The 70995-nt window shown below is 41.0% G+C and overlaps 3 protein-coding genes across 5 annotated transcripts in view; 2 read left to right on the top strand and 1 right to left on the bottom strand.

The window, feature by feature from the left end:
* Positions 1-13123, top strand: part of CRK (CRK proto-oncogene, adaptor protein) — a 15155-nt gene extending 2032 nt beyond the window's left edge. Inside the window, exons 1-5 of one of the 3 annotated variants that reach the window (XM_075720337.1) lie at positions 2493-2586; positions 5451-5986; positions 8926-9086; positions 9878-9932; positions 11885-11897. In XM_075720337.1, coding sequence (XP_075576452.1) covers positions 2580-2586; positions 5451-5986; positions 8926-9086; positions 9878-9914 — 741 coding nt within the window. In that variant the 5' untranslated portion in view covers positions 2493-2579 and the 3' untranslated portion in view covers positions 9915-9932; positions 11885-11897. Of the gene's footprint in view, positions 1-2492; positions 2587-5450; positions 5987-8925; positions 9087-9877; positions 9933-11884 lie in introns of those variants that run through there. The other 2 variants (XM_075720336.1, XM_075720335.1) reach the window with 2 other exon arrangements.
* Positions 13124-18900: 5777 nt separating this feature from the next.
* Positions 18901-44808, top strand: YWHAE (tyrosine 3-monooxygenase/tryptophan 5-monooxygenase activation protein epsilon). Its single transcript, XM_075719515.1, has 6 exons — positions 18901-19063; positions 31887-32086; positions 37677-37783; positions 38633-38839; positions 39644-39780; positions 43892-44808. Exons 1-6 carry the CDS (start codon positions 19000-19002, stop codon positions 43942-43944), a joined length of 768 nt encoding a protein of 255 aa, XP_075575630.1. The 5' UTR covers positions 18901-18999; the 3' UTR covers positions 43945-44808.
* A 2235-nt stretch (positions 44809-47043) lies between these two features.
* Positions 47044-70105, bottom strand: MYO1C (myosin IC). Its single transcript, XM_009480262.2, has 31 exons — positions 69965-70105; positions 68472-68587; positions 64860-65058; positions 63871-63951; positions 62901-63080; positions 62601-62699; positions 62263-62376; positions 61644-61715; positions 61214-61333; positions 60900-60982; positions 60089-60194; positions 59231-59311; positions 58755-58846; positions 57554-57648; positions 57281-57327; positions 56918-56998; positions 56626-56731; positions 55988-56105; positions 55658-55771; positions 55400-55476; positions 55156-55224; positions 54641-54725; positions 54250-54409; positions 53386-53469; positions 51503-51596; positions 51337-51392; positions 50715-50850; positions 49106-49176; positions 48579-48676; positions 48207-48306; positions 47044-47095 (listed from the first exon to the last, which is right to left on the bottom strand). The coding sequence occupies exons 1-31, from the start codon at positions 70088-70090 to the stop codon at positions 47069-47071; spliced, it is 3087 nt and encodes a 1028-aa protein (XP_009478537.2). The 5' UTR covers positions 70091-70105; the 3' UTR covers positions 47044-47068.
* Between the last annotated feature and the right edge of the window lie 890 nt (positions 70106-70995).

Here is a 70995-nt window from a genome sequence, read left to right as displayed (position 1 = left end):
AATGCACACTTCTCGCTCGGAAATCTAAATATGCCTGATCAGGTTCTTAGGTTGATTTTTGTTTGTGTCAGAAAGCGTGCATGCAGTTCATGACTGCTTTAACACTGCTGTGTGCAGATGATACTAGGAGCCAAGCTTCAATACAGAATGAATGAGATGAGGAGCTTTGGCTTACCTAATATAAAAAGCCATAGTGTCACAAAAACATGATGCTGTCTTCCATTTCTAAAGTATAAAACTTGCTAACTTTTTGCTATGTTCACCTTTTGCTTGATATGCTGTAGTTTCTAACTTCTTGCAGGTGATTTTTAGCATAAAGAAAAAAGAATTTAACAGAACTTTTCAAAATAGCCAGGTCTTCCTGAAATGTTTTAAGGCCATTAAAAGAAAATAGGATAAATCACCAAATTATGGGAAAGAAAAACACTGTGTTTCCAGCAGAGATGGAGATTAAGAACTGAATCAGAATTAGGGTATCATTTGTGGTCAAATATCACAGTCACAGGCTAAAGAAATCCCAAACAAGACAAAGTACTCCATGCAGGCATTAGCATGGTAATGGACAATAGAGGAAATATTTAAATACATGATATGTTTGCAATTTGACATATGAGTCCGGGGTGGAATTGTATGATATGCACTAAAACAAAATGCCTAAAATATCTAAAGAAAGATATGCTTTCTGTTGAAAGTACAATGTAATAAAGCCAGAAACCTTAAAGTTGTAAAATTTGTGTCTCTGAAGTAGGAAAGTATGACAGATAGGGTGTAGAAAGTGGTGTTTTCACTAAGTATGCATTTTTAAGAACCTGCTGCTTAACTTATGCTTCTAAATCACTTCCACTGTGATTTTAAAAAATTCAGACTGTACTTCCTGGAATCGTATAATCTTTACGTAATGATATCCATATTCAACTCTCTATGAAATGGCTTTAGATATGTGTGAGCAGTATGATTTAACTCTGAGACTTGGGGTTTTTTTGTGGTGGGGTTTTTTTTTTATATTAAGGTCTTAAAATGCAAACTATCGGAAGATTGGAAAGTGTATGCATTAGACATCTACTTTTCTCTCATCCTCTGATTATCTGCAGGAATGACAATAGGTAACTTCTGTAAGAATATTCTCCAGGTGTGCTTAAAGCTCTTCTCAGGAGCCAGTGAATGGGGTTTTACTGTTTTTATAGAGCGTTCATGGGTGCTTACTTGTTTTGCTCAGGCATGAGTAGGGAGGTACTTAAGCACAAGGAAAAAAGGTGTTCCTATGGGGTGGGGGAAGCACACAGGCTGGAATGTGATGCCTTCGTAGCAGAGTTCCCATATGCTCCAGGAGGAAACTGGCTTACATCACTGTGGTGTCTTTCTTTGAAATGAGAGCCTTGTGTCTCAGTACCCTGCATGATAAGAACAGCTTTTCTTGCCGAAAAGATGCTTTATAAGTTTGGGGGGCTGGGGGGGAACAAAAATGAAAACCTGTATTTCCATGAGGTCTTCCCTGCACTGAAAAGGAATGCTTATCAAAGCTTAGGAATAAAGAGAAAACTGCCTTAGTGGCACTAACACAATTGAAGAGAGAAACGTAAAACCCCTGAGACGTCTGAGAAAGCGAGAAGTTACTTTGTGGTTACGCCACCTTCCCATGCCCTCAAGCAGTAGGATATTAGGTGTTTTATACCTCTACTTCCCCAGATTCTGTACAATATTTAAAATGTATATAAGCAATCTTTTCCAGGCTGGCATGAAGCCAACACAGTGTAAAAGTGTTTTGTCAGGAGGGAAAGTGCATTGTAAACAGAGAAGTGACAGGGTCCAGATTTGAAACTTTCTTTAATTCTGGGACACGTTGGATTTTAACTCTTTCCTCACCTTCCTGAGAGCAGAGGTTTCGCTAGCTGTTCTTACATGCTGAAATGGATGGAATTGGGTTAAGTCCTAGCACAGATGGAGCTAGGATGGAATAAGTAAGAAAGGTGATACTCAGCCCTTTGTGCTTCTCATTCAAAGGAGTCATCTTACAGAGCTGAGTAAGTGCTGCTGGTAGAGGTGGGAGCTGAGCAGCTATTCTTCCTTTGGCTGTGCAGAGCTGGGGAGAAGGGAAGAGAATTTCTAGTACTCTTGTTGTCCAACTTTAATAGGAAGTGACTAAAGTTCCTCCAGTAGCTTGACTTACCTTTACACGCCTTCTCCTCTTCCTGAGAGCCCTCAGAAGATGCGGACAATGTGCTGCTCAAACTTGTGCCTTCAAGAAAACTGTCCCAGAATCATGAAGGAAAACAGCTCTACTTCTCCAAAAAACACCTGCCTTGTTGCTGTAACTTTTTCTTGTGGTAGATCTTGCCTTAATTTTTCCATTGGCCTACAGGTATGTGAAATGTTGCAGTTCAAAGAAGAAGCTGAAGAATTCCTCTGAGTCTGAAATCTGTTAATCTTTGAATTTCATTATACCAGAGAACGACAAAATGTCGAAGCCCATAGTGTATAGAATTACTTCCCTGCTACATACGTGAGCATCATTCAGCTCATTACCTTGTAGCTGAACAGGAGTATACACAAAAGACTTAAACTGATGGAGAGTTTACTGCATGCTTGGTAAGGCGTAGTTGTATTTTATTTCCGACCTGTGACTTTCAACTATTTTGTCCTTTTTATGCCTATTTTAGCTGAATTTAGAAGTCTTCTATGTAAATTCTCGAGACAGTGACCAGGTTGCTGCCTTTATATTCTTTGGTAATTAATTTGGATTAAGCTTGTAGAGTTCTCATTGCAAAGAGGTTTTCCAAGCCTTCCATTTTTATAGCTGCCTTCTGGGCTTTTTTTAAAACAAAAGGATCAGAAGTGCATGTAGTTTTCTGGGAGTGTTCTCTTTGTGAAGGTAATGTGTCTCCTTTCTGCTGCTTATCTGTCCCTTCAAGGGTTGCATTGATTGTTCTGAGCCTAGAATGTATTTGGAGGGTCTGTGTTCTCTCACTCTTCTTCAGTTGTGAAAAATGTCTTTTAGAATATGATTTTCCAGGATACAGTACAGTAATTTCAGTCACTTCTTCCCTATACATAAGGTTCCAGTGGACTTTCCTCTTAGAGTCCAACTTTGGTTTTATTCAGGTACATTTGGCAGCTGTTTGAGGCTGTTATGCATTAATTCAAGAGGGTGAACCTGTTCAAAATAAAAAAAAAAAACCCTTGTTCATCCTATTATTTTGGTGCTGACAAGGCTGATGAATGTTACTGTTGAACTGTAACTGTTTTCTATGAGTTTATGATTTTTCTGTGTACACTTACTTTGCTGGAGACAGAGATCTCAGCCTCCTGAGTCACTTTGTAACAATTTTTACAAAGTTTAATTAGCGTTTCAGGCTCTAGGTTTCTGTCATGTGAAATAAGTTCCATGTCGGTGAACTTACCTGAGATTGTCATCTCCATATGACTTCAAAGATCTTTGCTGCCCTGGTCCTCTTACAGTTTGTGTTGTGTTTTTGGTTTTTTGTTTTTTTTTTTTTTAATTTAAAAAGAAGCATCTACATAAGCCTTGATCCTTAAAGGTTGACGTACAAAATAGTAGCAGATATACACTCATGTTTCTATCACCAGGTTTGTCTGAAACTTGATGTCTATACTACTTGTTACAAAGCATGGTTTCCCACTTCCAATGCTAGCGGAAGTGCAGCATTCCCAGATCATATTCTATGGTTATGTAGTGGACTTAAGCTGTTTTGAAGTGCTGTAGGGATGCTGCCTGTCCAGCCAGAATTCATCTTCTGTGAGACCACAGAACTAAGTACTGCTACTGACATGAAATTCCAGAGTTCTTGTTAAGTCTACAGCTGTAAGTTGAGAGGGTTTTGCATCTTTTCAGCATTATGCTTTGGGAGAATAAGGTGGAATGTTCTCTTTCCATGCTGGGTTCATATTTCTTACTGATATTTACATCAGCTTCCTTATCTCTTGGTGATGCCAGTTTGTGTTTTGGGTTTTTTTGTAATTTTTTGAGGGTATTGCTTTTGGCTTTTGGCTCATTGCATTTGTGCTGATTTCTTTTGAAAGTCTTTCAGGGCTGTTAATGCATGCAAATGTGCATTTTCCGATGACTTAGTTCTGCTTTTTTGAATTTCCTGTAACCAGCTTCACTGATGTTTATGTTCCTTCACGATACTTCAAAACTTATTTATCAGGTGTTTGTCTATGTTGATCTTATGGAACCTGCCCTTTTCTCTGTTAGAACCCCTTTTTGCTCTCTTGAAAGAACTTCTTGTGATGTTAGCTTTCCATGCTGACAGTGCTACTTTGAAGGGGGTTTTGGATCAGTGACAGCTTGAAGAATTCTGCTAGCTTTGTACTTGAGAGCTAAGTCTCGGAACTGTTAGATATTCCCTGCAGAGACACAGACTTGCAAAGTAAGCATCTCTTTCTTGCTAAGAGAGTTACTCATTAAAGCATAAATCTTTTCCTCTCTACTACCCTCCCCCAGCCTTCCACAGTTCTTCCCATAACTGATTACACAGGGTATGGTGCATCGTGGAAATAGAACATCATGTGTATGTTTTTCCCCAGCTGAGCCTGAAGAACATAAAATGGAAAAAAAGCGCAGCACACAGATTGAAAACTGAAATGGATATCTGCACTTTTGATACTTCTAATGACTTGAATATGAACATCATCTGTATTTTAATGTATTTGAGGTTCAGATTTATGGCTTAGGCTCCATCTGACAAATATGGCAAACTACAAGACTTGAGATTAAAAGACTGAATTATACCCATTATGAAAACATATGTGGTTGCTTTGCATTGCATAAAATAGACATAATTTTCTCTAAGGGTACCTTTTATCAAAATGAAAAATAACTTCATTTGCTCATTCACATAAATTGTTTGCTGCTGTGCTAAGCAGTTTTCTGTAGTGTCCATGCCTTTAACCCAAGATACATTACAACAGGTAAATAACCCTTATTGCAGTGTTGTCCTTTTGAAATAACTTTGAACTGCAAAAGAGAGGTTAAAAAAAAACCAAACCAACTTGCTTGAAATTGTACCAAAATTTCATTTGCTTTCTAGATTAGAGTATAAAACAGGAAAAGGGGAATTGTCTGTTACTGAAAATTGTATAGGCTCCTGAGAAACTCAGATGTACTGAACGTTTTTTTCTGTTGGGTCCATATAACATTCAAGGAAACAAGATATTTTTATCCTAATTTGGGAAGTTTGGCCATGCCAAACAATTTCTTTTTTCTTCTTTGACAAGATTTTCAAAAATAAAACTCTATCCACATGATCACAGTAGTGCTGTCTTTGATTAGAAATACAGAGGAGAGCTGAATATGATGAATGTTGATCTAAAGATGACCAAATTCAGTATCAAATTACTTATCTGTAAATATTACTTATCCGTCTTCTCATGTTTAATGTACGGTTGTAACTGTTGTATGCTCTCTTTGACATATTGCCTTCTTCTTTCAGGGTTGAGTCCCACCAGATTTCGAATAGGTGACCAAGAGTTTGATTCTTTGCCGTCTTTACTGGAATTCTACAAAATACATTATTTGGACACTACAACCTTGATAGAACCAGTTTCCCGATCCAGACAGAATAGTGGCGTTATCCTCAGGCAGGAGGAAGCTGAATATGTGCGAGCTCTCTTTGACTTTAATGGAAATGATGAAGAAGATCTTCCATTTAAGAAAGGAGACATACTGAGAATCTGGGATAAACCTGAAGAGCAATGGTGGAATGCAGAAGACAGCGGAGGAAAGAGGGGAATGATACCTGTTCCTTACGTCGAGAAGTATAGACCTTCCTCTGCTTCAGTATCTACTCTCATTGGAGGTAACCAGGATAGTTCCCACCCACAACCACTGGGTGGGCCGGAGCCAGGGCCCTATGCCCAGCCCAGCATCAACACTCCGCTCCCTAACCTTCAGAATGGCCCTATTTATGCCCGGGTTATCCAGAAGCGAGTCCCTAATGCCTACGACAAGACAGCCTTGGCTTTGGAGGTACATAATGGGCAAAACTTAGAAAGAAGAGATCTGTTCAAGGGATTTCCCTTTCAATCACAGCGTAGTTTTGTAGGAGTAAGAAAGGGAAAAGCATTGTAATACTGGTTTTACGTAATGATTAATAAGTTATGGATAAAGGCTTTTTTTTTCTTTAAATGAATAAGTGACTAGAGTCACTTGTAGACTAGAGTTTGATTGTTATAGCATGTTTAGGTTACTGAACCAATACAATGTCTTTTGTCAAACATCACTAACATAAGTGTTTCCCCATCCATGTTTTCACTTCTGAAGTCTTTATTTTAGGGGGGGAGGGAGAGGGAGCAGTTCGTAAGTTGTGTGTCTGAACCTGTGTTCACTGTTGCTTGCCTCACCCCAGTCTTTAAAAGGTGTGCTGGATTGTTTCGGGTTTTGGGGTTTTTTTTCAGTCTGTCAGCAGTTTAAAAGCAATCAGTGGAAACATTGTCATAGTCACTTAAAAATAAAAGATAGTCACTTTAAAATTACACTGACTGAGTTGATGATCACACACAGGGTTTTATTGTGACATCTTGACCTCAAGCAGATTACTTTGGCTTTTAGTTTGTGAAGCAGGAACATACATTACAGTTCATTAGGGAGGTCTTGTGTAAAGTGGTGATTGATGGAGTATGATGTGTAGGAAAGCAGTGAGTTTCCCTAAGGTTGATTTGCTTCCTGATACGATCAAGTACTTGTATATGCCCTTTTTGATTTTTTTTTTTTCCCCCCTCTTCAAAAGGAGACTAGAGTGCTCTATCTCTACACATCAGATAGTTATCCCCCAAGTTACATTTGAGGAAATTGAGACTAAGGTATTCTCAGTGGCAGACCTTTGCCTTAGGATGATATGTAAATTGTATCCTTTAATCTAGGCTTTCTTTGAGCTAAAGGCTCTGGAATTTCCTGATACCTAATTGACTTCCTGTTTATATAACATTTTAAGTACTTGGGAAAAAACAGTTTCTGTGCTGAGTCAGAGCATCTCCTCTTCACTCTCAAATATTTCATTTAATCGTGTGTAGCACAAAAGGCACTTCAGTACATCACTGATGTGGCAACTGTAGGTATGTGGCTTTAGTAAGGAATTGGCAAATGCAACACATTCTACAGATCTGATAATTGATGTACAACCTGGGAGACGTGAAATTTTTCCACGTTGTGGGTAAAAATTTGTCTAGGGAAGCAATGTAAATATACTCTGAGTCACTATACATTCTGTTATATTTCTCAATCAAAAGAGAGCCAGGATACAAAATGTAAATTTTTAGGTTTAGAAGCATGTATAGAAATTTATGCCGACTCACCAGATTTTGGGGAAACGTAAAGATTTTAACCTTCAGACTTTCACACAGCCTAAAATGCTGTCTATTTCCCTCTTTTTCTCACTCTCTCCACCCAGCCACCTCCCGGAGCTTGGAAATATTCCTGAATGTCATTGTGAACTGTTGCGATTTCCAGATGTTAGATTTTCTTTGAGCCACTGGATATTATGTCATGGTATATTATCAAAACATTTTGGTTTTCCTTCTGCATTTTGTTTTTAAGCTTTTATTTATTAGTGTGCTACTAGTGTTCCCTTAAGCTTAACTTTACATTTTATTTCACTTAAAGCAGGACCTCACAACACTGCCCAACTCACAGTTTGGTAGCATGGAGTGAAATAGAGAGAGTGAGAAAGTATTGACAACCCAGGCCATCATAAGCAACTTTTGAGTGAAAGCAAAATCCTTTACACACTGAAGAACAGCTTGTGAGTGCCATGGCTGATGTGTTAGTTTAATCCTCTTCACTAAAACTCACGTGATCTGTCAACTATGCTGTGCTTTAGAGAGCGTAGTTTCATGGAGAACATCTCTCTCTTCCGAGCTAGCTTGCGCCACTGGTGTCTTTTACTAACTCCTGATAATAGGCTAGGTAGCTGAAGTGTTTGGGAAGGGGGAATTGGGAAGCGTGTAAGCTCTGCCCATCTGTGGAAGGATCTAAGTAAGATTCATAGTGTCTTTCTACCTTTGTATTAGAACAATGGCCTTTGTAGGCCTTGTAAACTTATTTTAGTATTTACTAATTGACATGTTGAACCTCTGGTTAGGATGATCTATTCCTGTCTTGCTACAGCCCTACATTTAAGAAATGCAGTAATAGTGGTGGTTCTTTACTCTGTATATAATATTGGGAAATTTTAGTTTTAAAACGTGAGCCATTTATCACTGCTTCTAGTAGGCCTTCCTTGCTGCTTTGCAGTTTTTATCATTTCAAATCACAGTGTTACTGAGTTGCTTTCAATGTCTGTACAGGAGAATATAGCAATATGCACTTCACTTTCTCCAAGTTTTTCTTCATCCTGTCTATCAAAGTACTGTTTCTTGTTGTCTCCTTTTTTCACATTCCCTTTCACTTCATGGTGTTCCTTCTCTGTTTATTTAGAGATCTCTTTCTTAGATAACTTAGTAGAAAGCGTTATGTAAATCTTATCAGTCCATTTTTGCCCAGACCTCTTAATAACTATAAATACAGAAAGTGGGATTCTTTCCAAATGAAAACTCTTATCCTTAAATCTGGCAATATTAATGGGTGGGGGTGGATCCTACTGTTTCTCTTAGGAAATAGATTCTTAACATCACACATTTTTGGCCCAAACTGCAAACAGAGTATCTGTACTGTGCTGTTATTTTAAAACTGACATGGTTTTGAAGAGCTCAAGGAAGGAGGATCAGAGCAAGTGATGTTCTAATAACGGCTGTGCTGTATTATGGAAAAAAGCTTCAGCAGAAGATAACTTTTATTTTGCTTGTAACTGGATCTGTTCAAGGAGTTGTCAGTCTATATTAATTAACAGAAAAGAGAGGAGAAAAAGGGAAGATCTGTGTGGTGAATGACTTTGAGATCGATCAATTTATTTTTTTTCTTTGTAACAGTAGCAGAACTCTGCAATTTTGACCTTACCAAAGAGGAGTACTTGGAATAAAACCACAGCATACAGAAGTCTTCACTTGAACCGTCAGTTTTGCTTTGAAGCATATGGGATATATTTAGCTTTAAAACTTCTGATGAAGACAAACAAATCTGGCTTTATAGCAGGGTACAGTGTTGTTCTTGAGGTGCTGTGCTTGGTGGGATGATACACAATAAGACTAACGATACCATAAGTCAACATTGAAAGTGAGGAGAATTCAGAGAGTCCACTTCTAGTATAAATGTTTTAAAATTCCAGCACTTGTAATAATGAGTAATTTTTTTTTAAGGTTCTCAGTATTGTCTTCAGGAGAGTATTTGAACTATAGATTAATATGCAGAGTTTCGAAGCAGATCTAGAAAGGTCTCTAAATTATTAAGGAACTAATGGAGCCTTTTTATTAAGCTAGCATTTGTGAACTGACCATTGCTTACTTAGTCAGTCCTGCTTTGATAGGTGTAAAGAGATATATATATATATATGAAAAAAATGAAATTAGAAGATGGGTATAAATGAAATGTGAATGAAAGATTGTATCAGAAAGAGCGAGTGGCCACTAAATGAAATTACTATAATGATAAAAAAGGAATATTTAAGCTCAAAGGTCTTTCTTCTTCTAATAGTTATTGAAATGCAAATTTCAGGTGTAGCTTCTTATAGTAAGGAGGATTTATAAATGGGTGTCCCTTTGCGGCAGTGACCCTGAAACACCCCTGAAAACCAAACAAGCAGCAACAGGATGCTTGTGGGAGTGTCACAAGCATCCCATATTCTAACTCACTGTCATTGCACTGTTGAACCCACTTATGAACATAAAGTAGTGGGTGATATTCAATAAGAGCACAGAGGCCAGCAGTCTAAGAAAAATATCTTACAGATAGCAAACTTAAGTGCAACTTGTGCTTTTTCTTTCCTAGTGGGTTGGAGGTTATATACTTTTCTGTTGAAAGCTGATACGTAGATTATATCCAGGTATGAAGTAATTTAAAGTTATCTAGGGTAGTGTTCTTGTAATGGTTGTGGTTAGGAAATAAGGTTCTCTGCTTCTAGTATTGTCACATTTAATCTTATCCTTGTTAAATTATTGCTGATGTTTTGTTTTGGTCAACAGAGTATTTTTATTGGTACAACCCCCCAGTGATTATTAGCAGTAGCAAAATTATACATGCTGCATGATTAAATTCCTAAAGAGCTGAAACTAGCATTCAGTAGTTGAGGAAGGCTTCCTTTTTGCCTGTAGCAAATACATAAGAGGATTTTCTTCAAAATATGATTCATTAAAATGTCTATACTAATGACTACAAAATGAAAAAAAAAGGGCTACAGGCAGAGTCCCAAGCGTGCCTCTCATTACCAGATAAGTAATCATCAGAGGTATGGGAAGCTTAATTAAATGCCCATGTAGTGGTTTGAATTTATGAACTGTTAAAAGCTGTTCTGGCAAAAGATTGCAAGTGATTAAAACCTGTAAAGTTAATGGAGATTGGTAACATCTTAAATTGTTTTCCTTGTTCTTCATTCACTGCCCGGAAAGTGAGAATAATGAGATTCTGTTTTGGATGAATTTGGAAGAGTGATGAGCATCGGTGTAAACTAGTAACTGTATATTCAGTGAATTTCTGGATGAAATGCAGTAAGGCTTGTGGCCATGCCTTAAGAGTTTATTTACAGTATTAGTGAAAGAAAATAGAATATATCTGTCCGAAATGCATTCTCCATCTGTGACACGGGAAAAACCGGAAACCGTTGTATGTAACTTATAAATACGATTATTGATAAAAATTCTACACAGAGTGGTAGAAAGGGGTAGACAATTTTTTCAGTGTTGCATTTATTAAGTCTCCAGTGACTGTCTTTACAATGTAAATTGTGCTTTCTTAGGTTGTATAAGTGCTACTTAATAAAAGTACCCTTGGAGATACAACAGAGTTGGAGACTGATTAGACCTAGACTTGTGGCCCTGACTTCAACTACATGACTGCACAGCCTTGGGAAAGTGCCTGCTGTGCAGTTTTCCACCTTTGTCAAAAGGAAACAATACCTTTAGAATTGGTTATGTGAATATTAGGTTGGAGATTAGAATATGAGATATATTACTCTGCTTTTATTTAGTGTAGTACATTAGAACTGGATACTTTTAAACTAGAGCATATTGTTTCATCAGTCCATAGGAAACATTCTTTCATTTTTCTAGCCAAACAATTCAGGTATAAGAGGGAGAAGGCATCAATTGTCTTTACTAAACCCATGGAATTTATTTATGTGAGAAATCCATGGTGGGCAAGACTGAAATACCATCTGGCCTTGCCTCTAGTAGTGGCTAGTTGTGGATGCTCGGAGTAACAACAGAGCAGCCTTATGGCACTACTTATTGCCCCACTTACTCTCCCAGTGTTTTATAATCTGTGGTGCTATATATATATCTATAGCCCCCGCTTATCCGGAACTTTTTCAATACTATCTGAAAACACTACTACTTCCACTTAGTGGAGTTCCAAAATGAAGGAGCCATTTAGCTTGCAGTTTAGTGTTCGCTTTGTATACCTACAAGCCTTCCCTCCCTTCACGAGGTGGTTGATGCAGTACGGAGTGCAAGCCTCTGTCAGTTCAGCGAGATGCGTTTATTGTGATAGCAGCTGATGTCAGGTCCCAAGAGTGCTCTGAAAGATCGGTGTTGGATTGCAGGCTCTTCAGTTTAGGTAGTTCTCACCTAATGTAGGTACGCTTCTTTCTCTCTATACTTTCTTCAGGAGTGAATAACATTGGGTGGTAGGCTGGTGTATCAAAAATGGTCAAGACTAAAACTTTTTTTATTATAGAAATGTATCTGGTACACTTGGGTGATTGACACCAAAGGGGAGGGGTAGTAGCTCATCCTACATGTTTTTATGAATCGTAACACTTCCTTATTTCTTATCCTGCAGGTCGGTGAGCTGGTAAAGGTCACAAAGATTAATGTGAGTGGTCAGTGGGAAGGAGAATGTAATGGCAGACACGGTCACTTTCCATTCACACATGTCCACCTGCTGGATCAACAGAATCCTGACGAGGACTTCAGCTGAGTGTGGCTCAACAGTTGCGCTTACAGATGGGAACAATCTCAACTTGTTTTTATTGCAGATGCCATCAAGACTTACGTTCTGACAGATGTTGAAAGCAGTATTGCTTGTATAAGCATTCTGATAACCTGCAAACCCCTGGGACTGAACACCACCATTCCTTAATCAAGGGTCATGTAATTCAGGGTACGACAGTAGATAACTTGTGTGTCAAGTGGCAGAACTAGTACATGATTATAGGTTGTAATGCCTGCTTATGTCCATGTGCACAGCAGACTGGACCTTGCCAGCAGCAGCAGTTGGAGAAAGCAGTAACGTAGATGTTACAGTAACGTTTATAGCTCTCTCCGGTCCTATTGCTTATGTTGCTTCTTCCTCAGGCAATGAACATCAACCTTAGACAATTCAATATATAGATAGAAATTTTACAAATTTATCCTGGAGCTTTCTCTTTTTTTTTTTTTTTTTTTTTTCCATCCTGAATTCTCTGTCCTAGAAAGGCTATATAGTACTTTGCATGGTCAGTTAACTATGCACAGTACAGATTTATGTAGAGCCCATTGGGGACAGCCTTATGATTTACAGATGCTTACCACTTTAATGGTAAATGACAGATCAGATCAACCTTGGAATTCTAGAAGTTTGTGGACACTAGATTGATTTCTTCACTACTGTTGATGCTTCAAACATAGCAGCTGATTTCAAATGAAGATTTTTATTAACACACCAATATCTCTCTTTTTCCACAAATATAAGGCTTATGGAAGTGTAAACATCCGTATCAGTGCTGAAAAATATGTGCATAGCACTTTAATGCATAGCTTTAAAGCAGTGTTTGATTCACTAAATATACTAAAATATTGACGCTGCTTTCCAGTAAAATTAAATTATATAGGGCCAATTTAATTTTTCTAGAATTCTTCAATACTCCTATTGTACAATACTCTTACAGTACAAATCGGTGTCAAACATGGTGAACTGACAAGCCAAATATTACTTTTATTTTAAAGTTACTCTGGGGACTCTTCTGGTTTAATTCCTATCTGTAAAATATTTGATAGTGAATTCATGAGGATTTTATTTTTAATAAACTAACGGAAAATACTTGTGTGCTTCTGGATTGATTCTCAAAAGGCATAATAGAGTAAATATGGCTTCACAGCTCATAATGCAAATTGGTGCATTGAATAGGTGATATTATGCACTGCTTGATTTTTTTAAGTCTGTTGTTCTAATTATCTGGGTTTCTCTAACATGAATCAGAATGGGTTTAGTAAGTTTTGTAAACTGAAATTAAACACTGAAGTAACTATCCTTTGCCTGTACCCTGGATTGTTTTCCAAACACAGCACTCTAGTGACCAAACTTAAGCAGACAAATTTTGTAACTTTGACTACAGTGTCATCCATACAGAACAGGTTTTCTAAATAGTATCAAACTGAAAATGTTATTTTGGATGATACAAGCCATGTGACTAGAATGGTTCATTGGTTGTAAATGCTGCAAGGGCTAGTTCCCACTGCAAAGGCTATTGCTGCAAGGCACCGACCCATACAACAGAATACTAGTAACACTTTACCTCAGAACCGTGTAACATGCTGGAAACGATAGTATTTCTGTTATATTTAAGTACTAGTTGTTTTACTTCAAAACTAATCCATCAGCAAGTCTGACTAATTTTCAGGTAAAGGGCACTCATTAGTTCTGTCGACTAATGCCAATGTACACGAATTATACTTTTCCATCACCAATCTCATAAGCACTACTGAAGATGATTAGAAAACTGGCAGTTGTGACAGTTGGCTAAGAGGAATGGTAACAAAGGCATTGCAGTACTATTCTAGCTTGGATTGCTATTCTGGTTAGGGTGATACGCCAGTGATTGTGGGATCTCTTCTAGCTTAGTACAAAATCTACTTTGAGGAAAAAAAATTGAGAAACTAACTCTAGGTTCTGTAACACATTGGTTTCTTTAAGGCTAAGTTGTATTTTTCCTCTGACTTTGATGTTTACTATGACTGATTTTTTTTTTCAATAGCTGCACTCTAAGTAACAGACATAATACTGAGTTTATCAGTTGCCCATATATGCTTGTGTTTTTCTTCAGGTATTGCAAAAGAAACATAATGAACTGTGTGTTCTTAGAGTAACACAGTTTGTTCTGAAGTATTTTTTCCAATTGCAATTAATGAAAGCCCATATGTTTGTACCTTTCCAATCAGCAATTATTTTGAGATACCAAAAGAACTTTTTCTGAAAGAAATGTTATTATGCAAATCTTGCCTTTTTAATATGAAAGACAAATTGAATTAACTAGATAATACCCTGCAAACTTTGTAGATGTGGTTTTGTTAAGACTGTATAAATTGCAAATATTTGTACACTTTGAAAGAGTGGAAAAAAAGAAACTAGAGGAGTCTTAATAGCTGCTGTTGCACTAGAATCCTAAGTTCTTGTCAAGCAGTTTTTCTTAGTCAACTGATACATTAATGCAACTGTTTTCCACTATTCAGTTCTAAGCAGAAATGTGATTTTGTTTAATAGGTGATAGAAATGAGTATGTTTGCATTTGGATGAAATAGACACTTCAACTTACCAAGCTCTTAAAGGAAAGTAGGTAGAACATGTGTTCATGAACATGTAGATTAAATCCTTTTGTGGCCTTTGTTTATCCTCTTCTACTTGTTCCCTCCCTTCCCCCCGATGCGTGCAAAAAAAAAAAAAAAATCATTGCTAAGAACGTTGGTCACAATCTTTTTGTCTCTACTTGGCTGTGTTTTTGGTCTCTTGTGCATAGGCAGGTGTTAGAACTAGAATAATCATTTCTAGAAATACACCGTGAAAGCAGAATGCTCAATTACACTGTGTTCTTCTGGTGCATTTACACATTATATCACACTAAAAAGTACAACTGGCTGCTATGGTTTTTTAATATATATTTCATTTTGGTAAACCCCAGCCTTTTTACTAATATTTGACCTGGTTAAATCTTGTTAATCTGTTTGAATTGTATTTGTTAATAATGCAAATATTTCTAATCATCTTAAAGAGTAAAACACTTCATTTTTGTTAATGGTTTTGGGGAAGGATTCTAACCAAACCAGTTTGAAGAAAAATATGAACATGTGCCATTGTATTATAACACTATCCACTTTCTTGACAGTTAAAGTCTTTTTTTATTTTTTTGTAGCATGTAATGTATATGTTCATAGTACGTGAAATAAATAAAAGTATAGCCAAAACTTTGACTTGGTGTCATTCTCAATCAGCTGTCCTTGGAATACTTGCATTTAATAATCTAAAAATAGAACTGCGGGTATGGCCATTTTTAATTGGCCATACTCATATGAAAACAATTAAACATAACACCTGCAGACATAAGACAAGCCAAGGTAACTAAAATAACTTATCAACCAGTAAAATATTATGGCCTTTTTGAAACAAGGTGACTCTGTAGTCAAATGAGTTCCTTGAGTCAAGGGGTGGGGGGAAAAGTATATGCTCACTGCAGTAAGAGGATTTATGAGGAATGTTAAGAGGAGACTTTGTAGCTTTAGTCTCAATTCTACCTACACATGTGAGTTGGGAAATAGTTTGGGGATTCTTTGAATGATGTGTGTCTGGAAAGATAAAAAGCTGTTTGTTTATTCTTAGAATTGTCAGTAAAAACGTACATTAAGTATACAAATTAATAACCAGCAAGAACCTTGTGCAAGAGTCTACCAATGGTTCAGAAGGACTTTTAAGTGTGGTAAGTGGGAGAGCACTGTTTCAATGAAAGACTGAGATGTGCAGTGTACTGTCAAGGGATAAAGCGCAGAAAGTGAGGACCAGAATGCCTGTATTCCATGTGGGAGAACATTTGTGACATGAATCTGCATTAGACCTGCTTTTGCCATTGTGATCCTTAAAAGCTTCACAGGGAACTGGCCTCTAGGTCATCAAGGATAAGAATCTTGATGGCAACACTATATCTAAAGCCAGACAGTTTAATTTGGGGTGTACACCAAAGAACAGTTCTAGCTCTGCAGCAGTGGGTTCCTTGGTGTGGTGTGCCGTAGTTAATCATGGACCAAAACCTTGAGGCCTTCAAAATCCCTCAAAGCACTTGGCCTTCTGGAGGTGCTCCCTAGTTCCACAGGCTCTTGCTGCATGGAAAAGGCCATGTTGCATGTTCCCAATTAAAACGCTACTTCACTGTCCGTTGTTCCTAAAAGTATACAAGGATCAGTCTTGTTAGTACTGTCATAATCATTTTCCTTGCTGCTAAGGGCAAGGACAGCACTCATTTTCTTAGTCACTACATTACAGTGATGGCTCCTCATATTTTAGTTGATCCATATTCAGTTGGCTGGCTGCTACAGTCACTGCTGTTTCATGGAGTCTCCAAGTGGGACATTACTTGTTAAATGAGTGACTTTGCATTTAAGTGTACTGAGATGCCAGCCAAGTTTTTCTGTCATGTCTCCACACAATAAAGATTATTCTATCAGCTTCAGATGGAAAAAATTAAATTTTCATAGGTTAAAGTACTGCCCCCAGCTTTGCTCCAGTGCTCATCCAACTTGGCTGCAGCAGAGCTGCAATCTGAGTGCCTTTTAATGAGATTACCTGAGATAATTTAAGAGCTCACTGCAGCCAAAAGGAAGAGGTTCTATTTGCCTTTCCACGCTGCCCTGATAGCCACGCCCTCCTGGTACTTAACCTCAGACTGGTATTTGCAGAATGCCTCCGTGAGCTGATGTAACACAGGGCTCATGCAGAAAACTATTGCCCCTCCTTTCCTTTCACCTTCCTTCTAACAATGGTTCTCGGCTGCAGTAGTGGTTGAATCAACTCATGTGGAAGTTGAGGGTGCAAGAGACAGGCAAGGATTCCATCGGCAAATTATGCTTTGAGTATTTCCCTGCATTAGACTGTTTACTCCTCATGCTTTGCCAAATCCCTGACCAATTTCCAAATATTTGCACGCCATCTGTAACAAGTGCATTCAAAAATATTTGAAGTATTTAGACAATACGCTGTAATTCAACAAGCGTATCAAGCATGCACCTCACTTCTGGCAAATAAGTACACTTAAAGTGACCTGGTTTACTTATATTGTTGAGCTCTCTGCAACTTGAGTACCTGCTGAACATGAGGATCACAGAAAAGTTCCTAAATGGATGCAAATCTAAATTATTGTGCACAGCTCCCATACAAAACTCTCAGTTGCTGAAAAATTGACTTTTATGGTCAAGATTTATGAAGTGAAGTGAAGGTGATTTGCAAGTCTCACAACGAGTCTTAGTATATTTACCCAAATACATGGTGACTCTGCTGGTATCTTTTGGGTGCCTACCGGAACTGCCTTGGTAATGGTACCATGCATTTACAAACAATTCAGAGATAAAGGTATAGAATGGTTCCCAGTTTCAACAAAACCTGTATTTTCTGATCATATTTCATCTAAACTGAAAATCAGATTTTTTTTCTGGACTTGACACCTAATTTTCACCATAGTCCAGACACGCTAATGTCTTTGTTTTTTCTTTTATTGAATTCTGATTAGATAATCCTGAGATTTGAAAAAGCATTGGGGCCCAAAATGTCCTATGTAAACAGACCATTGATTTTCTCGGTAGGCAAACAGCAATATTAAAATCATTGTTATATTTTTAGATTTATTTGTAAGAAAACTGTAGGGTTATGTTAATTTTACACACCCTAAAGGTCTTGTTCACCAGCTGAAATAATGTGTTAAAATGAATCAGTAAACAATAAACTATTTAAAAAAAAAAAGTGCTTTAAATTGTGCTTTAGGTGTATGCCCTCAGTCACACATCAGGAGCCCATTTCAGTGGGCACAATACAAAAGAGTAAATAGAAGAATACCCAACACTGTGTCCAAGAGGTGCCAGGGCCTGCTCAGTCTCTGCTGTGTATCAAAAGTTGCAGAGGCCATTGTGCACTTCTACACCTCAGGAAGGCTGAGGGTCTTTAGCCGGCTCATCCTAGGAGACACTGGAAAAAAGAGATATACAAGACTTCATTCACAACTACCCTGAGCAAATCTTTGAAGATTAAATTTATGCCAGCTGAGCATAATCCTTTCTAGTTTTCTCAGACCATTCTGATTTTGGAAATTGAGGCATTACCTCAATTATTTAAGTGCACGCTCCATTTTTTCAGAAGCACTCTGTGAGGAACTTGTGAAACATTCAATTTTATGTTCTAGCTTTTCTAGCCTCTTAAAACTGTGAAATTCTCAGGTCCTACATTAGACATAGCATTGGAGGTAATACTTTGCTTGAGTAAGCACCCCAGAGAGATTGCAGAAACCTGCTAAATGGGACCTTCTGCCTTTCACTCATTTCTAGATTCACCATTATGTATGTATGGAGCGTACCCGGTGATTTGTACAAAAATGCACGGAGAGGTATTCAAACAGTCCTGTCAGCGTTTGAGGGCAGCAGAAACACGTTCCCTGAGAGGAAGAGATGCACTGAGGGAAATGCCATTCTCCCCGAGCACCCCCTGCCCGCGGCGCGGGGCCTGGCTCCCGGCCCGCCCTCACGCCAGGCAGGGCCCCCTGCCAGCAGCCCGGCGGGGACCCGCCGCCCGGCCCGGCCCGGCCCCACCCCGCCACCGGCGGCCCCGCACTTCGCCCCTCCGCCTCCCTGGAACAACGGCGCCCTCTCGGTTGCGGCCCCGCCACAGGCGGGCGGGGGGCGGGCGGCGCCGGACCCGCCACCCCCGGGCTGCCGCCTCCCGCCGCCGCGGCTCCTGCCCCCGCCTCCCGCCCGTTGCCAAGGAGCCGCCGTTGCCATGGGAGGCCGCAGAGCGCATGCGCGCACTTGCGGAAGTGCCCGGATGTAGCGGGAGGAGGTGCTGCCGCCATATTTGCCCGGAGAGCAGCGAGCTGGTAGCCGCTGAGCCCCCCAGACCCATCGGCTTCCATCCACCCCGTGCAGTCCCCGACGCCGCCCCGCCTGCAGGACATGGACGATCGGGAGGATCTCGTCTATCAGGCCAAGTTGGCTGAGCAGGCTGAGCGCTACGATGGTGAGCGCTGGCTAGGAAGGCCGTGCAAGGCCAAGGGGAGAGGGAGGGAGGGAGCGGTCACAAAATGGCGGCTGGGCGGGGGAGGGGGGGCAGGGGCGGAGGAGGGGGGCACAGACAAAATGGCGACTGGGAGCGCCCCGAGGGGCCGGTGGAGCTGGGGATGGGGGGCCTGAACGAGTGGGTGGCTTGGGCCTGGGCGGGGCCCGGTTCGGGGGGCGGTGGCGGCAGAAGCCGGGAATAAAATGGCGGCCGCGAAGGGCGAGTCCCGGGGGGCGCAGGGGAGCCGCCCCCGCCTCGGGGGGCTCGACAAAGAGACCCCACTACCCCTCATCGTACCTCTGACCGGCGCGGCTTGAGGTGGTTCTGTTCGGCCCGGGCCTTGCTTACCTTCGGGCCGGGCCTCGCGGAGCTCGGCAGCGTGGGGCTGAGGTCGGCTCGCCGCAGACAACGCCCAGTGCCGTGCTCTCCGGAAGGTGGGTGCCCGGCTCTCTTGGCCCCTCGGGAGGCGATGCTGGGGAGAGGCTTGCTCGCCGTATTGGGTCCCGGGGGAGGGGGCTAGTGCTTTTCTTATTTTTCCCTTGCCTTCGGTTGGAGATACTGCTGCCCCTGGCAAACCCAGAGAGAGCGAGCCCTCACCCTGGAGGGATCGAGTACATAATACTTCATTGCCTAAAGAAAATGCATATGCTTTCATTATGTGGTAGAAATTATTACAGATAATTTTAGTTTTCCAGCATCGTCTTTTCATCCTTTTTCCCCTGTAAGTTTGTGCGCTATGCCTGATCATTTTATATCTTGGGGGAAAAGTGGTAGAGGGGAGGAACTGGCAAGCCTGGATGATGTCTCTTGCCCCAGAAATGTCTGTCTTGCAACTGTTTCTTTAAACGTATTTTCTTTGCATGTAATAGAAAGGGCCTTTAATTTTCTTGATGGTGTTACTCTTCTGGGACTGTTACTTTTGCCCTAAGACCTTATGTTTATTCATTTAAAGTGAAATAAATACCCTTGTATGTAAAAAGTGTGGATGCAGTTACACTTCATTCAGAGGTAGGAAGACACTCCAAATACTTTCTGTTTATAATTTTCATAGGCAACATGACCAAATTCTTGCCAAATGACATATTTTTACTGAGTTACGTTTAGAAAGCTTCTGATAGCACTATTGCAAAACATCTGAAAAATGTATATTTTGGCGAGGAAAATAAAAACAACAACAAAAAGGAAGGCCTAAATAAGACTCCCTTCTGTGACCATTCTGGTAGGCAGATGGGGTAGAACTAAGAATTTCATCAAGAGGAGTCAAACAGTTTCCACAATAACTGTAAGGACTTAGAGGGGGAAAAAAAAATGCCCCCCTGAAAAAACAGATATTGGGATACAAATTAATGGACTTGGGCAGAGCAAAGCATGCAATTCCATATTCCACAGTAAGTGTGCAACTTCTGCTGGGGGTTTTCATTTTTTTCCAGTATCTTATTGCCTACACTAAAGGGTGTGAGGTGGGAAAATGCATTTCCTTCCCTTCCCCCTGTCCCAATTCCAGCAGCATTTCTGGATTTGGTTTGGCAAGTAGGGAGGAAAGGGTTCTCCACCTGGTATGGATGAGTCAGTGCAACTGAAAGTGTTGGCTTTGGTTTGAGTGGAAACCCAAGTTGGATGCTTGGCCAACATCCTGGAGGATTCATCAGCTTTGGGAGCTTTTGAGGCATGACTGTCATTTTGGTGTTTTAAAGTCAGCGGTAAATCAGTTCTTTAGAAAGTAATCAGATTCTACCCCATTGTAGAGATCTGCAATGCAAAGCAATCAGCCTTCCTGTCAGCTAATAAAAATTGATTAGTAGGGGTTGCCTTGGTGCAGCATTTCCCTCGGTGGACTTTCTGTTCTGCTAGTATTGTGGAAGTTTGCAAAACAAGCTGGCTAGGTCAAAATGTAAAAGACTTCTTATGCTATATGGCTTCTGAATGGTAATGAGACTATTATCATTTAGGAGGGAACACTAAACTTAAAAGTTGTCATGTTTAAATCAATGCTGTGGTTCTTAGACTTCCGAAGTTTGTTGGAATCAAATTGGGTAAACAAATTTAAGGTGCACCCTCTAATTCTGCTAGCTGTTCTAAATGGATCTTCATATGTCTCATGTTCCATGGCGTGGAAGAATATGTACTGTAGATACTGTTTTAGTATCTAATTCTGTATTCTTGTTCAGGTGAAATAATTAAACATTATTGGCATAATTTGTTCTTGTTTATATGAAATACTGCAGTTCTGCCAAGATCATAGCTGAGACTGCTAAATAATTCTGTGAACAAAATTGTTTGGGAAGCAGTATGGTGGAAGTGTAAGTTACTCTTAATTTTGCTCTTCAGTTTGATCTTTGAGTTGTGATCATAAGGTCACAGTTATTAATTGGTACAGATAAAATGGTGTGATGGTAAGTACTGTCTAAAAATACATGGAATACAAATCTCTTGTGTAACTTGAATGAGTGTGAAATGACAATTTTTTGTGTTTCATGTTAGGGTAGTGTTAAGTTCTGTCCCATCTTCTTTCTCCTTGAGGCTTGAAAAGAGTCATGTGTGGTGGGTTGTTTTTTATGTATGGTTGATGGCATTTATAGCAGCACTTATGGTGGGCATCTAACTGTAGCTTCTTTGGTGTTACTTACCTGACCCACTTACAGAATTTGTGAAGTCTTGGAAGCTGTACTTGTGAATTGTTGGAAATCTAGTCCTGTATCTGTACCGTCCTCAGTATGTTGGCCCAGATTAAGGGGACAACTTTCTAGGTACTTTCGCAGTGTAAGTAGCAGTTAAGCCCTGATCTCTAGAGATATTAAGAGATTTGGGTGTCTGACTGTCTTCACAGATCTGCTTAGGCATGTCATGACCAATCACAAAATGCCAGGATGCTTACTTAGAATACAGGAAGCTTTCTGAGAAATCTCACTTACTGCTGTTTCTTCAAAGACTATTATTAATAGAATAATGTATAACTATATATTGTCTTTTTTTGAAAACAGTTGGAGTAGGTAACACTGTGTGGGTTTGAAATTACCTTACTAATAATTGAGTTCTTTATATCATGAGAATGTGTGTATCTGCATTCCCGTACACTGCTACTGAATGTCAAAACCGATTCTTCATTGTGGAAGCTAGGTAACATCTTTCTTTTAATCGGGTGAGAAATGTGCTATGACACAAGGTAGACTGTAAGCAGATACTTAAACTCTAAATGGCAGTTTTGTACTATGGGTCTTGAAGTATATGACTTGAAATTCACGTATGGTATAACTTAGGTGAGATGAAATAGGTTTTTTTGTTTCTTTCTTAGTACCTGTACCTTCACCTGTTATCTGGTTTGGGGGAGGGGGGAGAGAGGATGACACACAGCTATTTGACAGCCCTCCTGAATCCCAGTACAGCAAGCTAACAGCTGACTCCTCTGTTCTTATAAATTGTCTATCAGGGAAATGTGTCTTTATTATGAAGGCAGTAAGATGTGCAGCAGTGGACTCAAATCAAGATTTGAACCTGTTTTAGAAAAAATTGTCTCATAGTAAGAAGTCTTGAGCTTTTCAGCTTAATGAAGAATCAATCAATAAGCTAAGTCACAAACTCTAATTTAAGTTGCATATTAATTTCAGTTTGCAGAGGACCTGTCTCTTTCAAGCAAGTGTCAAGCATGCTGAAGTGTTTTGTGGTTTGTGTTGGTTTTTTGTTTTTTTTTTTCCCTTCCCCCCACATTAATGGTTACTACTTAACACCTGTCTGTCAAAGATCTTACTGTTCTGGTGATGTGGGGTATGACTGCTGTCTTTGTCTCTGAATTGGGTAGATGTGAAAGTTCTAAAAGGCAGAAAAATCTCGGCATATCCCTAAGAAATGTAGGAATCTAAGAAGTATAGCTAGAGTGTGGTCAAGACAATGTTGGAGGAATTAGATTGTTAATTTTAAGTGATAATTGTTTACATACTGGGCCATAAAAATTAACTTCTGATCATGAACAATTGTTTGAGAGAGGGCCTTTTTCTATAATGGCCTTCTTGAACCTCCTGAGGTACCAAGAGCAACCAAAGGAGACAACCTGTACAACAGATGGTTTGGTTCTCTGCAAGGAGTCCAGAAGTGGAGTTGGTGTCCATTAAGTTACTTGAGTACTGTATTAGAAGATTACTTAGTAGCAGATCTCAATCAAGCAGAGAAATGTACGATAAGACTCAGTCTTTAGATTTGCCTGTGTTTGTTTTCAAACTAAAATTTTTGTTAAAAATACTGGAGAAACTCTCTTACTTAGTAAAGCATATGTTTACAGCTTGAAGAGATGATAGTGATGACTTAAAAATCATGTTCTTGTTGCAAGAAAGACTTGTGATAGTCTATAGGCTTGGTTATGCAGGAAATACCACTGTTGCTTGGATAATTTGGCCTTAACCCATCTATCTCTTTGAGCACGTAAAAGTATGCTTTGTAGAACTGTATATTGCAGAGTCATGCAATCAAATGTTGGAAGTGTCTTGGCTGTACCAGCTGTTATAAACCTTATACAAGGAAAAGCGGTATAACTTGCTGCTTTCTTCACAAAATCATAGTCAAAGCCACTGTGCAGGGTGAATATTCTTTGGTATTTTTTCCCCCCCTCTGCCTGCTGGTTGTCTTAACTTCTGGGAATATAGTTGTTAGGTTCTTATGCTCATTTGTATAAAACTTGTACATTGTGGTAAGTGTGGCATGCTCTAGATAGGCAGCTTGAGATAGGATTATCAATTTTTAGTACCTTAGTAGTTGCACCCTGCTTTTAATTGCCTATCATAATCTATTCTGAGTGCTTCAAGCACATGAAGACCTTTGAAGAAAAATTGCAAAAATTTATGTAGTTTGTAAGGGTAAATGTTGTGTGCATTTTATGCTTTTAGAAACTAAAGGTGCAGTGCTGCAAAGTGAGGTGAGCTAATCTGACAACTCACTGTTGAAAGAGGGATGTCCTCTCTTCCCTGGCTATTGCTCTTGTTTACTTGGGTTCTAGTCTGACCCTTAGAGCCAGTTCAGTTTTCTAAATCATAAGCAAGATTATTCCCCCCCCCCCCCCCCCCCAGTAGTTGTTTTCTGAGCTGGTGACCTGAATCAGGCACTTGAGAGGTCAAAGAAGTGTTGAGTTGGCATGACAGAATTGATAGGAATAGAGGGGAAAGCCACCCACCCACCTCCCTGCAAGCTGCTGGACTGGTTTAGTCATCTCTTAAGTCTTACTTGCCAAATGCAGGATTTCTTAAGAGAACCAAAAAATCTAATGCGGGCAGTGTAATAGTGTGTTCAAAGGAAGGGTTCCTAATGGATGAAAAGATGAGCCGTACCTTTGCTTGGCTTGAATTTGGAGCTGATTATTGTAGTTGAATAGGATGGTGCCCAGTGATGCCAGGTGGAGGCCTGCAGTTCTAGGGAAATGCAGTCTATGGGCATTAATCTTCATAGTTACACTCATCACTTAATGAAGAAAATATGCTTGTCTTCAGCTCTTTTTTGTCTTTGTGTGTGTTTGTAGCAGTTTGCTGCTGCTACTACTAAGTTAGTACTTAGTATTTGCTTCCATTTTTCTGGATCACTCAGAAATGTGAGTATGCTTCCCAGCACAGATCACTGTGTGACTCCACTTGCGATCTTTCTCCATTCTGAACACTTGAGTCTTACATTGATACCCTGTTTCCTGTCTTTCAGTCAAGTGTTTATCCCTGTGAGGACTTTCCTTCCTCTCCCATGGCAGTTGAGTTCCTTAAAGAATCTTGGGTGAGGGACCCTGTCAAATACCTTTGGGAAATCCAGGTAGACTATATCAATCATGTCTTCCTTGTCCTTATGCTTGACTCGTTCAAAGCATCACAGTAGATTTGTGAGGCATTACTTGCATTTATGGAAGGCCATGCTCTACAATACAGTGTTGATGCATATATCCACTCAGTCAGGGTTGGTGTTTTTTTTAATGTAATTCCTGTGAACTTGACCCCTTGTGAGTGTTAGGTCAATGCGTCTGTAGTTCCTCTTGAGTGTCGGCTGGAACTCTTCTTAAAAATTGACATGGTATTAGTCACTGTGTGTTTGCTGCTGCTGCTGAAGCCTTAACTGAGAGATTACACACCACAGTTTAGGATCAGATACTTTATTTTGAGTTCTTGTGGTTGTTACTGATGGTCTTTTGTTCATTCTTAGAATGAACGAGTACAAGACTAGTACTGAGTCTTCTCTGAATACTGGTTATGGCGCACGATCGTCTGTGGTGAACACTTGTTTTTTCTGCTGTATCCTTCACATTCTCACATCACACTGGATGCTCGTTTGCAGCTTTTAGCTCATGAAATGCTGAAATAGATACTGAGCAGCAGCTTGGAAGCTTGAAGATCTTGGTCTGCTTTATTCCTCTTAGATAAGGGACTTAGGACTAAATTTAAAACACAACTTCTGGAGTGCTGTGCTTCTGCTACTATGAATTTCATAGTATTTAAGAATGCTATCTTCTGGGTTTTCCTCAGGTTCATTTTGATTTAAGCCTTCAGTATGATGATCATCAAGTCATCTCCATCCTACCTTTACTCAGCAAGCTCTTTTTCTGTTCTTATTTAACAAGCTTTCTCACTTAAGTAGTTCCTCTTTCGGAAGTTAAGCACACCACTGATAGTTTTTCTATCTCTGGTTTTTACTGTGGTAATGTTGAACCAGTGTGTGCTGTGGCAAGGGTTAGTTACTTCAGCAGTAAGGTTGGAGTAGATTCTGTGTATTGTTAAAAATCAGATTAGGAGTGCCCTGTTGTATGCTTTTAACTAGATGCTTCATAAACAAAAAAATCGGACCACTGTAGCATCATGCTTAGCGTGAGACTTAAGCACTGTATGATACCTGAACTCTAGTTGGAAATACTGTAGTTTTACCCCAACAGATTAAATAAGATAATAAGTGCATTGACCCTTGTTTAGGCCAAGTAGTTTCCTGTTACAAGCACAAACTTTGGTAGAACTGTCAGATAGTGATGTTTGATACATGGTATTGCTCCTTTGGTATGGTCTACTGTTTCTTAAGTTTTGTATCCTATATTGGGAAGGTTTTTAGTCTTTCCACTAAACTTGATGTACATCATCTGGTTCCGTATGCCCTTACACAGGGACATTCCAGTTCCCCTGAGTTGCTTGGATTTCTAGACTTGGAGAAGCAAAAAATCCTGAAGTTTCTCATCTTTATCTGATAGAGGTATTCATTATTTTGTGACCTAGTAAGTTTTGTTATCACCTGTGCCCTTTGTACAAATTCTGTGGGATAGGCTCCTAGTCGGCGGTTATCAAACATACGCTTTTCAACACTTCTGAACTTCCCCATTACTTTAGCTTAGAGTAAGGCATAATCTTTGTCTTTCATATTAAAACAAAAAAACCCCAATCCCAAACCATGTACCAGCCTGTTTTAAAAATCTTTCGTAGGTAGCACTCGGTGTAGTGGCAACCACTGTCCAAATCCTTTGTTTTACAAGCTACGCATATGTGTCCCTACTGTTACTCTGCAGTGGCTGGAGGCGAGTCAGCAATGTTTGCAATGAGGAGCCAAGCATCTTAATCGTAGTAGAATGTAGGAACTTAAAAAATGGCATGTGCGCTATTATAGTTTTGTAGTATCTTAGGCAGTTGTTTTGAGTTTCAGCTAAATGCCTTTTTTCCGTAAGAATATACAAACCTGATCAGACCAAATGTCTATTTATTATATTTCTTACAACAACCAACAGCAAATGCCTGGGGAAGGATATAAATCTAGGGCAAGCATGCCATTCTCCAGAATATTCCCCTATCCTTCCACATTTTACGCTTTTGGGATTTCCTGCTCTGATGGTGGCATAACTTGACAGTAGCATAATAAGGTGATGGCCACAATCAACTGAAAGGCTGGAACTTAACCACTTAAACTACAATCTCTGTCTTTTTGAATCTGCATAACACTAATTTTTCTATAGTGCAGTGTAAGCATCTCCAGATTGTGTATGCAATGAGTTGTTATTAATGCAGTAATCCTTCTTACTGAAATGTAATCTCAGACTTGTGTTTTGTCTTGAATGGTCTCTGAGCTTTTCACCTCCTTGCGGAATCTTCCAGATAGGTAAAGCTGCACTTAGAATATAAAATACTTGTTCTGATGGCAGGCATATATGGCTTTATTTTTGCATAGAATTAGTTTTCTGTTGGACAAGATACAGATATGCTGTCCTCTTGCTTCTGTATTGCCCGAGTTCTTAAGATTATTCATCAGGCTTAAAATTTCAGGGCTGAATTATGGCTTTACTGTGGAAGACCAATGTATATGTACAATATTACTCTGTCTTGTTGAAATACCAGCCCAGATTTTTGTATTGTAAGTAAAATGGGGCTCTTTACTAAACTAGAAACCTTTTTCTCCAAGAGCTTTGTGGGTAGGCTGATAAACCTTTTCTCTTTGCGTAAGACACTTGTTTATGGGTGGGATTTTAATCTGTGATTGTGTATTTAACTAGTAACAGGGTTAAGCTTTTTGAAGAGAAGACCTTTCAGTTCCCTTCATCAGTGTATTAAGAGAGGCTGTGTACCTAGTCTGAAGAGTTGGTGAAGCTTGAGGGTTTTGTGCTTCAGCACAAATGAAGAAAACCTCAGGTGCTACCCCCAACTTATTCTTGATGGCTGTCACTTGGCAAAAAGTCTGTTTGGCTTGTTAACAACTTATGGTTATAAAAATCTTGGGGTGACCAGGCCTGTTTTCTGGTAGTAGTTCTGAGCAGTTGGTGAAGCTTGAGGGTTTTGTGCTTCAGCACAAATGAAGAAAACCTCAGGTGCTACCCCCAACTTATTCTTGATGGCTGTCACTTGGCAAAAAGTCTGTTTGGCTTGTTAACAACTTATGGTTATAAAAATCTTGGGGTGACCAGGCCTGTTTTCTGGTAGTAGTTCTGAGCAGTTGATGTTTCTTTTGGCACCATTGTTTCTGCGGTTACAGTGGTTCTACAAGATGATAGCTCATGACCTTCACTGAAGACTGAAGAGATCCAACAGGGCTAATATGTACTGACAGAGGCTGTGCTTCTTTGTAAGACTGGGTCTTAGGTATGCCTCTGTAGAAGCTATTGCTCAGCTTAAATTTGATTTGTCCTCCAGTGCACAGAGATGTTGGACCTCTGTTTCAAGGGGTTGTAAATGTTTAGGCTAGCAATGGATAAAATCCTGCAGAAGCTAAGCAATTGATTAAATTTGTAAAGATAGGTTTGAGTGTGCTCTGAGAATCAGTTACTCATTTACAAGGAACAGCAAGTTTTGGGTGTAGTTTTTTCTTTTAAATTTCCAGGTTAGACAAATCTGCTTCTAGGGAAGGGATTGTGAAGGAAACCTGTAGTACAGTTGATAAAACTTGCCCACTTTTTTTTCCCCAGTTGTTGCAATTTCCTGATTCAAGCCAGAAGATCTTGGGAACTGTTACTGTACATGTTTCTTACCTCCACACTTTTGGAGTAATTATTACATGCGTATCATTGTTTATTCACACATATCTAATAGTTATTTTATTTCATCAAGAAGCAAGATTTCTATAGAAGTGTTAGTACATCCCTTAGTATGACTGAAATGCTCTGTAGCTACTTAATCCCAATTGGTAAAGCACAGAAGAATATACACTCTGTTTTAAAGAAAAGCTAGATCTTCTGTAATCTGCAGGTTGCAGTATGACTGCTAGAGACTACTAGTAGGGTGTACAAGGTTGCAAGTGTAATTGAAAAAGACACGGTGTACTTCAGAAACTCTGCCAGTTCCAGAGAAGGTATTAGTGTTACTCAGTTTCCTCTGGCTTTCATAACTTCAGAGAAGATCTAATGGGACAAATTTAATATGATCTTGGTTAGTTAAGCTTGCCACATAGCTAAACCCATGCATGTTTGATTAAAGCATAATGATCGTACTGGGTCAGACCAAAGATATTCAGAGTGATGATGGATGCCTGGGAATGAGCATCATAGATGAATAGTATGGCATGACTACCCCCTCCTTTTTCTGCACTTTAACTTAGTTGTATTCACATAGAGGAGATCTCTTCAGCTCATGAACTTCTACGACTAATGGTTGAAGGAAGGACTATGCATTCACAAATACAGGTTAACTTCTTAAGCTGCAGATGTAGTGCAGTTTCAATTACTCCCCTTATCTGAGGGCAGTTAAACATTAAGCTTAAAGACAAGCCCTGCATTTCTTGCTGGAGCTTGGCAAAGGTACCCAAGCAGCAGAGACTGCAAGTCTTAATTCCCATTTGTCACCTTTGTTCACAAAGATTAAGTCAGTCATGTTATTGTCATGTTTTAAACCGGCTGGCAACTAAGCCCAACACAGCTGCTTGCTCAGTTCCTCCCACTATGGGATGGGGGAAAGAATCAGAAGAGTAAAAGTGAAAACACTTGTGGGTTGAGATAAAGACAGTTTAATAAGTAAAGCAAAAGCCGCGCACGCAAGCAAAGCAAAACAGGGAAGTCATTCGCTACTTCCCATCGGCGGGCAGGTGTTCAGCCATCTCCAGGAAAGCAGGGCGCCATCACGCGTAACGGTGACTTGGGAAGACAAGCGCCATCACTCCGAACATCCCCCCTTTCCTCCTTCTTCCCTCTCCGAACATCCCCCCTTTCCTCCTTCCCCCAGCTTTGTATGCTGTGCGTGATGTCATACGGTGTGGAATATCCCTTGGGTCAGTTGGGGCCAGCTGTCCCGGCTGTGTCCCCTCCCAGTTTCTTGTGCACCCCCAGGCTGCTCGCTGGTGGGGTGGGATGAGAAGCAGAAAAGGCCTTGGCTCTGTGTGAGCACTGCCCAGCAGTAACTAAACCATCCCTGGGTTATCAATGCTGTTTCCGGCACAAATCCAAAACACAGCCCCATACTGGCTACTGTGAAGAAAATTAACTCTATCCCAGCCAAAACCAGTACAGTTATCTTGGGCATAGCTCTGCTGGTTTAGGAAACTTCAAAATACGAGCTTTGAAGTAAATGTGTATAGATGGTAGGGTCGTCCTTCAGGAAATAAGCCATAGTGCTTGCATTATTTAAGTTGTATATTGTAACTATATCATTGCCTTTAGCTTAAATCACAAGACTGCATGCTTATGTTAATGTTAACTGTATGTATGTGGAGTGTTTCAGGGCAACTCTTGAAGCCTGCAGCAGAAACAGTTCACCATTTTGCAGTAGTAGGGTGGTGGTTTGTAAAAGTTTTATCAAATCCTTGGTGGATTTTTTTGTTAACTTTCTGTGATTTGGAGAAGCGAAACCTACTGGTAGAGGTAGGGAATTTTTTTCCACTTCTGGTAGGAATAGAGCCAGTATAAAATTTTGTCCCACACATGTGGAGACCTGTTGGAGACTGATAACATTGTTCCTGCCAGGGAAAAAGATTGAGCCTACAGTTTCCATTGCTGAAATAGCTTATGCTTGTTAAGATTGTGAGTTTTGGCACCCGAGGAAAAAAATTGACAGTTAAGCTTCATTAGTTTCCCGTTGCTTGTGCTGCCATGACACAGCAGAACATAAGGAGATAAAATGATGGGGGAGGGATGATGAGTGGGTAAGGTAGATAGGCCACAGAACAGTAAAGCAGCATGTTATGGGAGGCATAGCCTGATCATCATCATGCTCTTGGCAGAAGCTAAATATGTTGGAGTCAACCTTAAGGGCCTTTTCCAACCTAAATGATTCTGTGTCATTCTAGTGTCCCTCTACCTGGCAGACAGCTATGAAACAGTTGTCCTCCTGAGTAGATGGGATAGTTGGGGCTTAGTCTCATTCATTAATGGTCTTGTTTTCTGTTTGTGGGATTCTCACTAGTTCTAGAAGCTGGAAGGTAAATGGTGAATGAACTGAAGCACTGTGTGGCAGGGCAAAACCTATGATTCTTGGATGTCTTGTACTAGGCTCTCAATTAGTGTATATTTAACATTTTCAGCTTTTATTTTTCTAATATGTCAGAAGCAATCATAATGTGGTTAGGTAATGAAAGGATTATAACCTTCTTTAAGTAGTTCAAGCTTTTGCTTCCACTTGAGTGTAGGAAGGCTATATTTAGTAATAATTTTTTTTAACCTCAGGTTTAGAAGCACTTTTCAGAAGGTTTAAACTATAAATATTAATTGTGTGTTACTTTTCAGTGTAAATAGCTGCTTGGCATGGGTGGATATGGTTGCTTTGGTTATCCTCAGGATGACTTTTTTTGTTACTTTTCCAAGCACCTAATTTTTCTTTTGGTGGTTTCCTCTTGGAACTTTGACTTGCTTCCCTAATAACAGTACTTAGACTTCTCTACATCTATTCAAATCTGGATCTTATTTTTTGGTTAATTACCAGATTACACTGTATTCCAGCTGACAAATCAGTGGAGTATTCTGTAATTCTTCAGTTTATCCTTACTGTGCTGAAAGCTAGCTTACATTTGCTCACGCTTTTCTCACAATTCACTGCCTTTTCTGAAGCACTTTGAAGAACACACATTCCTGTAGGACTGTACTGATGACTATTATCCACTGAAAAACGTGTTTGGTGCTAATGCTAAATCCTTTTTTGTTTGTCTTTGAATAATTTTTTTTGGAACCCTTGTCAAATGCATTTAAAAGAACATCAGATACTTCCTTTGTGTACATGCTCATTGATTTGTTTGGAACGCTCCAGTATAAAAGTGAGGAATAACTGTGTGTGAAAGGAGGAGGGAGCCTATTTTCATAAGCTATCATTAACATACAACTTCTGTTGGATGGTTTGAAAGATGCTTTATCTATGAGAATAATTGTCTGACCTTTTCCTCCTAGAAATGGTTGAATCAATGAAGAAAGTGGCTGGAATGGATGTGGAATTGACAGTGGAAGAAAGAAACCTGCTTTCTGTTGCATATAAAAACGTGATCGGAGCCAGAAGAGCTTCCTGGAGAATAATCAGCAGCATTGAACAGAAAGAAGAAAACAAAGGTGGAGAAGATAAATTAAAAATGATTCGGGAATATCGGCAAATGGTAAGATGTAGTTGGTGGTGTGGCATAATGCCATTTAGCTAAGGTTCAGTTTTGTTATCCTTGCCATAAACTGTCCTGGTATTCTAGATTGCCTGCAGTGTGGTGAGCTGTAATAAGGTGACAGTCTTGAAAGGATGAAGTTTGTTCCTTGTCTGGAGAATAAATATAATTGGTGAAGGGGAGAGGTTGGGTGTTTTTATGTAAACACTCAAAAGGGAAGTAGAATCAAAGGAGAAAGGGAGGGCTTTTCCTTCAGTGCATCTACATATCTGCTAAGTATTTGAACAGTGCTGGCACTTTGTTTCTTCCCTACTTACTCAGGTGTGAGGCTGCACATGCTCAGGAGGCCTTACTCTTTCCTCCAACCTGACTTAATCCCAGGCAACTGTTTTTTTGAAAATTAACCATGTCAAAGGAGGTGTTTGGCTGTTAAGCTTATACTTCTGATAAAAGTTGCTTTGGATTGTACAGATTTTGACACTTGGTGCTACTGCAGTACTCTGTCCTACAGAGTTCAAAATATTAACGCTGGTTGAAATGCCAGTGGGGAGGAATCTTCAGTTTTGTTCTTGGCATAAAGGCAGGCAGTGTAAGCCAAATGGCCACTTTTCTTTGACTCCTTTACCTTGTCTTTTATCACTGTGATAGTTGCATTTCATGTACATTGGCCTTGTTTTGCTACTTTTTCCCCCCGAGATGGAAACTTGGCAGGAGTTGTTTTAAATTAAGTGCTTAGCAGTTGGGTAACAGTGAAGAACAGTTGCCTAGTTAGTCTTGTACAATTGAACTGGCAGACCTATTATTAGCTCAGACAGCTATGCCTGTGTTGAAATGAGTGCTGAGATAGTATGGCTTCTCTGACAGCATCTAGTTCTTTAAAAATACAGATTTTTAATTTTTTTTTTTTTTGTCCCTAAGCTGGTCAGTTACACTTATAGCTGATAAAGCACTCCATATTTCTGGGGATAGGGGATGTTAAGATGTCATGGTCATCTCAGTTGTGAAACTTGCATGTGTAGTAACCTCTAGGGCCTTGCTATTTTCTCTCTCTTGAGAGGGGAAAAAAATGATGCACATAACTTCATGCTGAGTCTAGTCAGTCTGTGCAACTTTACCTAAAATGGAGAACTTGGAGCAAGCTTTGTCATTGGTAACTAATGAAACCTTCAGCTATTAGAACAGTGAGTTGTTGTGTCCCCCCTCTTCCTTAAATGATCGTTTAGCACGGAGCAGGCGTGCTCCTGTACTATTTAAATCCCATGTTTCTGCAGAGATTTAACCTCCATTATTTGAGGACAAGTGCCTCCACATGGCTCAGATCTTCACTTCCAGAGAAACAGCGGAGTCTGTTATATCACCTGGCACTGATTCATATACCACCAATGGAAATGATGTTGGCTTGGAAATGTTTTCTCAGGAATGGCTCTGGACTACTTTCTGTTGACTCGCAGGGTTTCTGTTGCTCCATGGAATTGTTAAAGTTGTGAGTTTCTAATTTTATGCTGGCGTGCTGATGGGATGAGGCTTTGCCAGTTACATACAGTCCCAAATACCATTTCTTGATGTGTGTCTAAAATCTAACAGAACATGTAAAATAAAGACAATAGCTGTCTGATGATTGTTTAAATTTGTCTTAGACTGTGTGCTTCCAGTACTTTTCGCACAATGTTTTGTGCGTGGTTACTATCTTCTGCCAAAGATCCTTTAATCGTGAAAAGACTTGTTTTTGACAGGACTGTTAAAAAAAAAAAAAAAAGGCGTTCTGCATCTGTAAAGAGAGCAAGTACCATGCAGAACAGACTGGTGTGCAAGAAATAAATGTATGTAGTCCTTGAGGTATCTGTCAAGAGAGAGAGGCCACGTGAAGTGCAGTGCCATGCCAACAGTATCTTCAGCTGTTAAATCCTTAAAGGGAATAGCTATCACAGTTCTTTAGGCGGAAGAGTGCTGTGGAGAACTGTAATGTAGTTCTGTGCTGGAGAAAGACCAGATGTGTCTACTCAACTCTAGCCTGAGTTTTCCAGGGGGCTTCTAGGTGTCTGTAGCTGAAGACGAAGTCCTGTTTGTGGCTGTTGGGAGACTTACTATGAGTTACCATCTGCTATAAGGAGAGTGTTAACGGGTTTGGCAAGATGGCATGGGAGCAGTAAGGGCCTGAAGAACATGCTTCCCACTGTTGCTTGCTGGAACAGTAGCACAGCTGCCCTGTTGTCATGCTCAGTGCTTCTCTGAACAGTTAAGGTCCAGTACAGACTCAGCAGAGTTCTGGTTATTATGCTGCCTTGTCAACAAATAACTGTGGCATTTTTTAGAGTAAGTTCAGTGTTGTTGGGAGACCATTCCCAGGCTTGAAAGGAAGGAAAAAAAATGTGACACACATTGTCTGGGGACTGACAGGCCAAGTTTAAAGCACTGGGGAGTTGGAGAGAACCAGCATCTAGAAAAACACACCTCTCGCCTACCATCAGAACCAGGTGTGACCTTGCTTAGCTATAGAGTGCTGCTCAGGCTGAAATGGAAGATATAGTTTGTGTGAAAGTATTTATTTGAGGGTTTTGGTCTACATAAGTATTTATTATAATTTAGCACATGGCTCTTAAAAATGTTTGGAGTTTGTTTGAGCTACTAGCCAGCATGACTTGGGGCAGAACTCAAGGGATGATGGTGTTGTCAGAGTAGGGCCAGGCTGGTTTTGTCTTGAGGCATACAGTAGGCAACACTGAGAGATGGTGGAAGATGCCAGGCTGTGCCTTTGCCCAAGCCACTTAAGATAAATGTAGCAAAACACATACATAGCCATGGGGGAAAATGCCACTTACGTCCTCTGTAGAGAGGCTGCTTTTCTGGGTCCTGTGGCCATTTGGATACACAGAAGTGGAGCTCCTGGCTTTCTTGTCTGACTGCATCTCATAGATGAGAACACACTGAAGCTTGGGTTCTTTGTCCTGGAGAGGATGAAGTGGTTTATGTCTGCATATAATGCAGCTCACTTCCCTGTGGTAGAACCAAATTTCTTCCCCAGTAGCATAGGACAAGTATTCACCTTCCTCTTCCTGGTCTGTGCTTGTGGCATATGAGAGTGTGTGTTTCTAGTGCTCTGAGTTACAACCTGGGTTGTATTCTTGGGCAGCTGCAGTGCTCTCTTCTCAGAAAGGTTAGGCTGTGAATTGGTGTAAATGTGGCTGGTCTGTTTGTTTTGGCAGGGGTGGGAGGGAGGTTACAGGCTTTAGCAACTGTTTCCTACCATTCTAGTTTCACATTGCATCTCAATTGTGAGGTGCAGTTATTTTGGGGGCTACATACTAAAACAGGTCAAAGAACTAGTACAGGCTACCCTTCCCTTGGTTCCTTCTAGTAAGTTTTCTGATTTAGAACACCAGGTAGTTTACAAGCTTTTGTATCTGCACAGCTAAGAACACAGTCTGGAATCTGATTAAGCCAGCACTACCACTAAAAGAGGGGCAGGGTGGATTGTGGGGGCTTTTACACGCTCATTGGGGTGAACAGTCTGTCTTTGCCAGTTGGAGCATGTAGTACCATATGTCGTATTTGGAGCTGGAATGGTGGTAGACCCTAAACCTACCTTTTCTGAATTCTTTGAAGAGGCTTAGTGTGGCCTCTTGTGCTAGTTTGCTGCTTTGTAGAGCTCATTGAGCCACTGTCTAGAACAGATCCTTTTCATAAAAGAGTTTTTAGGGTTTTGTTGTGGTTTTTTTTTGTATTGTTCTTAACTCAATTTGTATCAAGTCCTTTAAACTAAGCTTGGTCAGGACATTTACATTGCCCTGGACAGCAGCTGATCTCTGGTAACTTGTGTGACTGATCCTTTAAGCAAAGCTGAAAAAGGTCTGTCTGAGATGAAATAGAAGTTTGTACATGTATAGTTATTTAACAAAAGAGGATTAGAAACTGATTTAATTCTTTGCAGTTTTTCTGAAGATCTCTCTGCAAAAGAAGTCATTGAAAAAGAGGATCAAGAGGAAAGAAGTTTGCAGGAACTGACTGCTGGCCAAAGGTTTTATAGCTTTTGTAGCCCAAGAATATATGAAGTAGAATCTTCTCAAGTGACCATATTTCAGCAACTTCCTTAAACATTTGCCACATAACTTTTAAGTGTAGCATCTAACTCTTCCTCTGAATGTTAGGGCATTCTGACATTGCTTGTATATGAAATTTGCTGTAGATTAATTAAAGAAACTTCTGCAAATCTGTTAAGTCATTTTGTACAAATCGGTATGTGTATGTATGTGCCAGTTTAACATTTATTTTGGATCTATAACTTTAACAGCTTTTGAGGAGAGATGTTGTGGTTACAGACCCTAATAGTTTGGAAGCTGTATGGTGATAAAAATACTAAATGGCAAGAAAAATGCTTAAAAGAAAGAAGGAAAGAAAACTGCATGGGTGGGAGGATAGGACGAGTTAGTGGATTGAGTGGGGCTGCTCTTGTGATCCAAGACATGCAGTTACTGATAGTTTCTTGTAACTAATGTTGATGCCTCTGCTTGAAAACCTCTACTTTATAGTACGTAAAAGTAGTTGAGCCAGAGTTGTCTTCAGCTGTAGCTATGAAAGTTACTGCCAAATCATGAAAGAGCAGCAATAGGTTACTATCTGCACTTAACCAACCACTCCTACTGTGAATGACATGGGATGCTTGGAGCAGGTCTGGTTTTGGCAATGTTGATGTCAAAAGACAGTTTTTAGCTTTTTTGGGTATGCTTAGTTTCTTTGCTTTCAGATGTGAAACTTTCTGTGGTAAAACCTGACCTGATAGACCTTGCTTTATGTTCTAAATTAGAACAAATTAAGGTGATGTGACCATGTTTTCAACTTTGGCTATGAAAATCCAATATCTGGTTTTAAATAAGGCTTTGTATATTGGTTTTCTTTGGCCACAGATGTCACTTAATGTCAATGATTTCTGCTTTTTCTCTTGAGTTGCTATGCTTTGCTTTTTTTGCCTGCTTCTGAAGCTTGTATATTCTGGAGTTTGTTTTCCTCTTCTGTCTGTTTTGTGTGGCACATCTTTATTTTGTTGTGATACTCCATGATTTTTGTCTTAAGGCTCTTCTGTTAGAGCTTTGCCTCCCAAGTAGTCACTAGAAACTTCTTCTGAAGGTGCCATTTAACTCTGGGGTGGAATGGGGTTTAGCTGATCTGTATTAATTGCCTTCAAATTGTCCCCTTCACCGTTGCCACTTTTAGGGCAGCCTTCCAAGATCAAAAACTTAAGGAATTAGGAGTTGTGCAAGCCTTGCAGTAAGAAATTATATCCTGAGACAGACTTAATGCATCTGTCTAGCAAGATGTTTTCCAGGGAATTTATAATTCCATTATTCAGTTATGCATTTCATCATACATCAGTCCTTGCCTCATGTGTGTGCCAACTAATTATGCAGAACTGTTTTGCTTAATGCACCTGTGGAGCAGCTGAATTTTTTGTTGTTGTTTTTCTTCTGTCCTCCCCCTCCCTGGATTTTTATGGTATTGCCTGTTTGATAATTTGGATATCTTTGAAATAGCTCTTAGTTGAGCTAGTCTTATGTGCTAACCTTGCCTCCTCTTTCTGTTTGTTTTTTTTTAATAGGTTGAGACTGAACTGAAGTTAATCTGTTGTGACATTCTGGATGTACTGGACAAACACCTCATTCCAGCAGCTAACACTGGCGAGTCCAAGGTTTTCTATTACAAAATGTAAGTTTCTTTTTTGAGGCAAGGACCTCTTACTGTATCTGAACTAGAGACAGAAATAAAGTAGCTATACATGTATTTTCTGCCCACTCAACTGCAGTAACCTCTTGTAGAAAGAGGGCAGTTCAGTCATGTCTAAGCAATATCACTTTTTAGCTACTTCTGAGGTGTTAGTGTCCTCATCATGTGGTTTTGGATAGATGTTGTTGTTTGGAATAAGGTCATGAGAACTTAACATAAGCTGTTGTGCAGTTCTCAGATGTAAGAAACAACCGATTTATTTAATTGAGCTAATGATGTAGAGAGCTCATTCCTGCTTCAGTGTTTTCTTGCATGAGCTGTACACTCCTCATAAAGAGAATTAGGTAGACACATAACTGTCATGTAGTGTCAACTTCAAAATTGCATTATCAAGTGAAACTTGGCCTTGGAGTTTGTTCCTGTAGTCATTAGTTCGATGCATATTTTGTACTTTCTGAGGCATAGTTTAAATCTTTAAATGATCAGAGAGTGTTTCCCCTCTAGTTGAATTATCTCTGTCCTTCAGATCAAAAACTTGTCTAGTTTAGATGAGATGCAGTTGTACAGAGAAACAGCTGGGTAATAGAGAAGGTAATGCTATGATTTCGTGTGTATGCAAGAAAATAAGTGAACCCAAACTGGTTTTTATGCGTGATGGTTTAAAATTCACTTAAGCACTAATGTGCTGTTGTCTAAACAGCAATTCAGCAGTGGTGTCCTTAGTGTGTGAATATATAAACATCAGTTTCAGAACTAAGCTGTTCATTTAGTTGGCTGGTGAGGAAATAAGGACTACTGACTACTTACTGTATGCTTTGTTTCTGTTTTCAGGAAGGGGGACTACCATAGGTATCTGGCCGAGTTTGCCACAGGAAATGACAGGAAGGAGGCTGCAGAGAATAGCTTGGTGGCTTATAAAGCTGCTAGTGATATTGCAATGACAGAACTCCCGCCAACACATCCCATCCGCTTAGGACTTGCGCTCAACTTCTCTGTATTCTACTATGAAATTCTTAATTCTCCTGATCGTGCCTGCAGGTAAGTAGTGACTGGGAAGATCGAGAAAACTTAATGTGAATGCCAAACAACCCAGAAGTGCTTGCTACTTGGGTAACTGCTTTTCCTGAACAGAAACTCTGGGTTGGCGCTTTTCCTGCTAGTAGTTGATGACTTGCTCTGTTTGAGGTCAGTTCATCGGAAAGTTTTTCAATTTGGCCATTTTCTTGAGTCCAGACTCACTTGTTTATCTGGGGGTAGATCACGTATGAGAAGCAAGACTAGTGATAACCTTGGATTGATCATCTAATGGCAGTTTTAACAGCTTGCCATGTTAACTCTGCATGCCTTTATCCCACAAAAAGTGCGAGGTGATTTAGCTTGCCTCTTTTGCTGTTTTCTATTGTACAAGGTAACAGGGGTCATGTTACTGATTTCTGTGAGCATGTACAGAATTACAGTAGCTTATCTGTCTGTAGGGGTTCAGCTCATATGAGCATAAAAGTGAGGACTGAAGCAAATATTCCTGTCGTTGCAGGTTACGTAATATACTTTCTTCTAAGCTTTTAGCAGTTGTACCACAAGATGTAGAAATGTTTAATAAAACCAGTGTTCTTGAGTAAAAAGATACTGTTCTTAAGCACCCAGAGCGACTGGATTTTAAGATGGGATGTATTTGGATAAACATGCAAACACCGTTAAATAATACAAAAATTTGTTACAGAAACTATGGATGTCATGTAGCCAAACTAGAAGATAGGTGTTCGGAGGCAGAGGTTTTAAGTTTTGTGCTTCTGGATTCTGTTTAGCAATGTTTGTTAAATCTGATTTGTCCTGTGCTCATAGGTTGGCAAAAGCAGCTTTCGATGATGCTATTGCAGAACTGGATACACTGAGTGAAGAAAGCTATAAGGACTCTACACTTATCATGCAGTTGTTACGTGATAATCTGACACTATGGACTTCAGACATGCAGGGTGATGGTAAGTAAACTCTGCTTTAAAATGCTGCTGTCCCCTGATCTCTGCCCAGAAAACAGCATGGAAATGTAGATTGCTTTGGTGGTTTACTTCTGTCTTTCCTAATAATTGACCTTCCTGAACTGTTGTCCTTTCTTAACACTGGGTACGTTGATAGGGGTGACACTACCTTTTTAGAGAAGCTTTTCAACTCTCACTTGAAGGAGGGAGGTGTAGAATTAGTAACAAACTTTTTTTTGTCTTCCCACCTGGCTGTTTTAGGCATCTGTGATTATTTTAAAAGCAGTGACTTTCATTTAATTCAGCTTTGCTTTCTTATGGCTTGTCCTGTTCATCTATGGTTGTCATTCCAACCAGATGTGAATTTCCAATGCAGGAGGAAGTATTGCAGGTGCTTTAGTTCCCCTTTTTTTCAGGTCACTCAATATTTCTGTTGGCATTTTAGTGGAAGATTTACTGCCATCATACTAATCACTTCAGCTTACAGCACTTTCCATATCTTTTACTCTTCTTATGAAGAATTGAGTATGAAGAGAAGAGGAAAAAGGAAAAGGGATTCTGTAAAATACTTTGTTACCGGGGGGGGTGGGGTGGGGTGGGGAGCTTGGGGAAATCTAATATGCTATTTGAGATGTTTGAAGTACTTTTCTTTCATACTCCCCAAAATGCTAGGTTACAATGCCTGAAGTGGGCTGTTGCCAGAGCAAATACTGAATATATCCCCTGGTAGTACCAGAGGGTGGGACATTGATTGCTTCTGTTTACTAACATCTGATAACTATTTAAATTTTTAAAAGGGTGGGGTTTTTTTGGCATACTGAATGGACTTTGTCATCTTACATTTTTCCATACAATGCTAAGTATAAATTTACTCTTCTAGGTTTTTTTGAGTTATACCTTCTGTTTCACTGATTATTGATAGTGAATTAAACATTCTCTACGTAGAAAGATTAAACTTGTGGTTTTTTCTGCAAAAATCATGTCCTGGAGAGATAAGTGGAAAGAGCTGACTTTAAACTTGGAGGGGAAAAAAAAGTCAGTGCTGTTTAAAGTACATTAGGTACTTAGAAATGCACAAGTTTTGAAACAATATTGCTGCTTAACTTCAGATAAATAAATGTGTCTTAATTTTTTTGTAAGATGTTACTTGAAGCATGGCAATAGCCATGCAGCATTACTTTGGAGTACTTTATTGGTGTAGTGTCCATTTGAAGGCAATTGTAGAATCTTTCAACTTTCTACTGTTTACCTTGTTTTGTGTAGGATTGATGGGTTTGTTTTAAAGAAGTATTGTTACTTGATATGATCTGTGCAAAGAGCTAGAAGCTGAGTATTGAATGCTGCAGGTCACATTTTACACCTATTTCTTTGGGCTTTTGACAGAACTGGGAAAACTAAATGTGTGGGGTCTTGGCTCCTGGGTTACCCTGCATCCTAGTGCTTAAGTCTTGTGCAAGGGGCCACACCTTGCTTTCGTAGATGTAAGATCTAATGGTGCAGAAACATATGTATGTATCCTGGATGGATCTGTACAGACTCAGCTCTAAATACTGCAGGTATTATTAGATGCCTTCCTTGCCATGGTTAGGCATTGGAAAAAGAAATTTGTTTCCAATTCCCACAATTAAGAATGGACATTTTATTTTTTTAATGGAGCCAGATACCCTGGTGCTCTGTGGGAACACTGAGCGAGCCATTTCGGTGAAGTAACAAGACTGGATTGCTGTTGCGAGATAGTAGCATTAGAACATCTTCCAAAAGCTATCTTTATTTGCATGTGAGCTGACTAACATTTCTCATGTATCTCATATATCGTAGAAGTTCAACAAGACTATTTACAGAGGCTCTTTATGTTTCTTTTTGCATAATCTAGATTAAAATTTCTTGTTTTATAATTAGCTGCATAGCAAATAGGTATTTTTGTTCTTCCTGAAGTATTTCAGATTATCCTACTTATTGTTTATGATGCATGCCAGAAAGCTATTGATTACAAAATTTAAAATACTGCAGAACTACTTAAAATCATGGCACAGTTCTTCACGTCCACAAAAAATACAGTGTTTATGCATAATATTTAGACACAGGTGCAAAGTTAAGTTTTCTTACTTCCTCGTACCATGCGAATAGGCTGAGTGCATTTAAAACTGTTGCTTCTAGAATGCCGTATTTCCAAAACGGGTAGAGCCTTTGAAGATTGGTAAAAGTTAATAGTGGCACTGAGAGAGATCATCACAGTTACAAGTTTCCTAAGGGGCGGGGGAGACTTGAAAAGGGCTTGTTCTTTAGCATTATGCTTTCGCCTGTTTTGATTTCAGTTGTGTAGGTTGTAGGGAATGACTTTATAAAATCAGGTGTTACTCAGCTGCTACACTTTCCCATCTCATTTACTGTATCTTTTAACCATGTCATAGACAAGCTGTTTAGTTTATTTTCACGCTTGTAATGTCTTCATATGATTCCTGTTTTCCCCTTCTTTCCTGCTGTATAGATTCCTAAAGGAAAGTCCAACTGTTCATTTCCTAAAAACTCTACTTTGTAAGTCTTCGTCATGGCTTAATGAACTTTTCAGTGTCAGTTTTCTTCTGATCACTAATCATGCTTGCCTCTGTCACTCTCTTGCTGCTGATAAATTGCTTGTATGTTTGACTCCATTCCAGGGCTAAGCAATGTTCTACCAATTTGTGACCTGTTACCCCTACCCAGGTCCAATACATTTGACTAAGATCCAAAGTAACTTACATGTTTGGGAATTGAGCTGCATACCTGGGTGGATATTAAGAATATTTGGGCATGAAAAGTACTTTCATAATCGCCTGTTACAGGAGTATTTGCTTAAGTGCGTTGGCTAGAGCATGCTCAGATCTTTTAATCATCTTCCTGGGTTAGGGCCTCTGTTTTCCTCTCTTAAATGATCTGTTACGTAATTTTAAATGTAAATTTTACTGTTGTTGAATGTCAGATGTCTTGTGTTCCTAGGCCACCTCTTCTAAAATCTACCTTGTATTGTACCTGGTGATAATTCTGAATCTGGACATGCTCTGAGCAGGCATTCTGATTATATGCTGAAAGTCATTAGTCTCATTTGATTGGATTTTATTGCAAATTAATTTTTTTGAATGGGTAGGTTTTGTTTATTGCCCTTAAGAGAGTACCATCTCGCATGGTTAAGGATAATTGTAAAGAAAACATTTTTCAGTTTCTCTTACCAATTAACTTAATCGTGCATGTTTTAACAGCACTAGCTGAAGTATGTTAAACTTTTTCCTGTTGCAGTAGAAATCTGGCAAAGATGTGCAGAAGGCATTGCATGCATCTTGCCCAGGGGCAGCTGAAGTATAACCAAACACTCGCTACAAGAGTCTTTATGGATAGGCTTCCATTTCACTGCATGTCGTGGCCTGATTGAATAGGTCCAAACTAGCTGTTTTTCAAGAGAAATTAATTTCCACAAAATGTTTTCCTTTAATAACCTCAAGCCTAGGGTTTCTTGTCATGTTGGACTTGAAGTAGGGATGTTTTTTCATACTACTTTTGGTACCTTTAATAATACATGCCATCAGTGTTACTTTATAAAACTGACTGCAGTAGTTTGTTGTTGAGACTTGAGTGGACTTGGGCAGAAAAAAGTTTAATTTCTAAAAACTGTTTTGGTCTCATTTCTGTAGCTAGTGGATAGATGTCCTTAGCGCTCTGTGGAGTAGAGATGAGGTTTTTAGGAAGGTGTGGTCTGATTTAAGGATGTTGGTCTACAGCCATTCTGATGACTTTTGTCTTGGCTGTTCATCTCTTGATCAACAGGACTGATAACATGCACAGTCTCAGTTTTCAGCAGTGGTGGTTTGTTGTTTGTCCTTATGACAGAGTATGTCTTCTAATAGCCTGTGCTACAGTTCTGTATCAAATGTGATGAGGTGATTACAAGGCTTAATTTCCATGGAAATGCTTCACTCCAGAACTGGCTATATTATGAGTGCGTGCGTGTGTCATTTATGCAAGTGTGTGAGCGAGCGTGTGTACTTGCATGAAACTATTAATCTCTAGATGCTTGTTAAGTCATTCCGCAGGTCTCGTTTTCAAAAGTTAACGTCTTCCTTACTTTTAAACACTTCCATAGGTGAAGAACAGAATAAAGAAGCGCTGCAGGATGTGGAAGATGAAAACCAGTGAGACACAAAGGCCAACAAGAGAACCCATCTCTGACCACCCTTCCCCTTCCCCACAAAAACCCTCAGTGTCACTCTGAGAACCACCAAATCTGACTTTTACATTGGGTCTCAGAATTTAGGTTCCTGCCCTGTTGGGTTTCTTTATTTTTATTTTTTTTACACAGTTTAAAAGTTCTTAAAGGCAAGAGTGAATTTCTGTGGATTTTACTGGTGCCAGCTTTTAGGTTCTTTAAGACACTAACAGGACTGCGTAAAGGCTCTTTCAGCATTATTACTGTATTGTCTCCTGCCAGATGTGTTGAGATTGCCATTAGAAGTGGATGTTACACCTGAAGGCCGTTAGACTTGTAGGGGAGAGATTTGTTATGGCAAGGTAGTGCGCATGTGGTGGCATTTTTCTTTTTTTATAACTGTTAAAACTGAATTTTATACCAATGTTTAAACTTAATTGGGTGTTTTGCTTGAAGTTACAGGTTGCATTGGGGCATATATTGTAGTGGTTTTACTGTATAAAAACAAAAGTTTCCAAACTGCTGAAATGTTGCTGAAAATCATGGTGCTGGTAACAGTTCAACAATCCGTGGCTGCTCATTCTTGCCTATTCTTTACTTTTCCTCAAAGCAGGTTAGCGTTGAAGATGGCATTGATAAGCCTGCATGCGTGTTCAATATTTTTTCTTTCTCCCTCCCCTTTCCCCATCTCCCTTCGCTCGCTCAACCTCTTTTGTTCAGTATGTGTAACTTGAAGCTAATTTGTACTACTGGATATCTGACTGGAGCCACAGATACAGAATCTGTATTGTTCTTACTGAAACACAGCATGGAATTAACATTAAACTTAAATAAAACAAACCTAAATTAAAAATGCCAAATATTACTATGACTTTCTTTTATATTTTAGTTATTTCAGCAAGAATAACTTTGCTTTGTTGCTTGTAAAAGGAACATTTGGAGGGGGAGAGAGAAAGAGAAGTAACAGCATTGCTCCTCAGACATGAGATAAAGTAAGATCCCAGTCTTGTGCGTAAGTAGTGTAGCTGTGAGGCCAGCCTGCTTTACATTGGGAGGAGTCAGAGGCTCTTCCACACCATTTACTCAGTCTTTCCCTACCTGAATGCACCGAAAGCTGTGACCTGGTTGGTGCATTCTTCTCACTTGCCCTTACAGCACTCCTCATCCAGTCCAGTTACGTGGATGGAGAGAAGGGAAATGCGTTATCTTAATGTCCACCCTGCTTAGCTGATGTCCTAGAAATCACTAGGAATAATCTGCTCCTTGTAATAGATGGAAGCAGGGCTACCCTCTGTGTAGATACATTGGGCCCAAGAACCAGAGATTCAGCAAGGTTGCATGACAAATGAAGAAACAAAATTGTACCCTCCCTCTCAAAAAGTGGAAAAAAAAAAAGTTTCTACAACAAAGACAAGGTGTAGGGTGGTTTTTTTTTGTAAAAATTTATTGAGCGTAGTCTTGAAGAGGTTATATAATAGCGTATACAGCATTGTATAGTATATACACTCTAGCATATGTACTACAGTGTATACAGCGTTTCAAGCCTGGGGCAGTGTTTGGTAACTGCATGATGTCAGAAACCAAAAAGTAGGAGACTGAGCCGATTGTATGTGAGTGGCAACATGTTTCGTTATATTTTATTCAGGTCTTACTGTGACTGTTGGTGGTACTGCATCAGGATAGAGGTGGAACACGAAGGATTTCTAAGGCAAGTAGAGTGCAAAATGCACTGTTTGAGGTCTAGAACTTGGAAATGGAAGCTGGAGCTGTGATTTGCAGTCAGCAGGTATTTGACACGTAGCTGTCCACCCTGTAGCCATTTGGGTTCTTTGTTAAATGAAGGTGCTTAGTATTAACCTCTGTGATGCAGTCTGAGACCAGTTAGCATTCAAAACCTGTGTCCCTTACAGCGTTGGGTTAGAATTGAAGTGACACAGCTTGCTTAGGAAGATGCTTCCATGCAAAGGCGCTGTCAGCAGTTGGTCAGTAATGCCAGCAGTGCTGAACTAGCCATCTCTTCCTCTTTAAGGCAGTACTGAGAGGCATTTATATAAAGACTGTGGAGCTTTATTGTGGGAACTCAAACTTCCAGTTATCACTTAAAAACAAGAGGAAAAGCAACTTTTTCTGAAGATGCTGCTCTGAGCCTGATGAGCTGTAGGGGAAAGGGTGGTGGTGACTCCCAGACAGGTACGAGGCGGGAGGGAAAGCTCATGTGCATGTCCTGTGGCCAAGGACTACAGGTTTCTTTTCCAGCCTAGAGCAGCATAGAGAAGTGGTGGCCTCAGCAGTTTGTATTACTTCCACTTTGTTTGGATGTGTGGATATGAAAAAGTTCCTACGGTATAAAAATATCACTACAGAGCAAGAAATGGGACAGGTGACTTAAAAAAAAAAAAAAATTACCAAGTCTCTGGATCCAGATCAGTGAAGAAGTTACATGATGGGTTTCTCAGGTTAATACCTTATAATCATAAACTAAAAACAACAAATTCCAAATCTAAAACATAAAAGTTTCCACATCAACTCCATTTCTTGTAGTGCATCTCTCATACTCAGCTATAAAGTATTTACAGGGTTTTTACTCATTTACACAATATGGCTTTAATATATTGTAACACAAAGCATCAAAACATCTCAGAGCAAAATTCTTCATAAAACATTCTTTCTGAATATAAAGCTTGGCATTTCATTGATTTGGCTGACAAAGCAGCAGAGTTACTTGTTTTGTGATTGTGCTTTTTGATGATGACAAGCACAAACTTTGGTCGTTTCCATCAGGGCTTAAACTCTTTAATAGAGTCAGAGCTACCTCTCCCTCAAAGCCCAGCTGAGTATGTTTCATGAGCCACGGTTTCACAGACACTGCGTTGGACCCATGCGTTTGCCACTAAGGTAAGGAAGAGAAGGCCTTTCTTTTGGAACTTTCATATTAAGACAAGAAAGCAAGATGTATTTTGTGGTTTTTCTGAAAGTGCAGGTCTTTGGTAACAATAAACAAAATGAGCAAAGCGAGGAAGGAGCGGGGATTTTGCTGGGAACAATATCCGGCCAATTCTATAGGGTGCAGTCAGACTGATGGAGGAAAAGGTCCTGGTGTGGTGGCATGTTTTATCATCGAGAATTCAAACGAGGAGCAACCTGCAGGAGAGAAGGACAAGCTAGAAAGCGTGTTGAAAACAAAGACGCTGCAACAGTTGTAGCTCCTAAACATCTTTTAAGTGCACCAAAGACTGGCATGTAGAATTAAGCCATTATGCCACAGTGTGTAAAGTTTGCTCTGCTCTGAAGCTGGCCAGTCTCAGCAGGAAACAAAGGCTGGTATTGGCACTTCAGTAAGTTGGAGGAGTCCACGGTGCTCTTACGCCCCACTGCCTGTGGTTATATTAAAAACTTCTCCCTAGGCTAGCAGTACAAGAAGACTTTGCTTTGCTGAGGAGGGAGGGGCAAAACTGGAAAAATGTTTCTAGGGATAGTTTGAAAAGGGTGGGGAAAAAAAATATGGGAAGTGTTTCTTCATAGTCTTAAGAAGTTACTTGGTTTGCTGTTAGTGATAGCAAATAAAGCAGCCTGATCCTTATGCAAATTTAATCTCTCATCCTGTGTACAGTCTATACGCACGCTGTAGAGCAAGGAGATCCTTTGCCAGTACTACATTTGTGGCTTTTTATGGGATGGACTCTCACTGAAGAGCCAAGTAGAAATGTTGATTGCTGTTCAGAGACTAGTCAGCCTGCAGTAGGACAGAAAAGCTCTGATGCTGGAAGGGGAGTGAGTGCAGTCTGAATACATTATTCTGGATTTATTTCTGAATAATCTTTAATCTGACAATGCATAAATCAGTTGCATGACTCTGACTAGCAGGAAGACTACAAACAATCTAAGAAGGGAAAAGGATTTTTTTTTTCCCTTCCTGTCTTTTAAATGTCTTTCTAAAATTTGATTTGCGACAGAGTTATGGCATTAAAGCCTGAATCTTGGGGAGGGGAAAAAAACCAAAAAGGTGATTGATAGGACAATTGCTTGATGAGTTTGAGTAAGCCTGGCAGGTCTCTTGTGACTGCAGGAAGAGAAGTACAATGCACAGCTCCAACTGGGGAAAAGGCTGGTAGACCAGGGCAGCGTGTTCAGCAAGAAAGTCACATGGCACATGTTCATCTGCTGCAAATACGGTTTAATGCCAAATAATCTGGGTTTGGATCTACTGTAAGTGAACTACTACTATTTCTTACCAACTTCAGCCTGTACTCACCACTGTTAGATGGCCATTCTTGGCTTTGGCTATAAGCAGTTCTGATCCTGATATAAAGTCAATTATGCCTTCTTTGCCTTGCCCAACCGTAAATTTTATGCTGTGAAGAGAAAGGTAAGAAGAGTTTTGATGAGTATTTATGACCTCCCCACTGGCTTAGTTTTACCCTTTTCCTGCATAAGTGGCTGCTCTGTATTGATGCTTAGCTGCACTAGATCTGCTTGATGAAGGAAATGGAGCTTTAGTTAAGATGTAGTAGGTACATTTTGATGTTGTATAGGTTTCTGTAGCCCTTTAACGCTGAAGCGGAGCTCTCTTCAGAACGAACACAAAGATCAAGGCAGCTTCTGAGAGGGGCTTGGCTTCACTCACCTGCCCTGGTTGATGTTGACATTATTGACTTTGTCTGCCTGCATGGCTGTTTTTGTTAGTGTCTCGATCACATGGTCACTTTGAAGTACAACATCTCCCTGGGAGGGAAAAGAGATGATGGTTTATGATCATGGCTTTACAGTGTTGGTATACCAAAATGATTATGCTGTAATTAACAGGGACAGAACTATCTCCTTAGGTTAGCATGGAAGAACACTTCTCCAAGTGGACCAGGCTTGGTAGAGATCTCTGGGGTCTCTGTTGTGGGTCATGCTGCACCTATGGCAGTTAATTTATTTACAAGGCATCGGTAACAGGGGGCAAGGGACAGTGCCAATCCTCCTGGTGAACCCCATCTACGAGCACAGGTAAATTTAAGTGAAATGCTCCTTAGAGCTGGCACAAAGTTAGTTACATACATATCACCATGCGTGCCCTCCTCCCCGCCCCAGGTGGCTCTTCCGCTCTTTGTGCCTTTAAAACTTTTTCTGGAGGTGGTTGGAGAAACGATGGATGAGTCCCACTACCTTCTGTTTGTTATCCTCACAGTGCACGTGCAGCACAAACAAGTTATCGCTCAGGCTGCTGACGGAGATGCCTGCAATAGAGAATGGCCATTTGACACCCAACACAACTCCGCTAGGATTCTTGCACGTGTTTGAGAACCTCTCCCAGGAACGCAGCAAGAGTTGTTCCCACACCAAGAAACCCGACAGCTGAGAAGCTGCAGCACAGAAGCAATGCACTAACATGCCAGCAGAGAGGCTGAAGAGGCTGCAAGGTGACAGCTTAAACTGCTCTTTAGGATGGCAAAGAAACTTGGAGATGCCTCTGTCCATCTGAAGTAGGAAGAATGCCTGTTTACAAACTGTCATGGTCCTCATGGACTTGGAAAAAGAGCTACTTTGGCCAGTTAAGGGACCTATGACCAAAATTTTACTTTCAGCACCCACTGGACAGATACTTCATTCTAGCCCAGCAGGTGGATGAGCAGTGGAATTACTGGGGTGCTAGGAAGGAGAGGGACAGTTGGGACAATGAGGTCACTGTTGTCTCCCTGCTACTGCTAGCATGTGCTAAGAGAGGCCAGAGCTGCTGTAGGAGCTTGGCTGCAGAAAGCTGTCATTGCCATAATTCCTTGCTTGCCCTGCAGCTGGGCTTGGGGACAGGCTGAACCCACACCCACTTGCTGGTGTATTGGTCCACGCAGCTCCAGTCCTGGGCTGCTGCAGGTTCTCATTATGCTGCTCTGTGACTGACTTGGGCTCGGAGTTCAGCATTTCTGCTCAGCCAGCCAGCAGTGCCTTCTGACTGTACAGGAAGCAAGAGGCTTAGCCTCTGCCATGAATTCCCTGGTAGGGATTAGTTAAGGAGCATGGTGCTCTGTTTCAGGAGTGTCTGTTTCTTCATAGTTTATTTTTGGACTTCGTTTAATATCTTGACACTAGCTACAAACTGGATTAGCTATTTCAATTGAGCTAGCCCAACCCTAGCAGAGATAGATCTCTGCCATAATAGCATCTTATGGGAGTCACAGAACCCCAAATTAGTGTTGCCCTTGGAAACCACTTTGAAGGGTGACAGTTGCAAATGCAGTAGATAGATAGTTGTATCAGGCTAACACTGAAATGATTAGCACCAAAACTGGCTGTAAAGAGGAAGTGTAGTGGAGCTGGAGCTGAGGCTGTGAAGCAGGAGGTTTCAGACAAAGCCAGGTAATGACTACCATGCACTAGACTCAGCCGTTTTCTCTGTCTGACCAAGTTTCCTCCCTCAAAGTATCAAGTCTCTGTCAAATATTTAGAGGGCTGAAAGGGGGAGCAGTGTCCCAAGCTGCTGTTTTGTAATAATGGTGCAACTCCCCTGCGGTAGATATGTGCAGTTGGGAAATGACTTAGGAGCAGGCTTGGGGGAGATGAATTGAGTAATTTTTGTGACATTTTATGGAGTTTAATTTTGGAAAAAACTCAGTTTCAAGATATTACAGACTTAAAATGCTTGTCAGTATTGGATAATTCCATTCTTGTCCAGGACAAAGACAAACTGGTTATTTTATTATTACTTATTTAACTGTAGCCAAGGTGAAGTCTGACTTCAGTCAAGTAAGCCAAACCCCATTTATGTTACCCTTCTCACCTGTCAGATTGCCATAGTCAATTCGTTGTTTGATTTTGGATTCTTCAGCTATGACGACTGCGTTCTGGGTAAGAAGCAGCTGCCGTGCTCTTGCTTTGTATCCTTTCCGGTCATACTTGATCACAGGAACTGCATACTGAAATAAGTGTTAACAGTGCTAAAAGTGCAACTTGTTTAATTGTCAGCTACCTTCCCGCTAGCCTAGAGAGCTTGTAGGAGGTACTGACCAGCGGTTGGTAAACTGGGACTAGAGACAATCCTTTTGAGACCTGTTCTCAGTTCTGCCACAGACTTCCTTGCTGACCTAGAGGAGTTCTGAACAATAACTACCATGGGCTTGAAAAATCCAGGTTTAGCTTCAGTCTGTGTAGGTTTCTTCATTGCTCCTTTCCTCTCCAGCCACACCAGCTGCAACCCCTTCAATTCTTAACTGACATAAATTTGCCCAAATCTCAAAAATCTATTTCTGAGCCACCAGCTCTTCCCCTAGACTGTGTTCTAATGTACTACAAGCTTAGTGTAATGTAAAATTCTTTCTATGTTTTCCTCAGAAATCTAATCTTCTGATACGCCGGTGAATAACTCAAGAAGCTTGACAAAGGTATTAGGACACATATCTCACCTTAATTGCTTCACTTTCTAAAGCCTGAAGGACTTTAGCATTTATCTCTTCATTACCTGTATTAAAACCAAAGAGGTGGGGTCAGAAAGAGAAATTTCCAGCAAGACTAGATTAATCCCCCCCCCCCCCTTTCTTCCTCCTGTTAAACTTCACAACACCTACTCACCAAGTCGAGTGTTGATGAAGAGTCTAGGAACGCTCTGAGGGTAATTGTCTTTTTTACCCTTAAAAATCTCACTGGCAATTACTTTTTGTTCCAACTGCAAGGACAGAAGATATATTCTTGTTTAGTATAAAATGTCTCCTTAAATAAAAAGATAAATTTGTCTTAAGAGATGTTTTCTTTTTGATTTTTTTTAGCAGTCATCATCTCATTTTGACTTCCTGAATCATACTAGTCACAAAATTACACAAAATATTCCATATACCCCTTACATTTTCAACAGCTACCCAATCTTTAGGGTAGAAAAGAAACTTCCTCCCCCTCCCCCCCCCCCCCCCCAGCTTATTTCCCTTTCTCTTTCATCTCAAAGGTATGCATCATATTTCTGGTTTGAATTTATCTGGACATGGCATCTAGTCTCTGGCTTTGGATAATGCCTGTGTTTAAAAAGTCTCAGAATCCTCCTACTGCAGTGATTCTCTTAACCTCTTCCTCCTTAAGCTTAAAGCAGTTTGCTCTACCCCATATGGCTTTTCTCATGTTTCAGATTTCTTTTTTCCTCCCTGAAGCCTTGCAGCTAGTCAACATCTTTACTTACAGTACTGACAAAAAAGTTATGTCCTTATTAGCACTGTGTAACGCATTGATTACAGCTCTCTGATCTACTCGATATTCTCCAAATTATCCTCTGACAAATAGTACAATTCAAGTAGCTGCCATATTGCCGCAGGAGTTCCTGTTTAAATCATGAGTCACCATAAACCTTTGGTCCCTTTTGGAGTGGCAGCATTCCAGGGTACAGCCACCCCACGCTGTAAATATGACCTGTGCTCTTAGCTCCTAACTTGAGCTCCTTCAGAATAAGAACAAAACCAGTGAACGAGGAAACAGGCAATCCCCTTTGCTTTATTTAGGGCAAATCCATGTTCTGGGTGTGATTGATTACACAGGATAAATACCTGAGATGATTTACAGGTAAAAATGTGGATAAAAGATACTCATTATGAGTGAGTCTGGTTTGCTGGGGAAAGGAAAGTGTTCTGCTGAGTTCCACCTCCAGCTCAGTAATGGTTGGTATTAATCCTGTGTCCTTAATCACAGGCTCAGCCACTAACTAATTACAGCATTTCATTATACCTGCTTAATACTTTGCAGGCCTTCATAAGCAGTATGATACACTATGCAATAAAAACAAAAAGCTTAATGGCAATGATTACTATCATCTCGTAACAGTTACATCTAAACTGTTTAATGTATACATTTCCTATTATATCCCTTCACTGAGTTTTTTTTTAATACAAAAATTCCCTCTCCCTACCTTTCCATGACTAAGATGAATCAAATTTCAGTATCATTTTTATTCTTTTTGGCTAGAACAGCAACTGTAACCATTCATGTAACTAACTTCTCTGTTGGGAAAATGACTAGTTTTGTGTCTGCAGAATTCTTGCTCTCTACTTTATATGGTACAAGCAGAATAATGCGACTTCTTACATCTTTATCTTCAATGGGAAGAATAACAGGGCCTTTCAGTGTAGAAATTATATAGGGGCATGGATATACAACACTGTTTAAATAATATGCATTGAACTATGTATATAATGGTTTTATTTTATGCACATTCTGGTCTTTTAGTTTTGTCTCTAACCTAAAAATAAAATCACAGGGTTCTTGTGGAACTGTTAACCAACCACCGAAGAATGCAGTGATTCAAGAGTTCCTCTACCTCACCATTGTTCCTGTGACTCCCCTCTGTAGTAGTACCCTTGTCCCTCCCATCCAGCCGTTCCCCTCCTTCAGTCCTTACAATAAATAATGCTGAGAACCCCCTCCTATTCTTGGGAACATTGGCATAGCTTGTGAAATAATGTCAAGTTGTCTCATACCTGCTGCTTCCACTCTGGGCTGATTCTCTTGCAGTAGGTCCAGACCATGTTCTGCATACATAGCTGTCGCAGGAGCTGGGATGCCTGAAGAAGAAATCACACAAAATTACTGACAAACCAATTCAGTGAAGACAGATGAGAAGCAACTGCAGAAAATGCACTGCTGAATTAAAATACTGTTTCATTACTGAGAGCCGCTTTCAAAAATAAATAATAGGAAGTTTATTTTCCACCTTTCCAAGAGAGTTTGCCCCACAACATTCTCCAACTGCTTTGGAATGGAGAATGAATACCAGGACCGCTCCACGTTACACAGCTATGCCCTTCCTTGCTTCCAGCTGTACCTGCAGTCCAAACAAACAAGGGCCTTTGGAAAAGTGGGATTTCTGCAGTATTTTGTCATGAACAGATTAAAAAAAACAATTCTGCCAGCTGCAGAATAGTGCTGGCAATAGAGGAAGTTTAATATGTTCTTCACAGGCAACCACATTGTCATTGCAGCCAATTTAACTGTCCAGAAGGAACTTAATTTGCTCAGAGAAAAAGGGAAGAAAATTTCAGAAAAGGATGAGAAAACCAGTAGAAAATGGTGTTGCAACAGCACCATGCTCTCAAGAACTTTCACTACTATAGCTCTAATAATTTTACAGATATGCTATAATTACACTGATGTGATGATGTGTGGATTAATTCTGCTAGTAGAGATGCTAATGCAACGTGGAACTTCAGCGAGAACCTGGTTCTGTCCTGCTCTGGTAGCAGGAGGGTCCCCTCAGGCCTTTGGTGGCCCGTGGTCTTCAATACTGCCATTAGCCTCCTCCATCCTGCATCTCATTCATCTCACCCCGCTGCAGTTATGCCTACCTCACAGAGTGATGGAGGAGGAGTTGGCCATGATTTGTCCAAAACATTTTTTGGTAAATTACGCTTGAGGTTCATCAGGAAGGAGAAGCGGATGTAATCAAGGAAATACTCATTCTCTGGGCAGCGAGGGTGGTTCCGGTAAATAAAACCTTTAATGAACCTGAGGAAGAAGAAAATTTTAGTAGCTAATTAGAGAAGTGATCAAAATAAGAGATATTTAGAGGTCTCTTCCAACCAAACCCTTTTCTGGGATTTACTTAACAGTTGTAATATATTAAAAAAAAACCTCTGATATTAAAAAAACCTCTGCAGTGACAAGAAGGTTTATTCTTATCATCTTACTGTTACAAAATAAGTACCCATTTGATGGCTTGGGTTATTCTTTACGCACCTTCTGATAGTCTCTACTGCCCACTTCTTCTTGGCAGCTTTTCGCCGTCCCAGGGTTCCCCGCCACCAGGACTGGATCGCTATTGCTAAAAATAATACAAAGATTCTGCACTAAGTGAGCTCCTTCATACCAATATTGACTCCCTGCAAAACTGGTAACAAAGAGCACTCAAGACAGCCTGCTCTCTAAGTAAACAGCCTTCAACGGGAAGAATATCATTTAAGTTCTTAACAATATGATACAATGGATAAATGTCAATAAAAAGCACCAGCAGATGGGAACTGCCGTATGGGGGTTGCTGGGTGAACATGAGTTAAGTCCGCTGCTCTTGCTCAGAGTCTCTCAGCCTAAAGGTGGAAGGACTGGGTACCACACCAATGTCTTCCATTCTACTTCCAGCAAGGCTTTGGGAATGTTCCTTCTTACACATCAAACTCAAGTCATCTCTGACAACAACGGCCACTTCAAACCATACAACTACACAGCACTGCAGTCCCCCTGCCCCGGTGTCATACCTGAGTGTTTCATGTGCAGGAATTTCTTTCGACGGTAGAAACCTCTCCATGTGGCCTGCATTTTTGTTGCTGAAATTGCAAGAAAAGCAGGAATTTCAAATTGTGACCAAGCAGATTTTGGCAGAAGAAGGGTCAACTTTTTAAACACACCCCCTGCCTCCCACCCCACCTCCCCAAACAAACAGAAATATCAGAAAACAGCCAGCCAACTGTCTGTGAGGCTACTGCAGTGTGTGTGACTCACCCAGACTCTGCTTCCTCACTTCCAGAGCATCTTCCGTTGCAAACAAAGTCTTGGGAAAGCGGATAAAAATCTTTGTTCTAGAAATAGAAATGCAGAATTATGTTTAACATGCCGGAGAAGTTTGCTTCCTGTCCTTAGCATCCCCTTTGGGATCTCTAATCTTTTCCTCACCCATTAGATAGAGAAGCCTTATTTAAAAGCAATGGCATGGACGTCCCATGATTCATTATCTCAAATTAAGAAAATAGAAGAACTAACCGTCCCATTTTGTATTCTTCCTGTTTGTAGCCAAGGTGCTTCACCAGCACAGCCACCCCGTCGTGGGGCCGTCCGTCCCATGTAGGCCATGTTTCTGGACAAAGTGATTTGTACCTGTAAATTGACAGCAGAAGAAATCTTAGGGAGAGAAGTCCAGTCTGTGCAGGGCAATGGGAAGGGAGAGAGGCCACGCTTCTCGCTCCCTCAAGAAAATAAGTCTGTCAGGTGTTAAGGGCTGCCTCTCTGCTGTTCAGAAAGCTCCTCAACATCTATCGGATCGAGACCGGGGGGAGGGAGCAGCAAGGAGAGAGTAGTCCAAGGTAATCCTACCTCTGCAGGAAAACTTCGTATTTTCTTCGATATGCAAACCCAGCTCTGCGCACTCTGAGGTTCTCCATCAACCCTAGGTATTTCACTTGATGTCGGATTAGAACTTCATCAAATCGATCTTGAGAGAGCATGAAAACAGAGAAACGCGATCAGTGTATAGCTGTCCCTTCATCCGGAGAAGGGAAACGTTCAGTTCTTGGTTCTATCTTACACAATTGTCTTTAACCCATCCTCACGGTGCAAATCCCACACAACTTGTTTTGTGTCTCCTGTCTTCCCACCCTCCCTTTTTAATATACATTTATATTCATTCCAAAATGAAGTTCTCCTTTAGGATGTTCTATGCACACAGGAGGAAGAAATGAGGGAGAATAAAGGTTGTTAAAAGGAAGTTACGTAGGTTAATAACTCTTCACTGTAAACAAGACCCTACTCCACCCAAGAGCAGTTCTCCCGCTCTGATTCCTGGCTGCTGGTGCTGCCACTACAAGAAGCTCTAGCACAGACCCAAAATGAAAAAGTCTTGCATTTTGCTCAAAATCTTTGTCATTTGAGCTCTTTTCTGTGCCTCACTGACTAGGATCTAGTGGTCTATATACAGCTGTCGTAGAAAAGAGGAAGAGTCACCAGGGTCATACCAGCCTGTTTAGCATCGTTAGGTTTAATGCAACGAATGTAGGACGGTTCTTTGGACATCAGAATTTCCATGAGTTTGGAGAGGCTGTTTTTAAACTGAGTTGCTGCCTAGGAGAAAAGAAAGAAAACTATATATGAAGCGATGACTTACGGCTAGTACGTGTGACTGCAGAACAAACCTCAGTCTCCCAGCTTTAAATGAGAGAGGCTTGCATTTAGATTACCATGTTAGACAGGGCATGTCTTTTACAAAGAGGAAACAGCCACACTTCCATCCAGCTCTTGTGTTCTTACCGTTTCAGGTCTCTTTTTATCTGTCAGCTCCGTCCTGTCAAAACACTGATTTATGATAGGGTTCTCTGAGTTGCACATGGTCTGCGGAGAGAGATGTTTTCACAGATAAAGTACAGAGTATTCTTCAGAGACCTATCAAAGCAGCATGGGACAAAACTGTTTGTTTGGGGTTTTTTTGGTTTGGTTTGGTTTTTATCGGTAAAATGAACTTTGGGCACCTCAATTTGTCTTTTCAAAGTGCAGCCCTATGGACACGCGTTCTCCAGTGGAGTCTAGAAGAATCTTTTCCCTCAGGTGCCACCCCATTTTTAACCCGACTCCTCATTCCGCTGAGTATTGGAAACATCCTCTATCCACACTCACCTCCTTCAGGTTCCGAAAGAGAAGGTCATTGTTTTTATCTAGAAAACCTGGAAGAAAAAGAAACCGCTCAGGCTGCCACCGCTGTTCCACAAAAACTTCACAACAAGGCAGGAATTTGAGATGGGAAATTAATCTGGTTAATCAAATGATGTGTGGACGTATTCTATGCCCAGATTTTTCTTTACTGTATAGTGAAGCTGTTGTAATTCAAAGGGCAGAGGACAGGAGGAGCATAAAAGAGTGAGAGACAGTGGAGGCAATGCGCACGCTTACCTGCAACGCTGTAGGTGACCTCTCCAGCATAGTGCAAAAGCCGAAACTCCTCCCGCCCCAGTGACTTGCGAGTCTTTTGGTCAGCGAGCTTGTGCCTGGTGAGAAAGTGAAGAAGCTTCAGGAGAAGCAAACATTTGTTTCATGGTGGGGGATTCACTTCAGGCATTTGATCCAAGAGCAGGACTATGTGAACACAGAAGGGGGGCGGGGGAATAAATCTGACTTGCTGATTTTCAAGACCAAAAATAAATAAGGAGTTATCAACCAGAAAATCATAAAAATGTCATAAAGTATATTTATGTTTATTTCAAATGGATGAACTTTCAGCTTCCTGGTGAGGTTGCAGAGTGGTTCTGTGTGCACATGAAATTAGAGTAGAGGCAGCAGGCAAGAGGGCAGTGAAGATGCTGGCAGCGGGCTGGCTTACTCGTGAGATGCCGTACAGATCCTAATCTGAGCATAACCAGAACATTCAGTAAGAATAAAAAGACATTCAGAGCTCCTAAACTGAAGTAGACAATCTGAGAGGTGAAACATGGAATTCACACCCATTAAACTGGAGTGGTGGCAACACGGATAGGTTGGCAAAGTCAAAGAAGAATATTGATATTGTCTGGGAAGCAGATGGGCACAAAGGTGAGTTAGCGCAACATAAACCTCTCAATTTCAAAAGCGCTAACACTGCTTTAACCATTCCAATGCATATACACCTTGGAACACTTTTTACCAGTAAAATTCTGCTCTGTGTTCTAGTTATTCCTAGGCCTGACTTAAGTCACCAATGGCTGGGGAATGATCTGGCCTAATACTCCAAAACAGAGTTTGTCACACCTGAAGTATTGGGCCAGGTCTTGGAAGAGCCAAGAAGCTGCAAGCCTGCAGTAGCAGTAGGATGCCAGGAAGAGATCGGTGAAGAGGCAAGTCAGTAACAAGGGTTTTGTTGCTCCTGTTCTATTCTGAAGCACAGTCTTGAGAAGGGCAAGGCAGTTAGTGTTGACAACTTACTCTGTATTATCTTAACTCGCAATCTAATCTCTTTGCAGAAGCAAACAGAATCATCTTTTATGTGGGACCCAGTATACTTAGGATGCTACCGTAACACAGTGAATTACAATGTTAGCTAGGAATAATTCAAGCTCCAGGCTCTGTCACACACTTGGATCCTACCAGTATAACTGCCCTCAGCTATGTGAACACTCACGTGAGGAAATGAGGGTGGTTCTTCACAGTTTCCTCCAGTTTCTCCAAGAATGTTGTATCTGTGGCATCCCCAGGTCTCAGACACTCCTCATCCTACAAACACACGCATTCTAGTATTCATTTCTTACCGTGCTTGTCAGCACAGCTCTAATTCTGTCTCACTGAAACACTGCCCCAGTTTGGCCCTTTGGCCTTTTAACAGGTAGGCCAGCTCTTAGTTCAACAAATGAAGAACTGTTGAGCTGAAAACGCTTTCCTCCTCCTAGACTGCCTGGAATGGAAGCTTCTGTCCCGAGAGCAGATGGAGATGATACAATATGACTTTTAATGGTGTCACTGCTCAGTGTATCGTAGCTCTTCCCGCTTGCCCAAATAATCCTAATGTAAGCTGAGGCCTTTTTTTTCCCCTGTGTTCTTCCTCCTGTTTTCCACTACACTGCCCCAAATTTTTTAACATAAAAGGTGTTGTCAACTCACCAGAATAGAAATGATGCCTTTGAATTTCTCTTCCACCAAATCACAAATTATTTTGTTATTGAAATACTGAACTGGTTCCCACTACAAAGACAAGAAATCACACTTGGGTGAAAACAATTCTAGACTGGAAAAAAACTTTAAAATCTCAGAACATTTCAGACAGCACCTTACTTAAATAATCTTTCTGTCAAATTTGAAACAAAGCTTTTTCACTCATCAAATTTGTTTTCCTAACGTTGCCTTTAAAAAGCATTTTTTTCTTTAATCAGTGTAAAAGATTGGAATGGCATTGCTCACTTCTAGCTGTATCACACAGTTATCAAAGTGTTTCAAAAGAAAGGAAAAAGGAAAGCTCTTTAATTCATTGACTTCACATTTAATTCACATGGGGAGGTTTAGATTGGATATTAGGAAAAATTTCTTCACTGAAAGGGTAGTCAAGCATTGGAACAGGCTGCCCAGAGAGGTGGGGGAGTCACCATCCCTGGAAGTGTTCAAAAAATGGGTAGACATGGCACTTTGGGACATGGTTTAGTGGGCATGGTGGTGTTGGGTTGATGATTGGACTGATGATCTTAGAGGTCCTTTCCAATCTTAATGATTCCTAGTTTTTACTTTCATTAAAAAAAGTCCAGCCACCAAGCCAGGAAACACGAAATTGCTACTCTACCCTTAATGGGTTTAGTGGTGGACTTGGTAATGTTAGGTTAATGGTTGGACTGGATGATCTTAAAGGTCTTTTCCAACCTAAACGATTCTATGATTCACAGACATTATTAGCAGCTCCTTTCTAATCCGTCCTCTGCCTGCAGGAGGTGCTACAGAGGAGACAGTGGAAGTGATGATATTGGCTCTTACCGCTATGCCTTCTGACTCGTATTCCTCTTGTTCTGACTTTAATGTGAGCTCTATGAAGAGCTGCTGCAATTTTTCATTACAATAATTAATACAAAATTGCTCAAAGCTGCAAACAAAAAAAATCAGAAAAATAATCACTAACACTGTACCACAAGTAAAAGAAGCTATAATCAGTGGGCAGCAGCATGAATGTATCTCTGTGCAAATCAAGAGACAGAAGAGATTTAGCAAAATGTTTATTTACTGAATGTATAAATTCAGTAAGTTTAGTGAATCTCATGAAGGAGTTCCAGAAGGAGGAAAAACCGGACATGAAGGGTGGAACACAGAGGAAGACAAAAACTTTTAAGAAGGGCCCAATAATACTGCAAATTTGAGAGTCTCAGTTCATTGCTATCTGCCAGAGTCAGGTTCCAGACTCTGACACAGTCTCACACCCTGGTTTAGAGCTGTTTTTTCCCCATTCACACCACCATGGAAAGATGCCAGAACAACAGCCACCACTGTGCCAGAGAGCTGGACAAAGGCATAGTTCAAGATATCACATGAATATGCCCCAAAGACAACAGTCTCTTTAAAATAGCATTTACAGCTGTTAATGTTCCTTGTAAGTATTAGCTGGATGCCCCAAGTGTTAGAAGCCCTGTGATTATCAGTTATTCGACTGATTTCCTGAAGTTTAAACATCATCTCTTTCTCTCTAAGAGAACCAGAGATGGAATAATGTCTCATTTCACAACAGAGAGAAAACACTATAATGAATGAAGTCACGCAGTTTACTCAAAACTGAGAAGCATCGATTGAAACAAACCTGTTGTGCTGGAAAACCTCAAATCCATAGATATCAAGCAATCCTAGAACTGTTGTACTTCTCCAGCCTGGAAACTCTCCTTCCTGCAACAGGGCAAAAAATAAAATGTTGATATGTACTCATAGCTACAATCCATCACTGGATCTTACCCATTTAGTTACAGCATTTACTCCTTACCCTCTTCTTAATGTAGAAAAATTAATTTAAAGATCACTGTAGAGCATGGAGCTTATAATTTCTCTGCTTTGCAGCTAAAAGATTTGAAACTTCCTTTCACGCTTGGTTGGATATCAATAAACAAAAGGTTCATTTACCTTGTAAGCAAGAGACTTGTTAACTTTGTTCACCAGCCAGGAGAAAGTGCGTCCGTATATTGCCTTAGCAAGCGCATCTCTTGCGTAGGCTGCCTGCTCCAGGTTCAGAGGACTGATTAGCTGCATGCAGAAGGAGAAGAAAAGCCATTCAACAGCCATTCCACTGAGAGATGAAGGTTCCCTAGTTCACTGTTAATAAACAGCCACTTAATAAACAGCCACTTAACGGCATCCTGGCTGGGCTCAGTTTACATCACTGTCTCCCAACCGTACAGGCTGCGAGTCACTGTTCGGTTATGGGACTCTTGCACTGACAACCTCCTTTGACAAGCAAGAAGTGAACTGTTCATTTCTGGTACGAGAGCCGACGGTGCATCGCTAGCTTTATTTATTTCCATGTGCCTTCCAGATGCCCAGTTCATGTTCTTACCTCTTCCCCTTTTGCTATGATCTTCTTGTGGATCAATGCATCTCGAAGAACAGAGCCCTCAACCGCTAGAAGCTGCAAAGCAGTAGAATATTAAATTAATCTATGAAGCAGTATGTTCAATTTATCAGTTCTAGTTTTAACAGATCAGAAAGGCTAGTCCCCAAAATCACAGTCCAGTGGAACCACCCTTCATTTCCCACTCACCCTGCAAGACTTTTTGCAACATCAGCCCTTCCCTTTCCTCCCGCACACCACCTCCTTTCTGCCAGTGCTATGACCCAACAAATACATTGGCTTGATTGTTCTGGCACAAAGAACTGACTAAGCAAAGCCACCAGGATTCTTCTTTCTTTAAAACTTTTCTCCAGAGTAGGTCTATTCCTATCCCACTGCCTGAAGGTGAAAACCTCAAGTCAGTGGTGCCTCAAATGGTAAATAGAGAAGTTGTCAGTCCAAGGGTTTTGATGTTAATATTTGCATTTTATTTAGGTCAAATAAAAGTAAATTTATGACAACTTCTAAACCATATTCTAAAAATATACAACGGTACAGAGTTCAAAATAAGGAAACCTCTCTAATTCATCTTTAATGAAATATATTTCTAACTGGTGATACTCACCCTAGCCAGATACTTAATCTGATTCTCTGTTGTGACCTGAGCATTTCCTTGTTCATCAGCAGCAAACTGCACGTTCCCCAGATGCAGAACGCTAGCCACAATACTCAGCAAATCCTAGAATGGAAGCAACAGTCAGAAATCAAGATGATGAAATGAACATACAGTGAGAAAAGGCAGTGAGATTTTTGTGTTAATTAACATTTTATGAGAGCATTTTGTATTTTTTTTCAGGACTTCTGCAGAGAATACCTTTCTGTCTTTGGTCAGAAATAACAAATCAAAGCAGAAACATTCCTTAAGAGTAGGAAAATCAGCTGTGCTGTCAAAACGTGTCTCACCTCCACCTCATTGTCATTGAAGCTTATAATGGAGAGGGCTCTTCGCACAATCTTCCAATCGTTTTTATCATTTATGGAGCTGACCCTTGCACAGTGACCCTAAAAAGACACAATTTGAGGTACATAAGTAAATAATTGTCAAAGATGTATTACTCATGCTCAATGTGCTTCTGCCATGTGTTTCTTTTTATAGCAGTCATCTCTTATTTTTGGAGTGAGGGAAGGAAACTACAAAGTCAACTGAGAATGTATCGGTCCTATCATATAACAATATTATAAGAATTACTAGTTAATGCACACCTTTACTAAATAGTGATACTGTTGTGGGCTCTTTTCGAGGCCCAGCCTTCGCAGCAAGTCCTCTTCCCCTCCTTCTAGCAGCTGGTAGAAAATGTGGAAGTTCCTCTCTCCGTGATTCTGGTGCACAACTCGGGATTTCTCCAGGAGGTAGTTCAAGATGTGGCCCCCAACAGGAGCCCCCTAAATCAAACCAGATACACTGAAATAGTTCATCAACATAGAGGAAAATATTTCTGCTTCTTGGTGGTCTTTTCAAAGACAAATAGGATACAAAATGATAGTCTATAGAGAGACAGAAAATTATCTGTCATTTTTTTATCACAATCTCTATTTCAGCTAAAACACAGTGGCAATTTGAGTTTTGAGGTGTAAACAAAATGAGCTATCAAACGAAAATAACATGCCGTTGTACAGATCATGGCTACAGCACATACTGAATGGGATCCTGACTTGTGTTAAATTCCTTCTCAGAAGGAATTTAACACAAAGGAAAAGCAACAAAACTGGGAGCGTGGAAGGATTGCATACTGAGAGGTTTAAATGACTGCAGTATGCCGAGCTACTCAGTTCTTGCACTATGTTCACCTTCATAGCGTGGGGCAATTTGGATCAGAATCGAAACAAACACTATGCAAAGTTACACAGGACAGAGATTATCTTCAGATCACAGCTGGCTTATGCGGATGTAGTTTGGGAGTATCCATTTGCACGGTGCACATATACCCTAGAAATAAAGAGGACTTAATATCACTGTCTCCTTAGACAGAGAAAGGAGGGAAGAAAGAAAGGGAAGCGTGTACCAAGCAAGTACAGTCGGAACCAAACTTCGCCACCACAGACTCTGCTTACACCATCGTCAAGGGAATGCAAAATGACTGCTCCATGCACACATCAGTACACGAAAGCACAGGCAACAGAGACCTGCTATGACCGGGACCAGTTCTGAAGTATAAAACAGATTTTAAGTTACCCTGTAATCAAACTGCACATCCATGTATTTCCCAAATCTGCTGGAGTTGTCATTCCGAAGGGTTTTTGCATTTCCAAAGGCCTGAAATGAAAACCATTGGGAGAAAAATAAATAAGTATCAAATAAGATTACTTATAAACACTTTGGTGAAGCTGCCAGTTGTTTATTTACAGCCATTAAGGCCTCGGTTTTTCCTTTTTGCAAGGGAAACCAAGAAGGAAACAGATTGCTACCCGAATTCTAATGTTGATCTTTATACCCAGAGCAAGCATTGCAGATGGAGCATGCCTCTGACAACATTTCCATCCCCCCCTTGCAAGCTTATTTTAATGCCAGTTCACTGCTGACAACATATGTCACGTCTGACAGTCTTCTCAAAGCTTCCTTTTTCATCCCAGCTCTTTGCTTACAGTCACCGCAGCTCCGTTCACAGCAGGCACATCCTAACAGGCCTAGGCCTGCCAGGCTTTCCCCTCTCGTGGGGAGCACACCTTTCCCTGAGCGCGGAGCGGAAATATCAAAGGGAACTCAAAGACGGCTCAGGACTGGACACTAGAGGACACCACAGCACTAGAAAATGCACCCACAAACGCACTGATCAGAGGGCTACGCTGCCCACAGCAGACGCGTCCGCTTCTGGCTTTGTAAACTTATGCAGCGCCCCAGAACTCTTCCCACGCCAAATGCCTCTCTCTCCCCGCAGCCTGCCCACTCCAGAATGGCTCCTGGTGGACTGGGAAGGGCCAATGAGTTCAGCAGCAAACGGCCGTTTCTTCGGCTTGGAAGCAAAGCGGGATTCCCCTGCGTGCAGCGCAAACGATCTGCCCACATGCCGCGAACCGGCGTTCCCAGGATACGCTATCCGCTCTGCACAGACAGCTCAGTCATGCCCGGCGGGGTCCAGCTGCCCCCACCCCCTCAGCTGGAAAATGTGAGTGCTGCTGGTATGACTCAATGTCAAGTTTCCGTGCTGCAGGCTCTAAAGTTACCTCCAGGACGGGGTTGGATTGTAGCAGGCGGTCCTTCACGGTTTCGACCTGCTGACTGGCTGGACAGGTCACGGCGTAGTACTGCAGGATCTTCTTGGTGGCCTCCGTTTTGCCAGCCCCGCTCTCCCCAGAGATCAGAATACACTGATCCTTCCTCTCCGTGCGCAGGGAGCGATACGAATTGTCTGCAATAGCGTAGCTGAGGGACAATGATAACCAGGCATTAGCTTGTTTCCACAAGTGAGCGGCAGAGAGTCCTCAGCTAAGACTATCCCACAGCGTGAACTCCTAGCAGAGACACCTCAAAAAGAAGCATGTGTCCATGGGCTGGGCAAGAGCACATTGCTTCTGCACGCTGGCGATGACACAGGAGGTTGCTGACATCTCTATACACATCTTAACCACTGAGCCAAGTTTCTGCAGGGTGACAGCACAAATCTATCAAATTCCTTCAAAAACTGTTCTTTTGACTCTCCGATGGGAAGAGCTTCTGTAGAAGACTAAACGGTGCAGATAAACTTACTTTTCTAAATACACATGATTACTCAACATTGGTCCCACAGGACAAAAAAGCTTTACATTCAGGGAACGTCTTGTTTTCCATCGATCTTTATTCTAGCTTATCTTTTAAGTGATGACTCACTCAGCTGGTCACAACTGCACTTTGCTATCTGGGTGGCTCCTATAATGTGGCTCCAGAATAGCCCAACCTCTCACAGCTCCTCTTGGACTGTAGGAAGAATGGGATAAGCCAGCACAGACCGATAAGCATCCTGCAGGCTACTTAAGCTACCATCCAACTTGGGCTAAATGCTACCCAAAATACCAGACGGTTCCTCCTGCCTGCATACAGCCGGGGTTTATTGCTGCTGGCTCTGGAGCCCTGCTTCTTCCTTTGCTGCTTCTTTCTCTTCTCTTTTCCTCCCCACGACAGACCAGACAGGATCTCATAGCGAGAATCACACACACTTTTACACCACCAGAGAGCAGAAGGATGAGTCTGACAATAGTGGCAACTGGTTACAGAGGGAGAGAGGAAAAGAAGGACCAGGTAGATGCAACGGAAGAGGATAAGAGGAGCATCAGCCCTTCACAATGCGCTCGTATAAGAAGATCTCCATAACAATATTTTCAGCTGTCTTACATGTGGTGATCAAGCAGATATCCTGTCTTCATACACTTGACAACCTTTTAGTAGCTTTGCTTTTTTTTTTTTTTTTTTAAACTCTCATGCTGTGAAATTAATTAGAAATAATCGCACCAAAATAACAGCCGTGGCCTTCTCAAGTCTATTAATATTTGGTGCTAAGGCAACACCGAGCTACCTAGCAACACAACTGCACACTTACCCCACTAAAGTCATCAAGTCCTTCTCTTCCCATCCAAATTCTGCCTCTGGAGTATTTTGAAAACAGTTGAATAAATGTAAATTTAATTTAAATTTTAAGAACTGCCTCTAGACTGTGTGCCTTTATGGGGTGATTTTCTAGTACTACAAGTTCAAGCAGAAAGCTAGCAGTCATGCATACCACATACAGAATCACTTTACTTAAAGACGTTTATGGTCCCATTTGTAGACACCATCTCTGAACCCCCTGGCAGGCTATAAATAGGACAGGATGTGACAGATCACTCTGGGAAGTATGCTGTGTTTCAAGCCCATAGGGATAACTTTCCTCCTTTGAATGACTACGTGTGACGCACTTCCCAGAGAACCCAGCGCTCAGACCTAGCCTTAAACTGATTTTGACACTGGAATAGCAATACTTCAGTATTTTGGCTTTCTAGAATCAGTTTAGAATAAGAGGAAAAAAGACACCTGAAATACTGTAAAAGGAGAAGCACAGAGTACTACAGTACAGAGCATTTCGGTGCTCCTCAGAACATTTTTAAATGCATAAATAATCAAAGAATGTAGTGTTTCGTAATGGAATGATAAAAGCAGTTAACAAAAAATACTGTTTTCCCAGTTGGAGCAGCACTGGTATTCAGTACTGCAGCTCTCAAGGGTTTACTTATGAGCCGCACGTTTTACAATTTCTTATGGGACCAGTTAAAACAAGAAAGAGAACAGCCTAAGCCATAATCGGCTACTTTGCGATTTAAGGCACTTTGTGCAGCACACACAGGAATTAAAGCACAGCTGCTTAGCACTCTGTCTCATACGTGAGCATTGCCATCATGCTCAGTCCTGCACCTACTGCACACACAAATAAAAAGGTAGCCGCAGTCCCAACAATTTTGCAGAGGGTCACAAAATTCTCACGTAAGGAACAAAGGAGCCCTTGAGAGCGCCCTGATCACAGGCGAAAGTGGCTGCATCTAGGCCAGGTCCCTGCGGCGGGCAGGACGGAAGGTAACCCATGTGGCAACAACTATTTGCAAGTGAGAATTGACAGCGGAGTTAAGGCTGGGGGTGCGGCCGGAGCTGCCACCCCTGCGCCCGCTCAGTCGCTTCACCAGGAACTGCCCGATGCCGATTTCAGGCACCGCCAACTACGTTCTTGGGGCAGATCTCTTATCTGGGGCACCTGCACATCGACACGATGTACTGACACATCCAGATCAAGGGGAGAACTTAGCAGGTTTGAACGCAGGGTTTTTCAGGTTTAATTGTCCCCCCGTGTCAGTCCACACAAGAAGCTGAAACACTATGAAAATCACATTTTTATCATAACAAATACAACCTTCAAGTGTTCAGACTTTCCCAAATAATGGTGTTTCTCTCCTCCTCTGTGCTTGCAGTGCATTCTGTTTTGCTTACTCTCCTGGGCTATGTGCCAGTAATAAGAAACAATCCAAATAGTTTGCTCAAAAATAATATCACTTACTCTTCCAAGACCTCTTTTGAAAAAAAAAGAAAGGCAACTAAAAAAACCCCACCACAAAAAAACCTCCAAGAGGTGCTCAGAATTTGGCCCTTGGCCCCAGAAGAAAGCATTTCGCAGCCAAACGTCCTCAGCTCGCAGTCATCTTTTTGTTTCAGTCTGACAAAAAAATTCAAATGCTTTCAAAAATAACTTTAAACCTCAAACTTTTTTTTTTTTTTTTTTTTTAAGCAAAATGGGAAATTGGGAATGCTCACCAGGCCAGACCATGTAAATAAATACATTCCTTGTTCCAACAGGCTGATGGTATCTTAGCAACAAGGGAAATACCAGATAAATATTGGTCAGGCAGTAAGAGCAGAGGTAGGAAAGAAACCACCACACACACAGACACACTCTTTCCCCTAAGTTAGCCCTACGCTGAGTGAGCGATGTAGCAGCAGGGGAAACTCACAGCCCGGACACGCAGACCCCAAGTAACCCTGGAACAATGAACTCCTGTCCTGCCAGGGCTGGGTAAGCAGGGCTGTTCCTCCAGCCAGGAAGGAACCAACTCCCTTTCCAAATACTGCTCTTGCAAAGGCAACTTATCCTCTTTGGAGAGAGGAACAGGAATAGAAAGAGCCGTACACCACACCCTCCGAAGGATCATTTATATCCCTATGATTTTTAGCGCTGCATGTGGGACAAGGAACAGTCCTATCTGCCTGTTTTCACATGTCATCATTGCACACGCCTGTGTGGGAACGGCACAAACTGCGCTGTTTACCCACAGGCCACTCACAGGTGAGGAGAAACTTCATAGAAGCTGACGCCGCGGTACCGTTCCATGTTCTGTTTACTGTAGATTTCCAGTTCTTTGTATGGATTAACAGATACCAGAACTGAGCCAATGTATGTCTGAAAAAGAGAACACAGAGCAGAGAGGTTACAGAAGGTCTGGCAGCAGATTCTCCGAGAGCCCAGACGGCCCTGAAGGCCGTACGTTCTTGATAAGGGCTGCCTGCAGCGGTGCACTGGGGATGCTGCCGAGGGCTTCCAAAGAGGCCAAGGGTGCTGAAGAAGCGACCTCTTAGCACAGTGAGAATGTCTTTACAGGAGTTATGCTAGACACGTTGTCCTTGCTGAAAAAACAGCACCTACAAACAGTTCTAAGAAGCAAGAACACTGGATTATTTCTGATACGCCATTTGGGATCAAGTTCAAGGCCATGGTCTATTAAAGTTGATACCACCATCTCCAAATCCAACTGCAGAGCAAAGCTCTGGCATGGGTTCAACAAGGCCAAGTGCTGGGTCCTGCACTTTGGTCGCAACAACCCCATGCAACGCTACGGGGCTTGGGGAAGAGTGGCTGGAAAGCTGCCTGGCCAAAAAGGACCTGGGGGTGTTGGTTGACAGCCGGCTGAACATGAGCCAGCAGTGTGCCCAGGTGGCCAAGAAGACCAACAGCATCCTGGCTTGGATCAGGAATAGCGTGGCCAGCAGGAGCAGGGAGGTGATTGTGCCCCTGTACTCAGCCCTGGTGAGGCTGCACCTGGAATACTGTGTCCAGGTTTAGGCCTCTCAATACAAGAAAGACATCGAGGTGCTGGAACGTGTCCAGACAAGGGCAACGAAGCTGGGGAAGGGTCTGGAGCACAGGCCTTGTGAGGAGCGGCTGAGGGAACCGGGGTTGTTTAGCCTGGAGAAGAGGAGGCTGAGGGGAGGGAGACCTTATCGCTCTCTGCAGCTACCTGACAGGAGGGTGTAGTGAGGTGGGCGTTGGTCTCTTCTCCCAAGTAGTTAGCGATAGGACGAGAGGAAATGGGCTCAAGCTGCGCCAGGGGAGGTTTAGGTTGGGTATTAGGAAAAATTTCTTCACGGAAAGGGTAGTCAAGCATTGGAACAGGCTGCCCAGAGAGGTGGTAGTCAACATCCCTGGAAGTGTTCAAAAAAAGGGCAGACGTGGCACTTTGGGACATGGTTTAGTGGGCATGGTGGTGTTGGGTTGATGATTGGACTGATGATCTTAGAGGTCCTTTCCAATCTTAATGATTCCTAGTTTTTACTTTCATTAAAAAAAGTCCAGCCACCAAGCCAGGAAACACGAAATTGCTACTCTACCCTTAATGGGTTTAGTGGTGGACTTGGTAATGTTAGGTTAATGGTTGGACTGGATGATCTTAAAGGTCTTTTCCAACCTAAAAGATTCTATGATTCTATGATGTCTTCTGCAGCAAACACCCAAATTCAGGTCACTGATGAACACTTCGGTGTCTGTCACTCAGCTACTCACGTAGATCAGATTCTCCTTGAAGCGCTTACGCAGATTTTCAATAAACGCTGCTTCACTGGTGAAGTTCTCAAGCAGGACAAAATCCTGCACCCCCACACGGTCGCGGGCCGTCAGAGCGCTCTCCATGGTCAGCCGAATACCGTTAGTCCCCGCTCCCTGCAACCAAAAGCAGAGGAAGGTTGGGATAGCTGCGGTTTTGTATGCAGCTCACTGCGTCCACAAGAACGATTAACCACAGTTACCCATGGACAACCTATAAACAGAAGGATATCAGAATAACCCCACTACTGTCGAAAATGCTAGTCAGTGTATACTAACACTTCGTCAATTGGTTTATACTAATTGCTTTGATGGAAGACAAGCCAGCATTAGGGAAAGGTTACTGCTAAATTTCCAATCACTTTAAAGGAATCAATCAATATAACATGCATTTCATAAAGAGAGTAAAACTTGGACTTCCTTTCCCAGGCATCCTTCAGGAGGAGTGAGACTGAAATGTGTTCTCTCTACTTTTCTCTCTCATTTCATAACGGGAAGTCATTTCGAGGTAAGGAATCTTTTATGACTAATGATGATTCATCTCATGAGCAAACAGCTTCACGTTGCTGACCAATTTAAAAGCTTTAGCAAGCTACCCAATGGGAAAATTCTGGGAAAATTCAGAACTAATGAGAAATGGGCATTTCTGCATCCCATGCCACCGAATTTACTGTGACACTAACATCCATCCCATGCACCAAGCAACTTCTATTCCCTGACCCTCTTTTAAAAGGTTACGTTTTCAATGTGATGTGGTTCAGACACAGCCATCTTTGGAAAACACAGGTCTGCTGACTTCTTACTTCACTCAACCTCATGTACTAAAACAGGGAGAGGAAATGTGCACCTTATGACTCAGGCACTACTTGCAGGGAAGATTTCTACCAAAGGCAATTAGACCCGACGACATACGAGGCACAGAAGACGAGAGAGACTACAGAAATCAGAGACAGGAGATACAACGTATTAAACGATTTGCCTCACTTCTGTCT

The sequence above is a fragment of the Pelecanus crispus genome, chromosome 12 (assembly GCF_030463565.1).
Source record: "Pelecanus crispus isolate bPelCri1 chromosome 12, bPelCri1.pri, whole genome shotgun sequence".
Classification (NCBI taxonomy): Eukaryota; Metazoa; Chordata; class Aves; order Pelecaniformes; family Pelecanidae; genus Pelecanus; species Pelecanus crispus.
Note: the sequence above shows the minus strand (reverse complement) of the source record. Positions and strands in the feature narration are given on the sequence as shown.

Coding starts and splice junctions, on each gene's coding strand:
- YWHAE (XM_075719515.1), top strand. CDS start 19,000: ATGGACGATCGGGAGGATCTCGTCTATCAGGCCAAGTTGGCTGAGCAG. Junction 19,064..31,886: donor GCAGGCTGAGCGCTACGATG/GTGAGCGCTGGC, acceptor TTTTCCTCCTAG/AAATGGTTGAATCAATGAAG. Junction 39,781..43,891: donor TTCAGACATGCAGGGTGATG/GTAAGTAAACTC, acceptor ACACTTCCATAG/GTGAAGAACAGAATAAAGAA.
- MYO1C (XM_009480262.2), bottom strand. CDS start 70,090: ATGGAGAGCGCTCTGACGGCCCGCGACCGTGTGGGGGTGCAGGATTTT. Junction 56,999..57,280: donor TCTTTCGGAACCTGAAGGAG/GTGAGTGTGGAT, acceptor CTCTCTCCGCAG/ACCATGTGCAACTCAGAGAA. Junction 48,677..49,105: donor GTGAGGATAACAAACAGAAG/GTAGTGGGACTC, acceptor TTTCCCTCCCAG/GGAGATGTTGTACTTCAAAG.